Source organism: Acipenser ruthenus, chromosome 42 (assembly GCF_902713425.1).
Source record: "Acipenser ruthenus chromosome 42, fAciRut3.2 maternal haplotype, whole genome shotgun sequence".
Lineage (NCBI taxonomy): Eukaryota > Metazoa > Chordata > Actinopteri > Acipenseriformes > Acipenseridae > Acipenser > Acipenser ruthenus.
Window position 1 is genome coordinate 5,689,542 of NC_081230.1, and position 71,414 is coordinate 5,760,955.

Sequence of the window (71,414 nt, forward strand, 5' to 3'; positions counted from 1 at the left end):
TTCAAAACAGAAAATAGGAGGCACTTTTTTACACAGAGAATTGTGAGGGTCTGGAACCAACTCCCCAATAATGTTGTTGAAGCTGACACCCTGGGATCCTTCAAGAAGCTGCTCGATGAGATTCTGGGATCAATAAGCTACTAACAACCAAACGAGCAAGATGGGCCGAATGGCCTCCTCTTACTTCAATTTAAGCACAGCAATAGTATAAAGCATTGTGAAAGCATTGCAGAGCACAGAGAGCTATGGTAAAGCATATTTAAACATGGTAAACTACGGTAAATGCATAGTATAACCATGGGAAGAGCACGAAGAAAAATGCAAAATGACCAGGAATGTTACTGTGGTAAACTCTTCAAACTGACATTAATAAAGAGGTTTCATTTGACTCGCTTGAGCGCGTATTAACGGAGTTAGCCGTCAGGGGGCGATGTTGTCAGTACAATCTCAGGGTCAGGGTCAGGGTCAGGTTAATAATGAAGTTGAGTCTGAACTCCACGGCTGTTACATATTTACCACTATTACTCATACTTCTGAAATTCAAACTAGGAAATATTTTACTAAGAATATGTTAATTTAGCAGCATTCCTACACGGTTAGAAACACAGTCGGGGTCATTACGGATGTATTACACTTATTTTTAAGGAATGTGCGTTTGTACAGAAAATATTATTATTATTATTATTATTATTATTATTATTATTATTATTATTATTATTATTATTATTTGGATAGCAGTGACAACATACTCCACCGTCCACCTTTTAAAACAAGTTAAAACGAGGTCATTAAGACACGGCCATGCCATGCTTTCAACGTGTTTGAAAATGACGTGTTTTACGCTTCATGATGCTTTGGCAACGCTTCGTGTTATTTTACTTTTAAATGGGGAGCCATACAGCTGTGAATACCCGGTGTACTACACGGAGTAAGCGCTGTGTATGAGCAGGTCCTGGTAAGGGGTGGTGTTCAGGGGAGACACGCCGTGGGTCTTGTGTCTGGAGAGATGTCAGTGATGACTCTCTCAGGGGTGCACTTCATTTATAGACCTATTTTTAGACCTGTTCCCGTGACTCGACGACGACCTTTCGCTTGGATACTGCAGGCTCTCGCACGGCTCGCTTTCAATTCCCTTTTTTCGTACCAAGTCGTTTAAGTTATCATACAAACCTGTTCAGGTAGCTGCCAGCGTGACGACTTTGCATTTGGATATGTTGTTTTAAGCAGGCTACGCAATACATTAGGGCTACTCAATAACTATGTTTGGATAATAAAGGGATTATTTTGATATCCATGTAATTCGCGTTTTGTGTTTAATCCTCTTGTTTCCTCCCTTTCTCTAAACTTAGGGCGAATATTTTTTTATTTTTTATTTTTTTCTGTAAACTTCTCTGCTTGCTTCTGTTTTCTGTTCCTAACCCTCCTGTTCGGTATTTCAGTCTGTTATGTTTCAGATTATATTGACCTGGTGTAGTGTTAGAAAGCGGTTCATCGTCAGAATTTGGTACACGTACCAAAGCGTGGCCCGTGTGACGTCAGAAAGCGGTACATTGTCACATTGAAAGTGGTACACTGTCAGATTTTGGTACAGATGCAATCAATTGCGATCTGATGGGTGTCTTCCCATTGCCACAGAGGGGCAGTTACCATTCATTATACATTGTGTTTGTTTTGCAAACATAAACTGGAAACAGACAATCGATTTCTCTAAAATGAAAAAAAAGAAATGTGAAGTCCACCGAAAAGTATTGAAAAGAAAAACTCGACTGCCGCGGTAGCCCTAGCTAAGGATACAAATACAGCGGAAACGGTGCTGCCCCAAAGCCACGAAAATGCATATCATGATACAACAGTAAAAACTCAATGCAGAAACTCAATTCACTATAATGCACGCTGATTAGTTATAGGTGTGATGCGGTCGTTTCAATGCATCTGTGGTAACCAGTGACAATCTCAAGTAACCCCGAACGCGCCTCCCGGGCACCTAACTCAGTTTACCTACAGGTGATTTATGTTTTTTTAATTTTTTTTTTAATAACTGTAATACATACCACGCTATAATTGTCCCTAAAATACCTCGCACTCTGATTCGCCTCTGTGTCATAACAGAGCCACCGCCTCCCTTCCTGTCCTCGTCTCAGATTGGTTGCTCCCCCCGCCAGTCATTTCTAACCCCGCCCGCATCCCCACAGCTGCTGTGAGGGAAACGCGTGTCTGAAGTGACAGAGCTGAACTGTCATACAAGCCGCACTCTAGTGGCACCAGTTATTGCCTTTCCTTCCTTTGCTGGCCACTACACGTTGGGTGCTGAATTAAAGTTATTTGGATATGCACTTTTTAAAATCCCTGCGAGTTACAAACTCCAGTGTTTTGGATTTGGTCTTCAAAGACGCTGTCAAACGGACCGAACCGGCGTGTCACTTACTGAGCCTCAGAAAAGCACCCAGGATATTGTACACGAGTTCGGCGTCGCTGCACCAGTATTACAACGAGCTCAGCCTGAAGGACAGGGAACATGCACACCAACAGCTGTGAGTATATTAATGTTGTCACCGCTATCCGTTCAATATCACACTGTATGTTAACCGGTGTGTTTTGTTTTAATATAAATACGGTAGTCTTGTTACGTTTTTTTTTCAGTTGTAATTGGGTCAATTTTTGCTTTTTTTTGTGAATGAGAGATAAAAAAAACCTAACCAAGTTTAAAAACGTTGGCTACATTCAGGACTCGTGTTGTGTTGTTTGCTACGCAGGAGTCAAATAAATATTTGCACGTGTGGTGACGTAGTGGATAGTCTGGTCCATTACATTTAAAGCGATATACAGTATTTTTAGAGGAGTTTCAGCACATAAATAGTGTTTGCCACTTGATACTTGCACAAAGAAATGTTGACATTGCTACAACTTTCTTGAAGTAATTAGAGGATGGTAAACAGAGACATAAAAGTCTCCTAATGGACTCATCTTTAAAACAAAATACCTGAAAAGTCTCCTAATGGACTCATCTTTAAAACAAAATATCTTGCCAATGTGACCAGGTGTTAAAAAGACAACTAGAATGCTAGATTGCCAAAAGTGTGGAATATTTTGTTTTGAATCGCTCTTCCTGCAGTGATTTAGAGGACAGATCTCAAACCCCAGAGCACTAGAGCAGACATTTTGAAAAGAGCTTTGAAACAGACTTTAAAGTTATGAGTGTAAAAAGTTGACAAGATGTTAGCAATGAAAAGAAAAATGACAGTTTTTAAAAACTTTAAACATTTGTAGCAACACGTGGGGACGTGTAAAGTTATAGATCTTTTGAAACCCCGCTACTTACTCTCAAAGACCAGGTATGTAACGTTTGAACACTGTGTGCCGATCTGGGCCTCACTGTAAAATACATTATTACACTTGAGAAGGTACAGAGAAGGGCAGCTAGCACTGAACCAATAAATTTAACAACCGGTCAGCTGTCTGTTATTGCTCAATAACAGAACATCAAAGCATGGCTGAGAGATAACTCCTGTTTCAAAACCGCTGCTTGCTGATGATACACTGAAGCCCTGCCCTCAGAGTTTCAGGGGACTGCAATGTAAATAAACAGATCAGTGGAAGTGGTTGTAATATATAGCGAGTATAGCATTGCTGTGGCGTCTTCCTCTGTAATAGTGGAAGTCCCTCGTTCAAATAATGCCATCTACTAAAGACACGACAAGAGTCTTCTAGTTGGGTCCCCACATCATTAAGATGGTAAGAGAGGAAGACTAATTAGTCTTCTACACCTGTGCAAGCTTCCCTGTATTAAAAAAAAACAACAGACGCGTTGCATCTTGTTAGTTTAACTCAAGCAGCCTGTCACAGCGCAGTGGTCAGCAGAGAGACTCACAGGTTTCAAGGATGTGATGAAAAACAGAAACAACACAACTGGAAAAGCAGTGCCATGAATAATCCAAAGTGCTGCTCCACCCAGCCCCCTTGCAGCTGGGTAAGGGGGCTGGACGTGGAGAGATAGAGAGGAGCAGCACGGTAGTGAAACAGTAACCAGCCTGGCTGGAGTATACCTGTTATTTGGTAACTTATTGGAGAAATGAAACAAGAAGATCTATTGATCATGAGCTGGAAGAAAAAAAAAACAGTAAAGAAATAAACCTGGTACCTCATCAAAATAAAACAATGGAGAGAAACGCTGTTCTGTACAGTGCAAAGGGTCTCTTCATTTTCTTCTAATGACTAATAATAATAATACAATAAATGCTGTGCACCCGACTGTACGTAATAAGGCTGTAATTCTATCAAGGGTTTCTGGTGACATAAATCACAAGAGCGCTCGCTTGGTGACATTTATCAGTGTGACCAGAAACCTGAGACAGTTACAGCTGTGTATGTGCAGGTTTGGTGAATGTTATTTGTTATAATACATGGTGACATTACAGACAGAACTTGTAGAACTAGTCGTGTTTATTTTTAACAGTTGAAGAAGAAGTGTTGAGAATAACATTGGAAAGCGGAATTTAAAAAGTAAAACAAGTTACAAGTCAGCAGTGTGGAGCGGGGGTCCCCACCCCCCCTGTACGAGTCAGCAGTGTGGAGCGGGGGTCCCCAGCACCCCCTGTACGAGTCAGCAGTGTGGAGCGTGAGTCCCCAGCACCCCCCCTGTACGAGTCAGCAGTGTGGAGCGGTGGTCCCCACCCCCCCTGTACGAGTCAGCAGTGTGGAGCGGGGGTCCCCAGCACCCCCTGTACGAGTCAGCAGTGTGGAGCGGGGGTCCCCAGCACCCCCTGTACGAGTCAGCAGTGTGGAGCGGGGGTCCCCACCCCCCCTGTACGAGTCAGCAGTGTGGAGCGGGAGTCCCCACCCCCCCTGTACGAGTCAGCAGTGTGGAGCGTGAGTCCCCACCCCCCCTGTACGAGTCAGCAGTGTGGAGCGGGAGTCCCCACCCCCCCTGTACGAGTCAGCAGTGTGGAGCGGGAGTCCCCACCCCCCCTGTACGAGTCAGCAGTGTGGAGCGGGAGTCCCCACCCCCCCTGTACGAGTCAGCAGTGTGGAGCGGGAGTCCCCAGCCCCCCCGTACGAGTCAGCAGTGTGGAGCGTGAGTCCCCACCCCCCCTGTACGAGTCAGCAGTGTGGAGCGGGAGTCCCCAGCACCCCCTGTACGAGTCAGCAGTGTGGAGCGGGGGTCCCCAGCACCCCCTGCACGAGTCAGCAGTGTGGAGCGGGGGTCCCCACCCCCCCTGTACGAGTCAGCAGTGTGGAGCGTGAGTCCCCAGCCCCCCCTGTACGAGTCAGCAGTGTGGAGCGTGAGTCCCCACCCCCCCTGTACGAGTCAGCAGTGTGGAGCGGGGGTCCCCAGCCCCCCCGTACGAGTCAGCAGTGTGGAGCGGGAGTCCCCACCCCCCCTGTACGAGTCAGCAGTGTGGAGCGTGAGTCCCCACCCCCCCTGTACGAGTCAGCAGTGTGGAGCGGGGGTCCCCAGCCCCCCCGTACGAGTCAGCAGTGTGGAGCGGGAGTCCCCACCCCCCCTGTACGAGTCAGCAGTGTGGAGCGGGGGTCCCCAGCCCCCCCGTACGAGTCAGCAGTATGGAGCGGGAGTCCCCAGCACCCCCTGTACGAGTCAGCAGTGTGGAGCGGGGGTCCCCAGCACCCCCTGTACGAGTCAGCAGTGTGGAGCGGGGGTCCCCAGCACCCCCTGTACGAGTCAGCAGTGTGAAGCGGGGGTCCTCAGCCCCCCCTGTACGAGTCAGCAGTGTGGAGCGGGGGTCTAATTAAGCAAATAATCAGTTCAATGAAGGGTCTGGTTCAGTAATTGGGAGCTCAGTTGGAATGAAAACCAGAAGACACAGGGGGTCCCCAGGACCGGGGCTATACCCCAGGACAGGGGCTGGGGACCCCTGATGTGGGGTATAAATCAAAGGAGGCTATGATGAGGTTGTATAATGCCCAGGTGAGAACACAGTTTGGTCTCCACACTGCATTATGAAGATTAGTGGAGGAAACTGAATCTATTTATCCTAGAAAACAGAGAGATTAGGAGATTCTTAAACAGTGGCAAAGGGCAGGCGGGACAGAGCTGAGGATTGGGTGGAGAGACAGGGCAGAGGGCAGGAGGGACACAGCTGGGGATTGGGTGCAGAGACAGGGCAGAGGGCAGGAGTGACACAGCTGGGGATTGGGTGGAGAGACAGGGCAGAGGGCAGGAGGGACACAGCTGGGGATTGGGTGGAGAGACAGGGCAGAGGGCAGGAGGGACACAGCTGGGGATTGGGTGGAGAGACAGGGCAGAGGGCAGGAGGGACACGGCTGGGGATTGGGTGGAGAGACAGGGCAGAGGCAGGAGGGACACAGCTGGGGATTGGGTGGAGAGACAGGGCAGAGGGCAGGTGGGACACAGCTGGGGATTGGGTGGAGAGACAGGGCAGAGGGCAGGAGGGACACGGCTGGGGATTGGGTGCAGAGACAGGGCAGAGGGCAGGAGTGACACGGCTGGGGATTGGGTGTAGGGACAGGGCAGAGGGCAGGAGGGACACGGCTGGGGATTGGGTGCAGAGACAGGGCAGAGGGCAGGAGGGACACGGCTGGGGATTGAGTGGAGAGACAGGGCAGAGGGCAGGAGGGACACGGCTGGGGATTGGGTGGAGAGACAGGGCAGAGGGCAGGAGGGACACGGCTGGGGATTGGGTGGAGAGACAGGGCAGAGGGCAGGTGGGACACGGCTGGGGATTGGGTGGAGAGACAGGGCAGAGGGCAGGAGGGACACGGCTGGGGATTGGGTGCAGAGACAGGGCAGAGGGCAGGAGTGACATGGCTGGGGATTGGGTGTAGAGACAGGGCAGAGGGCAGGAGGGACATGGTTGGGGATTGGGTGCAGAGACAGGGCAGAGGGCAGGAGGGACACGGCTGGGGATTGAGTGGAGAGACAGGGCAGAGGGCAGGAGGGACACAGCTGGGGATTGGGTGGAGAGACAGGGCAGAGGGCAGGAGGGACACAGCTGGGGATTGGGTGGAGAGACAGGACAGAGGGCAGGTGGGACACAGCTGGGGATTGGGTGGAGAGACAGGGCAGAGGGCAGGAGGGACACGGCTGGGGATTGGGTGGAGAGACAGGGCAGATGGCAGGAGACACATAAAGAAAGCCATGCTTTCAGTTAGTGCTGCACTCGCTTGGTCATCTGGAGGGTGAAATTGGTGCTTCTCCTATTGGCTGACATGCTCTGAGCCATGCCATTACCCAGAAGATACTGCTGAGGTAACTCCGGAAGTACAAGTACGACATATTTCCTGTGAAAAAGGCAGAAAAAAACTTGGTTTAACCTAAAGGAGTAACAGATCACATTTTAAGGTGAAAATACATTTTTGCTGTAAGCCTGTTACAATACCGCACATGAGAAGTGGAGAATAGGTCAGATTTATGGAATTATTTTGTACTTAAGATAAAAGCTCTCTTACTAAACACACACACACACACACACATAAATAACATATAATATACATACAGTGCAAAACTACAATATAATATCCATATGGTTCAGTAATAAGGTTTTATCTCAATGTTAATGTTCACGAGTTCCTAATAATGATTACTCCTTTGTTTCTGTTTAAACCATACCTTCAATCTCTAAGAGAAAGCTGTGTTGTTGGTGCTGTATCATTGGGATCTTTCCAGATCTGTGGTACTGGGATCAGTTGGCTGGTCGTATGGGGCGTTGGTAACTCCTGTTGTCTCCTTGTCCCTCCCTCTCTCAGGCGTGCCTCTAAGAAGAGCCTGTTTCCAGAGCTGGAGGATCTGCTGTTCTACACCATCACAGATGGGCAGGAACAGATCTCTCTCCCAAAGTTCATCACCGTGAGTCTCAGCCTAATAATGCACAAGGGAAATTACCAACTACACTCTGAACAATTAGATTGCAAATAATGATGCAAGGGTCCCCGAGGGTCTCCCCTGGTAAAGGCACGGCCACGTGGTGTGCAGGATGAGTCACACAGTCAGGGGAGCGCAGGGGTCCCCAAGGGTCTCCCCTGGTAAAGGCACGGCCGCGTGGTGTGCAGGATGAGTCACACAGTCAGGGGAGCGCAGGGGTCCCCGATGGTCTCCCCTGGTAAAGGCAAGGCCGCGTGGTGTGCAGGGTGAGTCACACAGTCAGGGGAGCGCAGGTTCCTGGCTGTGTGTTTTGATCTGTGCTAGGGATTCCACAGGGAGCATTTGCTCTGGCGATCATGTGGGTAAGGGAGTTAAAACCGACAGGGACTGTTTCTCCTCGCCATAGCTTCAACCAGACTAATCTCAGGGCTTAAAGGACTGAGCTGCAAAGATGGGCTGAATCTGTTTAGCCTGGAACAAATGAGAACCAGAGGGGATGTGATTGAAGTCTTTAAATTCTTCAAAGGAGGTGACATAGTTAACCTGAACCAGAAACAAGGACTAGAGGACACAGTGGGAACGAAGTGGAGACAGACTTAGGAGACACTTCTTCACAGAGAGTGAGGGTGTGGAAGGGGCTACCTAGCCATGTTGTTGAATCACTTAGATCCTTTAAGACTCAACTTGACAAAGTTCTGAGATCAATCAGCTACTAGGAACCGGATGAGCTGTGATGGGCCAAAGCACCTCCTCTCATTCATACATTTTCTTATGTTCTGAAATGTCATTTTCCATTGAGTGCGTCATGGTGTTTGCAGTCACTGGGAGTGGTACTGGATTGTGTTTCAGCTCCAGTATTGACTTATTGACATGTTGCTCTAAATCTACCTGCCTATCCTGTCTGGAGATCCTAATGGCTTGAACAGCCGCCCTCGCTCCATTCCCATTACCTGACAATGTGACACTGTGATAGTTGATGCAGAGTGGGTGTGGCGAGCAGTGCTGAAAATGAACACTGGAGCTGAAACAAACACAACACAGTCAGGGGAATGTAACACAGAGCTGCTTGGGTCTTTAATAACACCACTGATTTACTAGAGGGATCAGCTGAGCATTTAAAAATTAAAATCCTTTGTCATCAAACTGTCATCTCCTATTATAATCTAATTCTATAAGAGATTTTTTTAAATGCAAAACTAAGATTTAAAGTTGCTGCCATTTCCTGGTAGCCAATCGCTTCCTTTGCTGTAAGGCAGATTCACTCCTGTGGTCTAACTTCAGTCAGGCCGGGTTACCTACAGAACAGGAAGTCGGCGCAGCAGAAGTAGGAATTGTTTGAGCACTTCTTTAAGAGTTTAAATTCTCACAGAGTTCACAGTTCCTTTGTTTTCTAGTTAATATGTCTGCATGTATACATTTCTGCAGTTCTGTGTATTTTTGTGCAGGCAGTGAAAGGGACAGGCTTGTTGACCTCTGACCCTCGTCTGAGAGACTGCATGGACCTCATCCGCCAATCAGTGCAGGACTCGGTAGGCGGAGTCATGATGGACCGATACCTCTTCAGGAAGTGAGTAACTGTTGCTATGGAAACAAATATCTCAAGTATACACCAGATAAGAGGGGGTTACAATGCAAGACTGTCTACACACAATGGTCTTCAGTGGTACTAAGGGGCAGCTAATATTGTAATATTGAGTGTAAGGCAGCTAATATTGCAATTGTGTCTGTTTATTATACATATGTGTTCGTAGTCACTATTTTTTACTGTTTTAGTACCAAGTTACCTGCATATTGTACCATATTGTACTATTGGGTTTCTGAGCTAGCCTGAGCAATGAGACCTGTATAAAAATGACCACTAGGGGTGTGCATCTCTAATTTCTTCCCCCCCTGCAGTAACTGTAAGTCTAATTGACCGCAGTTCTGATATTAAGAATAAACAGGATGTACAAAGTTAATACATTCTCTCACCCAAGTATCATTCATACTATTTGGTTTCCAATTCATTTAGTTTTTTCATCGCATACCTGAAAGTTTGAGCAGTACCTACTGAAGGGCATTACAACATTCTTCTCGTTAGTTCTTCTCAAGGGCTTCATTAAAACAAAGCATGGTATCTTGGACTACTTTGAGGTCAAAGGAAGCTCTCAGTTTCCATGCCTTATTCTCGGGTTATCTGTATGCACTTCCTGGGTCCTTTCACCTCCGCAGTGTCTTCTGGGTCCTGTGACTGGCTGAAAGCGTGTCAGTCCCCAGAGACCATGTTGTAAAATGAAAACTGCTCATTTGAGACGTGCAGAGTGTAGCTGGTGTGCTTTGTTTTGGATGTAGACACAGTGAAGCACATGGCATGGCAAAACAAGAGCTTGTGTTTGTGATAACAACATGCCTTTCCGCAGGCACGAGAGAGAGAGGTGAGGGTGGAGGAGAATGCAGCTGCCTGCGAAGGTCACCAGAAAGCACTGGGACACTTTAAAGCACATCATTAACTCCTTCAGCACTGCCCACTTTATTAGCTCACCTAATATGAGGTTGGGACACTGTCTGCTCTGATCTCAGCCCTGAAAGGGTGTAGACTCACAGGGTGCGGGAAGGGGTCTCGAGGGTCAGTCATTAACATTGCAAAGCGAGGTAGGCTTGTGATGACGGACGTTCAAGTTCATCCCAAACATGCTCAATTGGACATCCAGGCATTGAGGCCAACATGCCCCTGTGACAAAGCAGTTGCAGTGTACAGGTGCAGGAGTGATTAGGAGACAGTAATCCACTCAGAACAGGCTTTACTTATAATCCTGGTCTGGTGACCAAATAATAAATCCAGGCAGTACACAACAATGTGTAATGCACTGGTATAAATATACAGGTTGCAGTCCCAAATAATAAACACAGTTCCACACACAATACACCAACACGGTCAGCAGGCCAGGGTGAGTGCTGTAGTGCTCGTGGTGCAAAATCGTGACGACAGCTCCGGAACGTGCCATCTACTAATAACAATAACAATTAGAGACAAGCAAACAAAACACTCGCGATACTGTTTCACACACGTGTCTTTCCGGGTCTTTCGTTAACCATAAACGAAAGAACAGATCACGTCGCTCCATCCCCTATTTGTACCGTCACTCATGACCCCTTGGTAAACGCGTGCAACCGCTCCTCCAGTCCGCGGCTGCCACATCGTTTCCCTGAATTGTCATCCAGTCCAGGGGACTCTGTTCCCTTTACTTAGCGCCCTCACAGGTCTGTTTCTGTCACAGCCCCACACCAGGGCGATGCCAAATCTTGAATTTCTGAAGTGAGAAAGTTTAACTATGACCAGTAGGGTTGTGCAACTTTAATTCCTACCCCCTTCCTACCTAATTCCTACTATTCCTACTAATTCCTACCTAATTCCTACAACTCTGAGTTAGTGATTGGCTAATCTCTATACAAAAACACAGGGGGACAGAAATTCCTGATGCGTACCCCAGCTTCTGCCCAATCTGTAACTGATTTGAAAGAGGTTTGTGTTCACTAACGCAAGGGCCACAGTTGCAGGGGTGGTAGAAATTACAGTTGCACACCCCCTAGAGGTCATGTCTAGTGGGAGTGGGTTACAGGGAGGGGTGCGGGTGTGGAGTGGGTTACAGAGTGGTGCGAGTGTGGAGTGGGTTACAGGGAGGGGTGCGGGTGTGGAGTGGGTTACAGAGTGGTGCGAGTGTGGAGTGGGTTACAGGGAGGGGTGCGGGTGTGGAGTGGGTTACAGAGTGGTGCGGGTGTGGAGTGGGTTACGGAGGGGTGCGGGTGTGGAGCGGGTTACAGGGAGGGATGTGGAGTGGGTTACAGGGAGTGGTGCGGGTGTGGAGTGGGTTACGGAGGGGTGCGGGTGTGGAGCGGGTTACAGGGAGGGATGTGGAGTGGGTTACAGGGAGTGGTGCGGGTGTGGAGTGGGTTACAGGGCGTGGTGCGGGTGTGGAGTGGGTTCAGGGAGTGGTGCGGGTGTGGAGTGGGTTACAGGGAGTGGTGCGGGTGTGGAGTGGGTTACAGGGAGTGGTGTGGGTGTGGAGTGGGTTACGGAGTGGTGCGGGTGTGGAGTGGGTTACAGGGAGGGATGTGGAGTGGGTTACAGGGAGTGGTGCGGGTGTGGAGTGGGTTACAGGGCGTGGTGCGGGTGTGGAGTGGGTTCAGGGAGTGGTGCGGGTGTGGAGTGGGTTACAGGGAGTGGTGCTGGTGTGGAGTGGGTTACAGGGCGTGGTGCGGGTGTGGAGTGGGTTACAGGGCGTGGTGCGGGTGTGGAGTGGGTTACAGGGCGTGGTGCGGGTGTGGAGTGGGTTCAGGGAGTGGTGCGGGTGTGGAGTGGGTTACAGGGAATGGTGTGGTGTGGAGTGGGTTACAGGGAGTGGTCTGGGTGTGGAGGGGTTACTGAGCCAGGTTGTTGATGCAGAATCGCTGAGATCCTTTAAGACTTGACAAGGTTCTGGATCAGTCAGCTATTAGGAGCCGACTGGCCTGGTTCTCATCTGCTGTTGTGTTCTTGAGATCACTGCTGTGGTTCAGAGTTGCTGTGTGTCTCTGTGTTGCAGGTGTGTGGGCAGTAACATCGTTCTCCTGACTCAAGCTTTCCGGAAAAAGTTTGTCATTCCCGATTTCCAGACTTTCAGCAACCACATCAACCAGCTGTACGACAGCGCCAGGAAACAGAACGCTGGGAAGGTAACGCTGACAAAATACTGCGTTCTACTAAAGAGCACATGCAAATCACATTGCTAGAGTTCTGGTTTTCACTGTACCTTAACCTTTTAGGATGTTTTCCATCATTCTAACTGGTTCTTATTTAGGGGCGTATGATACATTAATGTCATGATACAGTACGTACACAGATCGAGATACGAAACGCGATGCATGGGATGATCCTGGTGGGCTACTTGTATGATGCAGATCAAATTTAATGAAGGACCATTTTGTTAAAAGACGAAAATGAAATGACAGGGATAGTATGTATTCGTACCAACTATAAAACACACTTCATTCAAGAACCATTTGGTGATCTGCAATGAGCCCTGTTGTGTTTTTGGTCTTGTATCACGATAGAAACGATACACAGTGAATAAGTGAACCCCTGTTCTCTGAAATACTGTGTTTTGAGACGTGTTAGGCTGGATCAGCCAAACTGCCTCTCTATTAGCAAGCACCAGCGCCATCTAGTGCACAGCAGTGTATTACCAGCAGAACAGTGTCAGTGCACGAGATGGCTCTGGCTTATAAAGACACGGATCCAGCCTGCTGTACACATGTCTATGGCAGCAACTAGAACTGAAGAGAGAGCAGCTCCTGAACTCCAGTGAAAGCACTTTCTTTAGAGAAGAAAATGCATCCATCGTTCCTTACAGAGGTTTCAATGCCGTTTCAAGTATTCTTGTTCAAGAGGTGTCCCGCTCACATGTTTTGGATGCTGTTGAAGCCCTATTGACAGTGCTGTGGCATCTCTGTTTCTCTACAATGATAACCCTGGCTGATCGCTGTGTTCGCAGGTTGCTGACTACATTCCTCAGCTGGCTAAGTTCAGCCCTGACCTGTGGGGTGTTTCTCTGTGCACTGTGGACGGGCAAAGGTAGGACTCAGGACTGCATATCCCTGCCAGCACTGACACAGCGTGGACAGCTGTGTGTCCATACGATAGGACGTCACACACTTTACACACATAGGAGACAGCAGGTACAAGAGTGAGGAAACTTGCCAGCAATTTAAACTCCAGCACAGTTTACAGATCAGAATCCGGGGCTGTATTGAGTGTGTCTCACTTACATGTTTATATCTAGAGAGAAGCGCAGGTCCTATAGTGATGAAACTCACTCAGGACGGTATTAAGAGCATCACAGTCTGGGGCTCTCCGGACGCACCCTGCTTGTCTGCCTCTCTGTCCACATGACAAAGTTCTTACCCAGTTATGATGGCACCTGAACATTTTTAACACAAGTTATTAAGAAGATCACAATCTGCAGGTACAGGAGGTGTTTGTGCGTCTCTCCAAGTTTGTACATATATCTATAGAAGCTCTTATTCAATAGTGATGCAGTCTTGTCTGCATATTTATCACTGGCTATTGATAGTACCCGAATGAGATATGAAAGAGTCTGTAAACCCTGTACGTTATGGTTATTGAGAGCTCTAATTGAGAATCCACAGCAATGGCATTGGTACTGAATGTCACTGACATGCTATAAACTTTAAGTACGGCTATTTTGACACCTCTAGCTGCAAGTCAGTGTCTCTCCAGTAAAGGCAGTGCGCTTTCGATCACATGGCAGTGTATTCAAGTTCAGCTTGTCAGACCGGGTTCAGATCCAGCCAGGGGAGGGACTGAAACAATGCAAGAATGTTGGCTTACCCATGACCCTTGAAAAGGCCAGTCTCAGAATGTGGGGATACATGGAGGCACCCGGTTTGTCTCTCCCTCCAAGTGTTTACATGAATCTAGAGAGCCGCTGACTGCGTTGTGATGAAACCTGGTCACTGCGTTGTGATGAAACCCGTTATTTTAAAGAATAACCAACAAGGTCTATAGCTGCTGTGCAAGAGACATTAAGGGATGGCTTATAATGCGTGTGTTTTCAGACACTCTGTGGGCGACACAAGACTCCCCTTCTGCCTGCAGTCCTGCGTGAAGCCACTAGAGTACGCTATTGCAATCCATGAGTCTGGGACAGAGCGTGTGCACCGCTACGTGGGGAAGGAGCCCAGCGGACTGAAATTCAACAAGCTGTTCCTGAACGACGAGGGTGAGCGTCCTCTCAAACACATTCTCTATATGTGCTGTCAGGCCTGACGTTTGAAGGGGTACCTGCTTCAGTGTAGTTTACTGCTTCCAAAAGCCATTCACTGAGTCTTCAACTAAGAACAAAGATGAACGAGGGGACATGACTGAAGAGTTACCTCCTAGACTAGGACCAGAGGACACAGATAGGAGATATACTTAGGACAAGAGGGAAGGAGACACTTCACACAGAGTGGGAGGGGATGGAATGGGTTACCTAGTCATGTTGTTGAAGTAGACACTTTCACACAGAGTGGGGAGGGGATGGAATGGGTTACCTGGTCATGTTGTTGAAGTAGACACTTCTTCACACAGAGTGGGGAGGGGATGGAATGGCTTACCTAGTCATGTTGTTGAAGGAGACACTTTCACACAGAGTGGGGAGGGGATGGAATGGGTTACCTGGTCATGTTGTTGAAGGAGACACTTCTTCACAGAGAGTGGTGAGGGGATGGAATGGGTTACCTGGTCATGTTGTTGAAGTAGACACTTCTTCACACAGAGTGGGGAGGGGATGGAATGGCTTACCTAGTCATGTTGTTGAAGGAGACACTTTCACACAGAGTGGGGAGGGGATGGAATGGGTTACCTGGTCATGTTGTTGAAGGAGACACTTCTTCACAGAGAGTGGTGAGGGGATGGAATGGGTTACCTAGTCATGTTGTTGAAGGAGACACTTTCACACAGAGTGGGGAGGGGATGGAATGGCTTACCTGGTCATGTTGTTGAAGGAGACACTTCTTCACACAGAGTGGGGAGGGGATGGAATGGGTTACCTAGTCATGTTGATGATGCTGAATCTCTAGGATCCTTTAAGAACCGACTTGACAAAGTTCTGAGATCAGTCAGCTGCTGGGAACCGGACGAGTGCTGATGGGCTGAACGGCCTCCTCTCGCTCGTGCATTTTCTTCTGTTTCTTATCTAATGGCTGGCTGTTGGTTGTGTCTCTGCAGATCGGCCTCATAATCCCATGGTGAATGCAGGGGCCATTGTCATCAGCTCCCTCATAAAGGTAAGACTGGACTGGAGACTCATACACTCTCTGAGTCACTTTCCTATACTGGATTTCATGTCTCAGATGAGTTACTGTCTTCAAACTGCATTCTCATAGGTTTGTTTTATGGTCCCCTTACTTTTTCAAGGTGTTTCTTAATGCATTTACTTAAACACTATGATATTTCAATATATGTTTGTTAGAACCTTTATTACAGGGGGGCTCCCGAGTGGCGCATCCAGTAAAAGCACTCGCTAGAGTGCAGGATGCGCTCTATAGTCTGGACGTCGCGAGTTCGAGTCCAGGCTATTCCACAGCCGACTGTGGACGGGAGCTCCCAGGGGGCAGTGCACAATTGGCCGAGCGTCGCCCGGGGGGAGGGAAGGCTTGGTCGGCCAGGGTGTCCTCTGCTCACCGCGCACCAGTGACCCCTGTAGTCTGGCCGGGCGCCTGCGGGCTTGCCTGTAAGCTGCCCAGAGCTGCATTGTCCTCCGACGCTGTAGCTCTGAGGCGGCTGCACGGTGAGTCTGCAGAGTGTAAAGAAGCGGGCGGCTGACGGCACACGCTTCGGAGGACAGCGTGTGTTCATCTTCGCCCCTCCCGAGTCAGCGCAGGGGTGGTAGCGGTGAGCTGAGCCTAAAAATAATTGGGCCTTTCAAATTGGGGAGAAAATAATAAAAAAAAAACTAATTGGCAACGACTAAATTATTTAAAAAAAATAAAATAAAATATAAAAATTCAGAAGCTGCTCTTCAGTTCTAGTTGCTAGTCATAGACATGAGTAACAGGCTAGATCATCGGTGCTCAAGCTGGCCAGTCGTTTTCACTCTATGGCTCTTACTTTGGCTGATCTGGCCTGTGTTACACATCTACAAAACAGCTGGCAGCTACAATTTAAGAGTAACTTATAAACACAGACCAAAGTACATTAGAAAATGTTGTTGAAACTGACACAAACTGGCACTTTCAAATGAACTGGCTAATCATTTGAGAATTAAAAGTCAGGGTTGTTCCCCAGTCTGGAGCTCAGGTTAGTGGAAAGCCAGCGTTCTACTAAAGAAACTTCAGTTGAGTGACGCTGTGGTTCAGTAGTGTCAGTCTGTATGGGAGCTCCAGTGCGGTTATGTGATTAAACCCGGATGGATGTCCGTTAGCAGTTCAGCTTGTCGCTCTTTATTTGTTCATTGAGCATTTTGGTCCCTCTCTCTCTCTCTCGGTCTCTGTCTCTCTCTCTCTCCCCCCCCCTCTCTCTCTCTCTCTCTCGGTCTCGGTCTCTCTCTCTCTCGGTCTCGGTCTCTGTCTCTGTCTCTCTCTCTCTTGGTCTCGGTCTCTCTCATTCTCTGTCTCTCTCTCTCTCTCTCTCTCTCGGTCTCGGTCTCTGTCTCTGTCTCTCTCTCTTGGTCTCGGTCTCTCTCGGTCTCTGTCTCTCTCTCTCTCTCTCTCTCTCTCTCCCGGTCTCTGTCTCTCTCTCTCTCGGTCTCTGTCTCTCTCTCTCTCTCTCTGTCTCTCGGTCTCGGTCTCTCTCTCTCGGTCTCTGTCTCTCTCTCTCGGTCTCTGTCTCTCTCTCTCTCCCCCCTCTCTCTCTCTCTCTCGGTCTCGGTCTCTCTCTCTCTCTCTGTCTCTGTCTCTCTCTCTCTCTCTCTGTCTCTCGGTCTCGGTCTCTCTCTCTCTGTCTCTCGGTCTCTGTCTCTCTCTCTCGGTCTCTGTCTCTCTCTCTCTCCCCCCCTCTCTCTCTCTCTCTCTGTCTCTCGGTCTCGGTCTCTCTCTCTCTCTCTGTCTCTTGGTCTCGGTCTCTCTCTCTCTCTCTGTCTCGGTCTCTCTCTCTCTCTCTCTGTCTCTGTCTCTCTCTCTCTCTCTCTCTCTCTCTCTCTCTCCCGGTCTCTGTCTCTCTCTCTCTCTCGGTCTCTGTCTCTCTCTCTCTCTCTCTGTCTCTCGGTCTCGGTCTCTCTCTCTCTCTCTCTCGGTCTCTGTCTCTCTCTCTCGGTCTCTGTCTCTCTCTCTCTCCCCCCCTCTCTCTCTCTCTCTCTGTCTCTCGGTCTCTGTCTCTCTCTCTCTCTCTCTGTCTCTCGGTCTCGGTCTCTCTCTCTCTCTCTTGGTCTCTGTCTCTCTCTCTCGGTCTCTGTCTCTCTCTCTCTCCCCCCCTCTCTCTCTCTCTCTCTGTCTCTCGGTCTCGGTCTCTCTCTCTCTCTCTCTCGGTCTCTGTCTCTCTCTCTCTCGGTCTCTGTCTCTCTCTCGGTCTCTGTCTCTCTCTCTCGGTCTCTGTCTCTCTCTCTCGGTCTCTGTCTCTCTCTCTCTCCCCCCCTCTCTCTCTCTCTCTCTGTCTCTCGGTCTCGGTCTCTCTCTCTCTCTCTATCTCGGTCTCTCTCTCTCGATTTGCTGCTCACATGCTGCCATGTCACAATGCAGGTTGTGAAGGGGGGCGTCGACCTCCCCTTTAGCCAATGGGAATCGAGAGAGAGAGCAGTGGTGTTTTGGAGGCCTGACAGGAATTCAGGAAGAATTTAACAGCTGATTGGAAAATAAACAACCACAGCCCGCCCCCCCCCCCCTTTTCTACATCACAGGAGTTATAAAGCAACTCCAGTCGTCATTCAGCTGATAATGTTAGGCAATGCGAGATGAGTCTGTGAAGTCTATATTTATTTATTTGTCACCTTTTCATTAAATAATTTAGACTTGGATAGTACAGCTTTGTGTAAAAAATCTGCTTTAAAACTACAGGCAGGCTATTGAATTTTACAGTCGACTCAACAACAGTGTCAGAGCAATGACGTTAGAGCAGTGTTACACTGACGGGTACATTAGAAGCCTCGTTCTAGCTGTTTATGTAGATCAGCCTGGAATGAAAGCTGCACACTGTAACGACGGGTAGGGATGTGCAGAAAGGTTACGTATAAGGAAGTTGCTGTACAGTATTGTAATGCTGTGACACGTAAGCAGCACAGTATAACATACAGAACAGCATCTTCACAGCTTTCTCATGTTTTAATGACTGCACTGTGTTGACCAGCAGAGATGAACGGCTTGATTTATTACGCAACACCGCCACCTCCTGGTTGTTTTTAGGGATTGACACAGCAGTTTCCTTGCAGATCCCTGCATTGCTCTGCAGATTGCTCAGTTGTACTGCAGCCTCTCAATGGTTTTTACTGACAACTTAACTTTATTTTTTATTTTTTTCTTGCAGCCAGGAGCCAACAAAGCTGAGAAATTTGATTATGTGAGTAGCCTTGTCTGTTTTAATATGTTTTACCACAATGGAAAAATACTGAATGGAAGCAGGAGGCTGTGTGGTCCAGTGGTTAAAGAAAAGGGCTTGTAACCAGGAGGTCCCCGGTTCAAATCCCAGCTCACTCACTGTGTGACCCTGAGCAAGTCACTTCACCTCCTTGTGCTCCGTCTTTCTAGTGAGATGTTGTTGTAAGAGACTCTACAGCTGATGCATAGTTCACACACCCTAGTTGTCTGTAAGTCGCCTTGGATAAAGGCATCTGCTAAATAGACAAATAATAATAAACTAATGTACTTGGAATTGATTTGAAGGGTGGGTGCTGTTTGAGATGAACTGCTCACACAAACACCCGTATCAAGAGTCCTCTAGAACAGCTACTAATCTCACAGAGTTGACTTTAAAAATCTATATATAACTAAGTGAAGGTGCTCTGTGTGACTGTACTGTTTCTCACACTGTGTAGTATTTTAAAGCTACTTGGAATTAATTAATTTATTTATTAATGTTCTAAAAATGTAATTCTGTTAATGGACTAGATGACGTGGCTGGGAAACCCATTACATACATGACCCAGAAGACACTGCTGGGGTGAAAGGACCCAGGAAGTGCAAACAGATAACCCGAGAATAAGGCATGGAAACTGTGAGCTTCCTTTAACTTAAAGTAGTCCCAGATACCATGTTTAAAATGGAAATACATGTTTGCTGTACCATGTGTTTCTTTCAAAACTGCACAGTTCAGTATTGGCTTGGGTTGAAATTCATTCATAATGTTTTTCACTGAGAGTGACTTTCCACCTTTCAGGTAATGGAGTTTCTCAACAAGATGGCCGGTAAGGAATACATCGGATTCAGCAACGCCACGTGAGTCTATCAGCCTTCAAAATCCCTGTCCTTCCAGTTCACGTTCGGGCTGTGCAAAGAGGCTGAACTTCACTGGGGACTCTGAGGGGGCGTCACATTGGCTCTGACACTCCCGGGGTGGAGGATGGGAAACCGGCAGGGATTGCTTCTCCTCATCATGCAGCAGCGAACCCTACTGGTTAGACACGGAGCACATTCAGAGTGAATAAAAAGCAGGCAGATCTCTGTTCTCCTGGATCGGTAGCCCCGCCCACCTCTGCTCTGGATTGCTCAGCGTAAAAGCGATTCTGGCTTCAGGCTTGTGAGATCGGAGGACGCTCACACGCCCTCAGAACGTCTGTGCTGTGTGGGGATCCGCTGCGGTGAGGAGAAAAAACATAACTGGACATTCCAAATTGGGAGGAAAAATAAATAAAATAATAATTGGTCACTCTAAATTTTAAAATAAATCCAGATCCTTCTGTAAATATAGAGGCTGTGGGGTCCCAGAGAGTCTCCCCTGGTAAAGGCACGGCCGCGTGGTGTGCAGGGTGAGTCACACAGTCAGGGGAGCGCAGGGGTCCCAGAGAGTCTCCCCTGGTAAAGGCACGGCCGCGTGGTGTGCAGGGTGAGTCACACAGTCAGGGGAGCGCAGGGGTCCCAGAGAGTCTCCCCTGGTAAAGGCACGGCCGCGTGGTGTGCAGGGTGAGTCACACAGTCAGGGGAGCGCAGGGGTCCCAGAGAGTCTCCCCTGGTAAAGGCACTGCTGTGTGGTGTGCAGGGTGAGTCACACAGTCAGGGGAGCGCAGGGGTCCCAGAGAGTCTCCCCTGGTAAAGGCACGGCCGCGTGGTGTGCAGGGTGAGTCACACAGTCAGGGGAGCGCAGGGGTCCCAGAGAGTCTCCCCTGGTAAAGGCACTGCTGTGTGGTGTGCAGGGTGAGTCACACAGTCAGGGGAGCGCAGGGGTCCCAGAGAGTCTCCCCTGGTAAAGGCACGGCCGCGTGGTGTGCAGGGTGAGTCACACAGTCAGGGGAGCGCAGGGGTCCCAGAGAGTCTCCCCTGGTAAAGGCACGGCCGCGTGGTGTGCAGGGTGAGTCACACAGTCAGGGGAGCGCAGGGGTCCCAGAGAGTCTCCCCTGGTAAAGGCACGGCCGCGTGGTGTGCAGGGTGAGTCACACAGTCAGGGGAGCGCAGGGGTCCCAGAGAGTCTCCCCTGGTAAAGGCACGGCCGCGTGGTGTGCAGGGTGAGTCACACAGTCAGGGGAGCGCAGGGGTCCCAGAGAGTCTCCCCTGGTAAAGGCACGGCCGCGTGGTGTGCAGGGTGAGTCACACAGTCAGGGGAGCGCAGGGGTCCCAGAGAGTCTCCCCTGGTAAAGGCACGGCCGCGTGGTGTGCAGGGTGAGTCACACAGTCAGGGGAGCGCAGGGGTCCCAGAGAGTCTCCCCTGGTAAAGGCACGGCCGCGTGGTGTGCAGGGTGAGTCACACAGTCAGGGGAGCGCAGGGGTCCCAGAGAGTCTCCCCTGGTAAAGGCACGGCCGCGTGGTGTGCAGGGTGAGTCACACAGTCAGGGGAGCGCAGGTGTCCCCGAGGGTCTCCCCTGGTAAAGGCACGGCCGCGTGGTGTGCAGGGTGAGTCACACAGTCAGGGGAGCGCAGGGGTCCCAGAGAGTCTCCCCTGGTAAAGGCACGGCCGCGTGGTGTGCAGGGTGAGTCACACAGTCAGGGGAGCGCAGGGGTCCCCGAGGGTCTCCCCTGGTAAAGGCACGGCCGCGTGGTGTGCAGGGTGAGTCACACAGTCAGGGGAGCGCAGGGGTCCCAGAGAGTCTCCCCTGGTAAAGGCACGGCCGCGTGGTGTGCAGGGTGAGTCACACAGTCAGGGGAGCGCAGGGGTCCCCGAGGGTCTCCCCTGGTAAAGGCACGGCCGCGTGGTGTGCAGGGTGAGTCACACAGTCAGGGGAGCGCAGGGGTCCCAGAGAGTCTCCCCTGGTAAAGGCACGGCCGCGTGGTGTGCAGGGTGAGTCACACAGTCAGGGGAGCGCAGGGGTCCCAGAGAGTCTCCCCTGGTAAAGGCACGGCCGCGTGGTGTGCAGGGTGAGTCACACAGTCAGGGGAGCGCAGGGGTCCCCGAGGGTCTCCCCTGGTAAAGGCACGGCCACGTGGTGTGCAGGGTGAGTCACACAGTCAGGGGAGCGCAGGGGTCCCCGAGGGTCTCCCCTGGTAAAGGCACGGCCGCGTGGTGTGCAGGGTGAGTCACACAGTCAGGGGAGCGCAGGGGTCCCAGAGAGTCTCCCCTGGTAAAGGCACGGCCGCGTGGTGTGCAGGGTGAGTCACACAGTCAGGGGAGCGCAGGGGTCCCAGAGAGTCTCCCCTGGTAAAGGCACGGCCGCGTGGTGTGCAGGGTGAGTCACACAGTCAGGGGAGCGCAGGTGTCCCCGAGTGTCTCCCCTGGTAAAGGCACGGCCGCGTGGTGTGCAGGGTGAGTCACACAGTCAGGGGAGCGCAGGGGTCCCAGAGAGTCTCCCCTGGTAAAGGCACGGCCGCGTGGTGTGCAGGGTGAGTCACACAGTCAGGGGAGCGCAGGGGTCCCAGAGAGTCTCCCCTGGTAAAGGCACAGCCGCGTGGTGTGCAGGGTGAGTCACACAGTCAGGGGAGCGCAGGGGTCCCCGAGGGTCTCCCCTGGTAAAGGCACGGCCGCGTGGTGTGCAGGGTGAGTCACACAGTCAGGGGAGCGCAGGGGTCCCAGAGAGTCTCCCCTGGTAAAGGCACGGCCGCGTGGTGTGCAGGGTGAGTCACACAGTCAGGGGAGCGCAGGGGTCCCAGAGAGTCTCCCCTGGTAAAGGCACGGCCGCGTGGTGTGCAGGGTGAGTCACACAGTCAGGGGAGCGCAGGTGTCCCCGAGGGTCTCCCCTGGTAAAGGCACGGCCGCGTGGTGTGCAGGGTGAGTCACACAGTCAGGGGAGCGCAGGGGTCCCAGAGAGTCTCCCCTGGTAAAGGCACGGCCGCGTGGTGTGCAGGGTGAGTCACACAGTCAGGGGAGCGCAGGGGTCCCCGAGGGTCTCCCCTGGTAAAGGCACGGCCGCGTGGTGTGCAGGGTGAGTCACACAGTCAGGGGAGCGCAGGGGTCCCCGAGGGTCTCCCCTGGTAAAGGCACGGCCGCGTGGTGTGCAGGGTGAGTCACACAGTCAGGGGAGCGCAGGGGTCCCCGAGGGTCTCCCTTGGTAAAGGACAATTTATTTAAACCCCAGTCAAATAATTATTCATTGATTTTACTTCTAGATTTGAAGATGTCATTACTATAGTCTACTGTCCTTTAACAAAGCAAATCTGAATTGCAGGTTTCAGTCGGAGAAAGAGACGGGAGACAGGAATTTTGCCATCGGATACTACTTGAAAGAGAAGAAGGTAAAGCTGCAGTCTTACCTGAGTAAGAGCAGGTCCACTGCACTGGACTTCAGAGACAGAGAACGTCCTGCAGCGTTGCAACCCTGCTGGGAATAAGAGTGGGACGCAGTACTCAGACTGTGCTTCTCAATTATTACACGCGTTTTAAGAAAAATAAAGATGTTAAAATTGAATCGGGGAGCTAAACATGGGGGACTAGTTTTGGTATTTCTAACATGAAAGCAGGTATTTGACTCTTTTTAACAATGTGCTGAAAATACTAGTGGTGACTATTATAACTAGAGGTTTTTGAGGAGTTCAAAATACACTGTAGTAAATGAGTCCTGTGTTAGAGTAACACAGTTCAGTCCTGTGTTAGAGTATTTCAGTGTTAGTCAAATACTCTAAAAGGTGAGGGATTTATTATTTTGTCAGCCCCTGAGAAATACAGGTTGCAAAGGAGCAAGCCTGGTTAAACATGGTCTCTTTTCCTTTCTCAGTGTTTTCCCAGTGGGGCTGACATGATTGCTGCACTGGACTTTTACTTCCAGGTAAACTGACCACCGGGTTCTAATCTGTGCTGCGAGACGGTAATGTGAAAGCACAGTCATTGCGTCTGTGCTGTGAGACAGTAATGTGAAAGCAGAGTGATTGTGTCTGTGCTGCAAGACGGTAATGTGAAAGCAGAGTGATCCCGTCTGTGCTGTGAGACGGTAATGTGAAAGCACAGTGATCGTGTTTGTGCTGTGAGATGGTAATGTGAAAGCAGAGTGATCCCGTCTGTGCTGTGAGATGGTAATGTGAAAGCACAGTGATTGCGTCTGTGCTGCGAGACGGTAATGTGAAAGCAGAGTGATCCCGTCTGTGCTGTGAGACGGTAATGTGAAAGCACAGTGATTGTGTCTGTGCTGCAAGACGGTAATGTGAAAGCAGAGTGATTGCATCTGTGCTGTGAGATGGTAATGTGAAAGCACAGTGATCGTGTTTGTGCTGTGAGATGGTAATGTGAAAGCAGAGTGATCCCGTCTGTGCTGTGAGATGGTAATGTGAAAGCACAGTGATTGTGTCTGTGCTGCAAGACGGTAATGTGAAAGCAGAGTGATTGCATCTGTGCTGTGAGATGGTAATGTGAAAGCACAGTGATCGTGTTTGTGCTGTGAGATGGTAATGTGAAAGCAGAGTGATTGTGTCTGTGCTGCGAGACGGTAATGTGAAAGCAGAGTGATTGCATCTGTGCTGTGAGACAGTAATGTGAAAGCAGAGTGATTGTGTCTGTGCTGTGAGATGGTAATGTGAAAGCAGAGTGATCCCGTCTGTGCTGTGAGACGGTAATGTGAAAGCAGAGTGATCCCGTCTGTGCTGCAGGATGGTAATGTGAAAGCAGAGTGATCGTGTCTGTGCTGCGAGACGGTAATGTGAAAGCACAGTGATTGCATCTGTGCTGCAGGATGGTAATGTGAAAGCAGAGTGATCGTGTCTGTGCTGTGAGACGGTAATGTGAAAGCAGAGTGATCGTGTCTGTGCTGTGAGACGGTAATGTGAAAGCAGAGTGATCCCGTCTGTGCTGGGAGACGGTAATGTGAAAGCAGAGTGATCCCGTCTGTGCTGCAGGATGGTAATGTGAAAGCAGAGTGATCGTGTCTGTGCTGCGAGACGGTAATGTGAAAGCACAGTGATTGCATCTGTGCTGCAGGATGGTAATGTGAAAGCAGAGTGATTGCATCTGTGCTGCAGGATGGTAATGTGAAAGCAGAGTGATCGTGTCTGTGCTGTGAGACGGTAATGTGAAAGCAGAGTGATCCCGTCTGTGCTGGGAGACGGTAATGTGAAAGCAGAGTGATTGCGTCTGTGCTGTGAGACGGTAATGTGAAAGCAGAGTGATTGTGTCTGTGCTGGGAGACAGTAATGTGAAAGCAGAGTGATCGTGTCTGTGCTGCAGGATGGTAATGTGAAAGCAGAGTGATTGCATCTGTGCTGGGAGACGGTAATGTGAAAGCAGAGTGATCCCGTCTGTGCTGCAGGATGGTAATGTGAAAGCACAGTGATCGTGTCTGTGCTGTGAGATGGTAATGTGAAAGCACAGTGATTGCATCTGTGCTGTGAGACGGTAATGTGAAAGCAGAGTGATTGTGTCTGTGCTGTGAGATGGTAATGTGAAAGCAGAGTGATTGCATCTGTGCTGCAAGACGGTAATGTGAAAGCAGAGTGATTGTGTCTGTGCTGCAGGATGGTAATGTGAAAGCACAGTGATTGCGTCTGTGCTACAGGATGGTAATGTGAAAGCAGAGTGATCCCGTCTGTGCTGGGAGACGGTAATGTGAAAGCAGAGTGATTGCATCTGTGCTGTGAGATGGTAATGTGAAAGCAGAGTGATCCCGTCTGTGCTGTGAGACGGTAATGTGAAAGCAGAGTGATTGCATCTGTGCTGCGAGACGGTAATGTGAAAGCAGAGTGATTGTGTCTGTGCTGCAGGATGGTAATGTGAAAGCAGAGTGATTGCATCTGTGCTGGGAGACAGTAATGTGAAAGCAGAGTGATTGTGTCTGTGCTGGGAGACGGTAATGTGAAAGCAGAGTGATCCCGTCTGTGCTGCAGGATGGTAATGTGAAAGCAGAGTGATCGTGTCTGTGCTGCGAGACGGTAATGTGAAAGCAGAGTGATTGTGTCTGTGCTGCGAGACGGTAATGTGAAAGCACAGTGATCGTGTCTGTGCTGCAGGATGGTAATGTGAAAGCAGAGTGATTGCGTCTGTGCTGTGAGACGGTAATGTGAAAGCAGAGTGATTGTGTCTGTGCTGCGAGACGGTAATGTGAAAGCAGAGTGATTGCATCTGTGCTGCGAGACGGTAATGTGAAAGCAGAGTGATCGTGTCTGTGCTGTGAGACGGTAATGTGAAAGCAGAGTGATCCCGTCTCTGCTGTGAGACGGTAATGTGAAAGCAGAGTGATCGTGTCTGTGCTGTGAGACAGTAATGTGAAAGCAGAGTGATCCCGTCTGTGCTGTGAGATGGTAATGTGAAAGCAGAGTGATTGCATCTGTGCTGTGAGATGGTAATGTGAAAGCACAGTGATTGTGTCTGTGCTGCGAGACGGTAATGTGAAAGCACAGTGATTGTGTCTGTGCTGTGAGATGGTAATGTGAAAGCAGAGTGATCGTGTCTGTGCTGCGAGACGGTAATGTGAAAGCACAGTGATTGTGTCTGTGCTGTGAGACGGTAATGTGAAAGCAGAGTGATCGTGTCTGTGCTGCAGGATGGTAATGTGAAAGCAGAGTGATTGCGTCTGTGCTGTGAGACGGTAATGTGAAAGCAGAGTGATTGTGTCTGTGCTGCGAGATGGTAATGTGAAAGCACAGTGATTGCATCTGTGCTGCAGGACGGTAATGTGAAAGCACAGTGATTGCGTGACTCTTCCCTGTTGGGCTCTTCCATTCGTTCTCAAATGTGCAGCTTTGAAAGAAACACATGTTGCAGTGTATTTGTATTTTAAAACATGATACCTGGTACTGCACGTGGGTAAAGAAATCTCTGTTTGCAAGCCATGCTTTCAGTTAGTGTTGCACTTGCTTAGTCACCCGGAGGGTGTCTTCACCTTTTTTTTTTTTTTTTTTTTTTTTTTAAATTTAGTAGTCGCCAATTATTTGTATCTTTTTCTCCCAATTTGGCATATCCAGTTATTTTTAGGCTCAGCTCACCGCTACCACCCCTACGCTGACTCAGGAGGGCGAAGACGAACACACGCTGTCCTCCGAAGCGTGTGCCGTCAGCCGACCACTTTTTTTCACACTGCGGACTCACCGTGCAGCCACCTCAGAGCTACAGCGTCGGAGGACAACGCAGCTCTGGCAGCTTACAGGCAAGCCCACAGGCGCCCAGCCAGACTACAGGGGTCGCTGGTGCGAGGTGAGCATAGGACACGCTGGCTGACCTAAGCACCCCCCACCCCCCGGGCGACGCTCGGCCAATTGTGCGCTGCCCCCTGGACACTCCCGTCCATGGTTGGCAATGGAGTATCTTGCACTCGAACCGGCGACGTCCAGGCAATAGGGCGCATCCTGCACTCCACGCGGAGCGCCTTTACTGGATGCGCCACTCGGGAGCCCGTCCCCACCTCTTCAACAGGTTCTTTCCTGTCATTAACCAACCAGGTGCTTCCCCTGCTGACTGGTATGCTTACAGCCAGGAACATGACCCAGAAGACACTGCTGAGGCGAAATGACCCAGGAAGTGCAAGATGACTTGAAAAAAAGGCATGGAAAGTGAGAACTTTCTTTAACCTAAAGTGTCATATATAATGCTTTAAACAGAAAATACAAGTTTGCCTAACATGCATTTCTTTAAGAACTGCACAGACTAATGTAGCTAAACAAGTAAGGTTTATGGACCGAATGGGTATTTGCCTACTAAAAATTAGAGGATACAAAAGGACTGTGCTCACAGATCTCAGTGCCATTTTTCCTTTCAAGACTGATGGGTCCCCGAATGGCTCACCTGGTAAAAGCACTGCCGAGCGGCATGCAGGTGAGTCATACAACCAGAGATCGCAGGTTCCATTCCTGGTTGTGCGAGGCAGCCGGTCTTCACTGGGGACTCCGGGGGGCGCCGCGTGGCTTTGGAGCTCCCAGGGTTGAGGAGGTGGGATCCGGCTTAGACTGTTTCTCCTCACCGCTCTGCAGCGACCCCTACAGGCCAGGCACTGAGTGAGCTTGGGGGCGGAGATTTACTGGGCTGGTCTTTGTCCTCCAGAGGCTGGTAGCCCGCGGACATCCGCTCCCGAGTTCCTGGGTGTAAAAAGACGCCGATCGCCCCAAGGGATCGGAGGACGGAGGACTGTGTGGAGAATCGCCACCGTGAAGGAGGAAAGTAATAATAATTGGGCATTCCAGATTGGGAGAAAATTAAAAATAATTGGAGATTCTCTATATATTTACACAATTTATATGTGATATTTAAACTGCTCTCTGTAGTCATTTTCTGTTACACGTTGTGTGTGCACGTTCGGTTGCTAGTTCTGTCCCGCTGCAGCCTTGTACCCCGCGTGAAGCCAGCGCTCGAGTCGCTCCTCCCCAGGGACCGGATGACTTTGTGCTCTCCCCCCCAGGCTGCATAGCTCCGGCCGGATTTTCTTTCTCGTTTTTGCCTTATTCCTCTGTACGAGACGTTTTATATTATTTATATAATTGTTTAATTACTGTTGTTTGTTGAAGTCTTTTTGTTTGTTTTTACAGATACTACGCGCTGGCCTGTCTGCAATGTGGTGCTCAGCACACATGCAGCAAGAGCAGCTGCTGGTCTCAGCAGCACTGCGCAGGACCGAGATACTCGTTTCGGTGGTGGTGGTTGCTTGTTTTTTAGCATCACCATTGAGTGTTGACTGTTGGTCCATTCTAACAAGCAGGCTTGCCTCAGTCTTGTGTTGGTGCTGACTGAGTGGTTTTGCCAGTGGCTTTTACCGAACCTGGACTGAGGTTACCCCGTACCATACCGGTACCGACCCTGTGCTAAAGTCACCAAACCGGTACTGACCCAGTTCTGAATGGTGTCAAAGCCACCTAACCGGTACTGACCCAGTTCTGAATGGTGTCATAGCCACCTAACCGGTACTGACCAGCCATGTGCCGATGAGGTTCCGAACAAGTACTGAACCGGTTCTGAACGAGTACCGATCCGGTGTTACATACACCAACCCGACCCGGTCCCGCGCAGGTCTTGACCTACCTGGTCGATATATATAAGCAGACTGAAGCAACAGCTGTACAACCCTATATTGTCCAATGCAGTGCTTGCTCCTTGCATCATACCCGGGTTCTATCCCCGTGAGACATGCAAGGACAGTCTGCCTGTGGCCAGAGCATGCCAAGGAGGCACTGGTTAATTGCAGCTTCTGCAAATTTTGTGCCCCTTTCTCCAAGCGCATGCTTGAGAAGAGATTATCCCGCAGCTCTGAGGAGTGTTCTGCGTCCCTTACTCCTGCTCAGTGCTCTTCCCCATCACCCTCTCTTATAGAGGTGACTGCGTCCTCACACCATGGCTCTGTGCCAAGGGAGAGCAGGCGACACGCTCGGGAAAGCAGAGGAAGAAGAGTCGCCATTCCAGGCGATCGGCAGACTCGGAGGAGGTGGAGAAAATCTGGGCAGCTGCTTCCCATCAAATAACAGTCCTCGTGCAGCTGCTGCAGGAGTGCTCGGCACAACAGCTGCACGAGCTGCGCCTGGTGAACAAAAACCTGCTCCGGTTGTCCAAACTCAGCGGACAGGCTGTAGGCAGAAAAGCTGGCCGCAGGCATTTTGGCTTTCCCAGGCACATGTGCCTGACGGGGACAAGGCACCACTGTTAAACACCTCGATCACTTCAGGGCATGCGTTCGGTAACATGCGACCACCTCCAGTACATAAACCAGCGGCAGACTGGCGTCCTAGGCCCCAGCAGCCTCAAAGACCAGCACAGCCGGTTAAAGAGCTATCACCTCCGCAAAGTGGGTGAGTGAGTTGCAGACATTCTCTAGTGAAAGCACAAAGGACAAAGGTCACGCTCCGTACCAAGCCAGGCTTTTTTGCCGAAGACGATCTCGGCGTTTCCAGTCTGTGGAATTGGAGGCTTTCCATCCACCCCCTTTGCAGTCTGACAAAGAGTGACAGTTCCATGCGTTCTGCCCAGTTCGTACCCTGGCATACTCTGTTGACAGGACGAGGCAGAACATGTCTGCTATGGGGCGAAGTCCATTATCTAAGCAGCGGCTGTCCAAGTGGATCGCAGACATGGTCAGGACTGCCTATGAACTGGCCAACTTGCCCCCTCCAGAAAAGCTCACTGCCCATTCCAGGGTGCATCTGTCAAAGATCCTCAAAACCCTGGTTTTGGAACTAGAGCGTTAAGGGCAGCTTCTCAGTCGACAACACAGGCATAGAGGTGAAACTCCTCAGTCTTGCCCTTGTGGTGGCTTGGGCATACAGACCCATTCGGTAATGGTTACATTTTGTACTTGAAAGGGAACGTTAGGTTATTATTATAACCCTGGATCCCTGAAATAGAAATGTAACCATTAACCTTCAAGGTCGCTGTGTCCATGATTGCAGCAGGCTTGAAGGAGAAATGACGTTGATCTGTGAGCGCAGTCCTTTTGTACCCTCGGAGGCAGTCATGACTGCCTCACAGGCTCGCTGAGCAGCTTTGGTATACAGTTTTCAGGATTCGGTAATGGTTGCATTTCTATTTCAGGGAACCAGGGCTATGGTAATAACCTCACGTTTTTGTTTCTCGCTCTCTTAGCTGTGCTCCATCGAGGTGACGTGTGAGTCGGGCAGTGTGATGGCCGCCACGCTGGCGAACGGAGGGATCTGTCCAATCACAGGAGAGCGGGTCCTTAGCGCCGAGGCGGTGCGCAACACCCTGAGTCTCATGCACTCCTGTGGGATGTATGACTACTCGGGACAATTCGCCTTCCACGTGAGTCTGTCTGTCTGTCTGTCCTCTCCCTGCTCTGACCTGTCTGTCTGCCTGTCCTCTCCCTGCTCTGACCTGTCTGTCCTATCCCTGCTCTGACTGTCTGTCTGTCTGTCTGTCTGTCTGTCCTCTTCCTGCTCTGACCTTTCTGTCTGTATGTCCTCTCCCTGCTCTGACCTGTCTGTCTGTCTGTCTCTGTGTCTGCAGGTGGGTCTCCCTGCCAAGTCTGGTGTCTCGGGGGCGGTGCTCCTGGTGGTACCCAATGTGATGGGGGTGATGTGCTGGTCGCCCCTTGTGGACAGAGTGGGGAACAGCGTGCGGGGAATTCACTTCTGTCAGGTACCACAATCTACAATCTGTTCCCTTAAAGAAATGATTGCTGTTTTCTCCAGTGTCCCTTCTAAAAGTTTCCCACAGTACAAGCATAGCAAAGTACAGTGGAATAAAGCTGTGTGAAAGCACCGTTAAGCAAAGGATAGCATTGTAAACCCATAGAGGTGTGGTACAGCTCATTAAAAACATGGCAAGATATAGTAAATGCATTGTATAACCATGGAGAGACCTGTGAGATTACCCTGCAAGTTACTGTGGTCAACTTTTAGAAGGGATTCTCATGACAATTCCAGTAATTATTGTAAAATACAAAACAAAATTAACAGGCAGTAGGGGGCTCCTGAGTAGCGAATCCAGTAAAGGCACTCTGCCCGGAGTGCAGGATGCGCCCTATAGCCTGGAGATCACAGATTCAAATCCAGGCTATGCCTCTGCTGACCGTGGCCGGGAGTTCCCAGGGGGCGGCCACAATTGGCCAGGCGCTGCCCAGGCGGGGAGGGTTTGGGTTGGCTGGGGAGTCCTCGGCTCACCGCACACCAGCGACCCCTGTGGCTGGCCGGGCACCTGCAGGCCTGCCTGTGTGCAATTCAGAACTGCATGGTCCTCCGACGCTGAAAAAAGCGGACGGCTGACGGCACACGTTTCAGAGGACGCGAGCGCTCGTCTTCATCTCTCCAGAGTTAATGTGGGGGTTGCAGCGGTGAGCCGGTGAATAATTGGGTGAAAAATAATTGCAGATTCCAAATTTATAAAAAAAAAAAAAATATGAAAAAAATGTCATATTTCAATGGCCAGCTTGCAGCAGTGTGACATCACCAAGCTTTGAATTCAGAGCTCCCCACAGCAAAAAAGACATTACTTAACTAAATCTATCATCATAAGTAAATGCTTCAATTGGACATTGAAAACACGTCAGTCATAGGAAAAGCAGTGATTGCTACTCACGCCAATGTGTATCTTCTGGGAGTTCTCTTAAAGAAAAAATCAAGGCAAGTACAGCGTTGAAAGTACAAGATAGTTCTGCCAGTTTTATTGTTTAATGCTATGAAAACAATACCATAAAAAATACACTTTTAACAGAGTGTGTGCCCTTTTCATATAGGAAAGTGATGGAGTTACTGTACTGTAAGAGAACTACAATCTCATGCTGTGTCTCTCTGCTCTACTGTAAGAGAACTCCAGTCTCACGCTGTGTCTCTCTGCTCTGTACTGTAAGAGAACTCCAATCTCACGCTGTGTCTCTCTGCTCTGTACTGTAAGAGAACTCCAATCTCACGCTGTGTCTCTCTTCTCTGTACTGTAAGAGAACTCCAATCTCACGCTGTGTCTCTCTGCTCTGTACTGTAAGAGAACTCCAATCTCACGCTGTGTCTCTCTGCTCTGTACTGTAAGAGAACTCCAATCTCACGCTGTGTCTCTCTGCTCTACTGTAAGAGAACTCCAATCTCACGCTGTGTCTCTCTGCTCTGTACTGTAAGAGAACTCCAATCTCACGCTGTGTCTCTCTGCTCTGTACTGTAAGAGAACTCCAATCTCACGCTGTGTCTCTCTGCTCTACTGTAAGAGAACTCCAATCTCACACTGTGTCTCTCTGCTCTACTGTAAGAGAACTCCAATCTCACACTGTGTCTCTCTGCTCTACTGTAAGAGAACTCCAATCTCACGCTGTGTCTCTCTGCTCTACTGTAAGAGAACTCCAGTCTCACGCTGTGTCTCTCTTCTCTGTACTGTAAGAGAACTCCAATCTCACGCTGTGTCTCTCTGCTCTACTGTAAGAGAACTCCAATCTCACGCTGTGTCTCTCTGCTCTGTACTGTAAGAGAACTCCAATCTCACGCTGTGTCTCTCTGCTCTGTACTGTAAGAGAACTCCAATCTCACGCTGTGTCTCTCTGCTCTACTGTAAGAGAACTCCAATCTCACGCTGTGTCTCTCTGCTCTGTACTGTAAGAGAACTCCAATCTCACGCTGTGTCTCTCTGCTCTACTGTAAGAGAACTCCAATCTCACACTGTGTCTCTCTGCTCTACTGTAAGAGAACTCCAATCTCACACTGTGTCTCTCTGCTCTACTGTAAGAGAACTCCAATCTCACGCTGTGTCTCTCTGCTCTGTACTGTAAGAGAACTCCAATCTCACGCTGTGTCTCTCTTCTCTGTACTGTAAGAGAACTCCAATCTCACGCTGTGTCTCTCTGCTCTGTACTGTAAGAGAACTCCAATCTCACGCTGTGTCTCTCTGCTCTACTGTAAGAGAACTCCAATCTCACGCTGTGTCTCTCTGCTCTGTACTGTAAGAGAACTCCAATCTCACGCTGTGTCTCTCTTCTCTGTACTGTAAGAGAACTCCAGTCTCACGCTGTGTCTCTCTTCTCTGTACTGTAAGAGAACTCCAATCTCACGCTGTGTCTCTCTTCTCTGTACTGTAAGAGAACTCCAATCTCACGCTGTGTCTCTCTGCTCTACTGTAAGAGAACTCCAATCTCACGCTGTGTCTCTCTGCTCTGTACTGTAAGAGAACTCCAATCTCACGCTGTGTCTCTCTGCTCTGTACTGTAAGAGAACTCCAATCTCACGCTGTGTCTCTCTGCTCTGTACTGTAAGAGAACTCCAATCTCATGCTGCGTCTCTCTTCTCTGTACTGTAAGAGAACTCCAATCTCACGCTGTGTCTCTCTGCTCTGTACTGTAAGAGAACTCCAATCTCACGCTGTGTCTCTCTGCTCTGTACTGTAAGAGAACTCCAATCTCACGCTGTGTCTCTCTGCTCTGTACTGTAAGAAAACTCCAATCTCATGCTGCGTCTCTCTTCTCTGTACTGTAAGAGAACTCCAATCTCACGCTGTGTCTCTCTGCTCTGTACTGTAAGAGAACTCCAGTCTCACGCTGTGTCTCTCTGCTCTACTGTAAGAGAACTCCAATCTCACGCTGTGTCTCTCTGCTCTACTGTAAGAGAACTCCAATCTCATGCTGCGTCTCTCTTCTCTGTACTGTAAGAGAACTCCAATCTCACGCTGTGTCTCTCTGCTCTACTGTAAGAGAACTCCAATCTCACGCTGTGTCTCTCTGCTCTGTACTGTAAGAGAACTCCAATCTCACGCTGTGTCTCTCTGCTCTACTGTAAGAGAACTCCAATCTCATGCTGCGTCTCTCTGCTCTACTGTAAGAGAACTCCAATCTCACCTTGTGTCTTGCCTTCCCCAGGAGCTGGTCTCTCTGTTTAATTTCCACAACTATGACAACCTGCATCACTTCACCAAGAAACTGGACCCGCGTCGGCAGCCAGGCGATGCCAGGGTCAGTCCTCACAAACTCACTGCCTTTTATACTGTGTTACAGAACAACACTTTGAAAAAACATAGCCTTGTATTTTGCATGATTTGTATGTTTTATGGTCATTAATAACTGCTTTCATTCTGTAAGATTTATCTTTTATTTTTCTTGTTTCAAACTTTTTGAACTGCAAACCTGTATACAGGTTAAGATAACGCCACTATTGGTCCCAGAGTGGCTCTCCTGGTAAAGGAAATGCCTTGAGGTGTGCACAGGTGTTGGTCGCACCCAGCACAGGTATTGACTCTGTCTCTCTCCCGTCTCTCGTAGAATAAGTCTGTTGTGAATTTGCTGTTTGCTGCTTACAGCGGGGATGTGTCTGCTTTGAGAAGGTGGGTGAAGGTGAATACAAATAGCCAAACCAAATCAACACAGCGATACGGATAACACAGGACACAAAGGTACAGTAACGTGTCTCCAGCAAACACAGCGATACAGACAACACAGGACACAAAGGTACAGTAACGTGACTCCAGCAAACACAGCGATACAGACAACACAGGACACAAAGGTACAGTAACGTGACTCCAGCAAACACAGCGATACAGACAACACAGGACACAAAGGTACAGTAACGTGACTCCAGCAAACACAGCGACACAGACAACACAGGACACAAAGGTACAGTAACGTGTCTCCAGCAAACACAGCGATACAGACAACACAGGACACAAAGGTACAGTAACGTGACTCCAGCAAACACAGCGATACAGACAACACAGGACACAAAGGTACAGTAACGTGACTCCAGCAAACACAGCGATACAGACAACACAGGACACAAAGGTACAGTAACGTGACTCCAGCAAACACAGCGATACAGACAACACAGGACACAAAGGTACAGTAACGTGACTCCAGCAAACACAGCGACACAGACAACACAGGACACAAAGGTACAGTAACGTGACTCCAGCAAACACAGCGATACAGACAACACAGGACACAAAGGTACAGTAACGTGACTCCAGCAAACACAGCGATACAGACAACACAGGACACAAAGGTACAGTAACGTGACTCCAGCAAACACAGCGATACAGACAACACAGGACACAAAGGTACAGTAACGTGACTCCAGCAAACACAGCGACACAGACAACACAGGACACAAAGGTACAGTAACGTGACTCCAGGAAACAAAGCGACGCAGACAACACAGGACACAAAGGTACAGTAACGTGACTCCAGCAAACACAGCGACACAGACAACACAGGACACAAAGGTACAGTAACGTGACTCCAGCAAACACAGCGACACAGACAACACAGGACACAAAGGTACAGTAACATGACTCCAGCAAACACAGCGATACAGACAACACAGGACACAAAGGTACAGTAACGTGACTCCAGCAAACACAGCGATACAGACAACACAGGACACAAAGGTACAGTAACGTGACTCCAGCAAACACAGCGACACAGACAACACAGGACACAAAGGTACAGTAACGTGACTCCAGCAAACACAGCGACACAGACAACACAGGACACAAAGGTACAGTAACATGACTCCAGCAAACACAGCGATACAGACAACACAGGACACAAAGGTACAGTAACGTGACTCCAGCAAACACAGCGATACAGACAACACAGGACACAAAGGTACAGTAACGTGACTCCAGCAAACACAGCGATACAGACAACACAGGACACAAAGGTACAGTAACGTGACTCCAGCAAACACAGCGACACAGACAACACAGGACACAAAGGTACAGTAACGTGACTCCAGCAAACACAGCGACACAGACAACACAGGACACAAAGGTACAGTAACGTGACTCCAGCAAACACAGCGATACAGACAACACAGGACACAAAGGTACAGTAACGTGACTCCAGCAAACACAGCGATACAGACAACACAGGACACAAAGGTACAGTAACGTGACTCCAGCAAACACAGCGATACAGACAACACAGGACACAAAGGTACAGTAACGTGACTCCAGCAAACACAGCGATACAGACAACACAGGACACAAAGGTACAGTAACGTGACTCCAGCAAACACAGCGATGCAGACAACACAGGACACAAAGGTACAGTAATGTGACTCCAGCAAACACAGCGACACAGACAACACAGGACACAAAGGTACAGTAACGTGACTCCAGCAAACACAGCGACGCAGACAACACAGGACACAAAGGTACAGTAACGTGTCTCCAGCAAACACAGCGATGCAGACAACACAGGACACAAAGGTACAGTAACGTGTCTCCAGCAAACACAGCGACACAGACAACACAGGACACAAAGGTACAGTAACGTGACTCCAGCAAACACAGCGATGCAGACAACACAGGACACAAAGGTACAGTAATGTGACTCCAGCAAACACAGCGATGCAGACAACACAAGACACAAAGGTACAGTAACGTGACTCCAGCAAACACAGCGATACAGACAACACAGGACACAAAGATACAGTAACGTGACTCCAGCAAACACAGCGACGCAGACAACACAGGACACAAAGGTACAGTAACGTGACTCCAGCAAACACAGCGATACAGACAACACAGGACACAAAGGTACAGTAACGTGACTCCAGCAAACACAGCGATACAGACAACACAGGACACAAAGGTACAGTAACGTGACTCCAGCAAACACAGTGGGGGGTCTGGAACACTTTAAAAGGATCAGAACGTCAAATATAATTCCATAAATGTGCACTTCGCTGTACAGGTCCAGTTTTGAAAGTAAACCTTTTTATTTTAAAACATGATCATCAGGTTGAAGAAGTTTGCAGGCCTTGCTTTCAGTTAGTCCTGCGCTTCCTTGGTCACCTGGACAGTGGAATTGGCCCCGCCCCTTCAGGGCCTTCTTTCCTGTCAGTAACCAATCCGCTGCTTTCCCTATAAACGTGTTTTGCAGGCAGTAAGAGGCTTTTACCCCTGGGGTGAAATGACAGAGGAAGTGAAGCAGTAACAGACTTCCTGTATGCAAACTGAGAACGTTCTTTACTGTCATGTGTTTAAAATGAAAATACCTGCTCGCTGTCACAAAGCTTTCAAAACAGGGAAGATTTATGAAATTATTACGCATTCAAGTTTGCTTTTCTCCTTATTCCTTGCTTGGACACGATCACTACTCGTTGAATGAAATGTAAGTACATTCCCATTCGTTACGAATGCACTAAACCCTTTCAGGCCTGAAACGTTCTGCGCACACGATCACAGGAACCATAAGCATGTCAGATGATATGAATTTATTACTTTGAATTGAATTTCAGCAACACGATTTAAAAGGACTGTATCATATTATAGCTATGCAGAAAGCCTGTTTTAAGCTTTTAGCGTGCAGCTACAAATCGAAGGGTCCAGTGGTGGCTCGTCGGAGGAGGCACTGCCTTATTAATTCATATGTAACATAACAATAAATAGAAAGCTTTAACGCAGAGGCAGCTGTCCGATAAAATTCTCCACTCGGTCACCGCAGTACATTCAGAGGAGGAGGCAGACCTGCTCTTGTCCCCTCTAGTTATGATTAGCACATCCTATTAGCCAATCACATTCTTCCATTTGTTTAGCTGGCTTGCATGGAACACTGAGTAAAGTTGTCTAAAAAAAAAAAAACAGCTAAGGTAGGCATGCCTCCCCTCCCTTTTGCCTGTTTTAGCCAATCACAAGGCATGTGCCCTCCCTCATTGATGACCTCGTATGCTGATACTGACGAGTGAAGGGAATGAAGCGTGGTTTAGAAGGACGTAGAGAATGCCTAGAGATTGATTCATTTACATTGTAATCTTTTTTTTTTTAAATTTTAATTAAGAGTTCTCTTTGTTTCTTCGAATTGTACCTTGCTCCAGAATTAAAGTTTGGCTTTTTAAGAAATAGATACGTTTCATATGTACAGACTGCTATGTCATTATTTTGTTGGTCATTTATTAGGTAGATAGGATGTGTTTGATTTTTGTCTGTCTTTCTCCTGACAACAGTTTTGTTTAGAAAATATTTTATGCAAAGTATTGAAATCTAAATGCTATATTAATGTTGTATGCAGTGCATTTTGAAACATGTGCTGGCATTGTGTAAGAGTTAATGGGCTTCTGTTTTCCTTTCTCTGTTGGCTAGTGGAGGAAATGCGTTTAACAGCCAAATTGGGGTAAAACTTGTAAAAAAATCAGTCATGCCAATAAAGGACTTGAAATTGAATAGTGTTGTCAATACAAAGTACAACCTCCTCTCTCCCTCCCCTCTCTCCTCCCTCCCCTCTCTGTCTTCCTCCCCTCTCTCCCTGTCTCTCTCTATCTCCCTCCCCTCTCTGTCTTCCTCCCCTCTCTCCTTGTTTCCCTCCCTGTCTGCCTTCCTCTATCCCTTTCTCTCTCCTTCCCCTCTCTCTGTCTCCCTTCCTCTCTCCCTCCCCTTTCTCCCTGTCTCCCTTCCTCTCTCCCTCCCCTGACTGTCCCTCTCTCCCTCAGGTTTGCCCTTTCAGCGATGGACATGGAGCAGAAAGACTATGATTCCCGCACTGCCCTGCATGTGGCGTCTTCAGAGGGTGAGGCACAGAATCTCAGTCCGTCCAGCTGCAGTATGCTGCAGTCACAGGGTTATAATGAATTGGCATCTCAGCCCATTACATTGAATAGAATTAGGCAAGGGCTGGACGCGAACCTCAAACCATACTGTTCAAAGAGGACTGTGTTACCATGAAGTGAAGAGCAAGCTCTGTCTCTGATTGTAAACTGAATCACCATCCAACCTATGAGAGTGGCATGTAACATTTCACTCTCATTGTGTCACGTCATTCTCATATTGTGGCGTGTCACATGTCACTCTCATATTGTCTCCCCCCAGGTCATGTGGAGGTCGTGCGGTTCTTGGTGGAGGAATGCAAGGTCAACCCATTCATGAAAGACAGGTACGAAGGCCCTTGAAGTTGAGCTCTCTTGAGTCCAGTTGGTGCATTGTGGTTCAGAGTCCCCTCTCTCTCCCCCTCTCTCGCTCCACATGCATGACTCTGTGCCCCCTCTCTCTCCCCCTCCCTCGCTCTGCATGCATGACTCTGTGCCCCCTCTCTCTCCCCCTCCCTCGCTCTGCATGCATGACTCTGTGCCCCCTCTCTCTCCCCCTCCCTCGCTCTGCGTGCATGACTCTGTGCCCCCTCTCTCTCCCCCTCCCTCGCTCTGCGTGCATGACTCTGTGCCCCCTCTCTCTCCCCCTCCCTCGCTCTGCATGCATGACTCTGTGCCCCCTCTCTCTCCCCCTCCCTCACTCTGCATGCATGACTCTGTGCCCCCTCTCTCTCCCCCTCTCTCGCTCTGCATGCATGACTCAGTGCCCCCTCTCTCTCCCCCTCTCTCGCTCTGCATGCATGACTCTGTGCCCCCTCTCTCTCCCCCTCCCTCGCTCTGCATGCATGACTCTGTGCCCCCTCTCTCTCCCCCTCCCTCGCTCTGCATGCATGACTCTGTGCCCCCTCTCTCTCCCCCTCTCTCGCTCTGCATGCATGACTCAGTGCCCCCTCTCTCCCCCTCCCTCACTCTGCATGCATGACTCTGTGCCCCCTCTCTCTCCCCCTCTCTCGCTCTGCATGCATGACTCTGTGCCCCCTCTCTCTCCCCCTCCCTCGCTCTGCATGCATGACTCTGTGCCCCCTCTCTCTCCCCCTCCCTCGCTCTGCATGCATGACTCTGTGCCCCCTCTCTCTCCCCCTCCCTCGCTCTGCATGCATGACTCTGTGCCCCCTCTCTCTCCCCCTCTCTCTCCCCCTCTCTCGCTCTGCATGCATGACTCAGTGCCCCCTCTCTCTCCCCCTCTCTCGCTCTGCATGCACGACTCAGTGCCCCCTCTCTCTCCCCCTCTCTCTCAGGTGGGATAACAGCCCTCTGGATGATGCTGTGCAGTTTGGTCACCAGGAGGTTGTAAAGATCCTGCAGGACTATCAGACCAGCTTCGTTCTGGTGGAACCCGGTTCTGAGCTGGAGGACCTCAGCAAGCTTGAGACCCTGGAGAGCATGGTGTGAGCTGGCTGGGGCCCGGCAGAGCCCTGACTCGAGAGCCCGGTGTCACTGTCTCAGGACACTGCCGTAACCAGCAGGATTGTCAAGTACTCCCCTAGACACGAAACCAGGTGTTGGTCTAGAACCGTGTGTTTATTATTCCTGGGTTGTCCTTCGTCTAGAGCTCTTGTGTGAAAGTTCTAGCCTGTTATCTTAAGATAAGTTGTTTCTCACACTAGTAGGAGACTTTTTGGTATGTGGATAATTTTGAATTGTACCACGACCTGAGAAGTGATATCTTTCACATGCTGCACAATGAAAGTGTTCCAGAACACCCTTTAGTGTTTACAACAGACACACGCCTCACCAGCTCTGTCTCCTGAGCTGAACATATCGCTGAAATATCTTTTTCAACATCATGTCCATTTATGCATTTAGGGAAATGTGATATAGATGCTCCAGTCTTTCTTAACAGTGGTCATGTTAGCTCCATGAGAATCTCATATTCTTCCACTGTGATACTCTGCACTGCGGAAATCCACTGGGCTCAGAAACGCACACAGAGTACATGTACTGATTTGGACCAATCAGAACACATCAAATAGTAAGAGTTCTAAATAAATAGAAATGAAGCACGCATTTTCTACGTAGGGGCTGGTCATTCTACAGTGTGCCTCGTCATGCCGACATATTCACAGCTTGCAAGAGTAGCCAATCACCTGCAGAATAACATCCAGGAGGCAGTGTGGTCCAGAAGCTCTCCGTTTCAAATCCCACCTCTGCCACTGACTGACTCACTGTGTGTGGCCCTGAGCAAGTCACTTCACCTCCTTGCGCTCCATCCTGCGGATGAGATGTTAAATCAATGTCCTATTGTAAGTGACTCTGCATATAATGTGCAGTTCACTTCCTACCTCTGTAAAGTGCTTTGTGATGGTGGTCCACTATGAAAGGCGCTATATAAAGATCTTAATAATAATAATAATAATAATAATATCATCTGTCAGACATGAAAGTCAACAATAAGGATAGATTTGCTGAGTGCTGCTGATTTTCGGGTTACCAGGCGTCTCAGGGAGACTTTTACATGACATTTTCCCGGTTTTGCTCTTGTCGTTTTTTTCGAGTCCCGTAGAAACCTATAGCAGTGTGATCAGCAAGTGAACAGTGAGGAATGTCTTGGGTTGTGTTAACGCCATTCGAAAATAAGAGAAACAAGCTCCTGGATGATGTGTTTCACAATCTGTTTCGCTTCCTGGACCAGCTCTGTGTCTTTATGTTTTACTGTTTTATCTCTGCTCTGCCGTGCCGCCAGCAGGGGTGGCTTTTTCAGTTAGTCATGTTGAAATGGTACGAACAGCAGAGCCACGTTTTCTAACATGTTTTGTTCAGATGACAATAAAAAGAGAACAATGAATTATTACGATCTGCAGTAATCACGCCCGGTGTTTCACTTTTAAATACGATTCAGTTATAGACAGTTATTTTAACTGCTTCGTGAGTGACTGAATTGAAGAAAAAAAAAATATCCAGATTTTTCAATCTGGAAGTCTGGTAACCCTCTGTAGACTTCCACATACTATTTAAATTAATTGGTTCTTATTTCATCTTCAGTGATCTGATTGGCCAAATTAGAATTACAACACATACTAAATTCTAATTAGTACATGTACTAAATAATGCGTTTTTGAGCCGAATGGCCTTCCATAGAGATGTACCTGCTGACCGTCTCCCCATGCCAGCCAGCGTGAAGGAACAGAACACCTGGCCACATTTTGTCTGGATACAAACGCCAGACATTTTCATGGTGTCTGCTGATTCACAACCAAGATCTGATAAATCCATTTGTTTGGTTTCATTCTTCTGTAGATTTATGACCCAGGGTATACGATTAAAATGGTTAATATGTAGAAAAAGATATTTCAGAAACACATACTGTGTAGCACAGACAGCAGTTGTAATGTAAACACTGTAACACATTAATATTCTGTGCTTGGCCTCTATTTAAAGTGCTTTAAACACAGAGTTCAAATAATTGCAGTGAATCTTACTGACATCATTGGATCCCTATGTATGAGGTGCCAATTTATTTGAAGCAGTTAGTGGAGAAAATGTATCGATCTCTCCTTAATATTTTGAGTGATGCTGATGCATAGTTAGGTAAGATATTCAGGAAATATTTTCTTAGCTCCATATATTTAAGTGCACAGAGGTAACAAAGCATTGTCAGTAAATGTAATATGTATTACCATCAATGCGTAGATCTTACATTTTGCTATGTGAGACACATTATGTTATACGGTTATTTGATTTTGAATGGTAAGCAGAGGCAGGACTCCTCTGGGGAAGCTGCCTCTCAGAGGATCTCTCCTCCAATCAGAGGATTTCTCTTCCAATGAGAGGATCTTTCCTCCAGTGAGAGGATCTCTCCTCCAATGAGAGGATCTCTCCTCCAATGAGAGGATCCCTCCTCCAATCAGAGGATCTCTTCTCCAGTGAAAGGATCTCTCCAATCAGAATGGCATTCTGTCATCTTCTGATAGATTCTATACTGGAATTCTCATGAGCTTAATTCCTCAGACTGACTGTGTGTAATATATAGCTTTGATAGTGTGTATGGGAAGAAACTGTGTCCCATGTATTTATTTTTCTAAATGTCGTATACCAAAGATGTGTGTGTTGTTCCATTTGAGATACTCTGATTGTTCAGCTTCAGACTAATCATAACAGCTGTACACTCCCCTCAATTGGGACAAATTATATATATATATATATATATATATATATATATATATATAGATATATATATAGATATATATATAGATATATATATAGATATATATAGATATATAATTTGTATGCATTTTTCCTGAAACACTATTTAAATTCAAGAAAATTCTGCAACAGTGAAATAAATTTCAGCAATATACAAATGAATTACTAGTGTGAGAAACCATTAAAACTAGACAAATTCATCCAATCATTTACAACTAATTATAACCAATTCAGTGGCTACCTGTAATTAAGTTGAGGGTGTATTTTCTTTGTCACTCTTCCTATGACAGACTAGTACACTCTCAGCTTGATAAGAGTTAGCCACTGAACACTTCTAAACACATATTTAAGTGTGTATAAGACTGCCCTGCAAGGACCTGGTGTGGGCGTGTTCTCCTGCTATACCCCTGGAGATGCCTTCCAACACCTTGTGGAGTCTGTGCCAAATCAGGGCAAGCAGTGGTACAGGGCCTCTAATGAAGAGGCCAGCCATTGTGTGTTTGAAGAAGGGGTGATTATCTACTCAGCGGAGGGGAATGTACGTTCTAAAGCACTATTTCACAAACTGTTTTTCTGAGCTTTAACTGTTGTTTTAACTTCTGTTGCACAAAAACTAATTGCAAGTGATGTGTGTGTTTATATGAAAGTATATTATATAAGGATTTTATGTAAATAAAGGTGAACAGCTTGATTTATGTTTTTGGTCTTGTGTTAATTCTGAATATTATTCTGGGTGGGTTTTGGTTTTGATAAACGCTAAATGGTTTCAAGGTTTCTTGTTTGTGTTGCTGTGCCCTTCCTGTGTCCTGCTGTTTGCAATCCTAGTGGCTCTGAGTGCCAGTACTCCCGCGCTGTGGTTTGAAATGTGTGTGAAGATGCTTTCACCAGACTGCAGGAGCTGCTCTTCCACTCCATGGATACATGTAATACACAGAGGGCTTCAACTTTTCCATTTTTATTTTCCAAAGCTCTCCCTCCCTTTACATCTTAATTAGTTGTCGTTAAGCTGTCTCTGCTTCCTAATAAACAGAAAACTACTAATTAAAGACTGGCTTTAAGAGAAGTCTCCTTTCCTCTGTCCGCCTCTGTCCACTTCATTTAAAACTGTGTCCTCTGGTCCTGGTGCCTGCGTTTCAGGTTAACTCTGTCAACTCCTTTTAAGACTTCACTCATGTCTCCCATTCTTTGTTCTAAGCTAAATAGATTTGTTCACAGCCGATTCCTCTGGGATTAGTCTGGCTGCTCTTCGTTAGGCACTTAGAAGGACTTTTTAATCGAAGTGCTGCATCGCCATGTATTCTGTACCATATATAATCTGCACAGCCCTGTTTCAGCTTAGTTTAATGTTATTAAGTGCATGCTATGGGACTGACGTGACAGCAGTTTGAAATCAGATTTGTTCATTTCCAGCAGCAGATCAGATCAGTTTCATCTGGGTCTCTGTCAGCCCCGGTCAGGACTGTGGGCTGGCAGATCTCGATCTCTCCTCACGGAGGGTGGAAGTTACCTAATTATTATTTATTATTTTATTATTATTATTTATTTCTTAGCAGACGCCCTTATCCAGGGCGACTTACAATTGTTACAACATATCACATTATACATTATTTCACATTATTTTTACATACAATTACCCATTTATACAGTTGGGTTTTTACTGGAGCAATCTAGGTAAAGTACCTTGCTCAAGGGTACAACAGCAGTGGGGATTGAACCCACAACCCTCCGGTCAATAGTCCAGAGCCCTAACCACTACTCCACACTGCTGCACCTAATGGGTGTCCATTGTGAAAGATGCAACAAAGTTTTTAATCTAACAGAACATGAAGGCTGTGAACATGTTGTGCTTTGTTAGCGAGGGTTCATTTCTAGTTCTTTGAGAAGTGCACAAAATACTGTAATGCAACCTTCTATAGTAACGGATTTCACCTCTGCTGCTTTCTTCAGTGAAACATCATTAAACCATTGAGAGCGCTGCCTCATGCAACAACATCCTCTTCCTGTGTGTGTTTGTGATTCCAGTACGGCAGAGAAACTACAAACAAACTCAATATTATCAGAAAAGCAAAGTCTTCCCCCCGCTTGTACAACACACTGGTTTAATAATGAAGAAACAAGCTCAAAACAAGGTACTGTCTTACAGTGTTTTGTACAAAGAGCCCTGCTTTTAATGTTTACAGTCAAACCTGTTTAATATCACTCCCAGTAATGTCACCCTCCACTTCTCATCAGCACGTTGAACAGCATGGGTAATTGTAGCAAACTAAATAATTCCATTAAGTTCAGCTGTTTTGCATTTCCATCAGCTGCACAGAAATAAAATGTGCACTTCTGAAAGAAACACATGTTAAAGCACAAGTATTTCCATTTTCAACATGATATCTGGTGCTAGTTTCGCTTCAAGGAAGCTCTCACTTTCTAGGCCTTATTCTCAGGTTACCTGTTTGCACTTCCTGGGTCATTTCACCTCAGCAGTGTCTTCTGGGTCCTGTGACTGACTGACAGCATGTCAGTCACCAGGGGAAACAGCTGATTGGTTATTGATAGGAAAGAAGCCAGTGAAGAGGTGGGGAAATGTTCACCCTCCAAGTGACTAAGGAAGTGCAACACTAACTGAAAGCATGGCTTGCAATCAGGTATTTATAGTGCAATACCAGATATGTTTTAAAATAAAATAAAACTTGCTATAACATGTCTTTCTTTCAAATCTGGACCTTGAGACTATATAAGGAATGGATCCATATAAAGGATGGAATTATTCTGTTAGCTACAATCACTTGAATGCACATTGTGCCAGGTGACTGGTGACCTCCTGATAAAGCTGCATCTTTCTGCAGAGTCCCGTTGAAGTGACAGTACAATGGTACAGCTGTATTTGACTCTGCATACCTAAGGAGACAGCACAGGGGTCATGTCACCTATAATGGCAGAAGCAGGTATGTTAAAGAATCACAATTTTTCTGGCACCTCTAGCCCTGAATGAGTGACCAGCTCCCCGTCCCAAAGAGCAAACGCAGGGCAGGCAGGACTCTTGAATTCGGCCGCTATGGAGTGGACAATAGCCGGCTTGTCTAGATCTACAAGCCCCAGCTTCTGGCCCTCATAGTCCAGCAACAAGCCCACCCTCTCCGGCTTGCCCACCCAGGAAATGGGCACCACCTCATTGCCAGTCATGGAATACCAGTCTCCATGCATGAAGCCAAACACCCAGGAACAGCTACTGCTTCCAATGCAGTCTTCCCGCGGCATTCCACAATCCGCCACTCCGATACGAAACTCTTGGGATTTGCGGACCGTCACTTCCCAGTAATGCCGGCCCCCCGTGACGGCGCTGTCCCCCAGAACCACAGCCCAGTCTCGGAAGCGCTCCGGGTTCTGTGGGACCTTGGTTGGGTCCACGCCGATCACTCGATAAATGACGCCCGTTTCTTTCTTGAAGAGATCGAGGCTGCTGTGAGCCGTCTTCTCATCCAGTTTAAACTGGATTCCTGCAGGAGGAGAGAAACACGGATGTTTAAGAACCATCCATACCCATTTAACACTCGGGTGCTGGATTCAGAAGTCCTACAAGAAACGTCTCACTGCGTAGGCATTTTCCTGGATGAAAGAGGCACACGTTAGGTTAAATGTTTATCTGATTTTTTATTTAAAACTGGCTGATGTATCCTGCTCTCTTTTCCATGCTGTTAAAGGAACGCATCCAACACACAGGAGTTGCTTCTGGGAGTTTGAGTCCTTGTAGGAAACACATTTCTGAATGGATCGCTGGTTTGTTTTTTAACTCTTCTTCAGCGTACTATTTAAATATATATTTCTCCAGAATAGAAAAAAAAGTTTTAAAAACCTGAACCATTCTAAAAGCATTTAAAAGGGTCTGTGATTTTGGATCAAGTTTCCTTTAGGTTTTGCTGGCAATACACTGCTGTGCACTAGAGGGCGCTGGCGCTTCGCATATGGCTCTGGTCTGCAACACCTGTAACGCCTTGGATAATAATAATAATAATATTTTATTTCTTAGCAGACGCCCTTATCCAGGGCGACTTACAATTGTTACAATATATCACATTATTTTTTACATACAATTCCCCATTTATACAGTTCTAGGTAAAATACCTTGCTCAAGGGTACAGCAGCAGTGTCCCCCACCTGGGATTGAACCCACGACCCTCCAGTCAAGAGTCCAGAGCTCTAACCACTACTCCACACTGCTGCCCTTATTCAAAGCAATTTTTTCACATTGATTGTTAGCAGTTGAGAAAAACGTATATTTCAAAAATTTAGCCAGCTGAGCAGAGTTTTTCCGATTTCAATTGGTGAATTGGAGCTTAGAGAGACAGCTAATAAGAGAACCAGGAATTTGATTTGGAGCAATACTCACATTGACCATTACATTTCTTGATTTCTCATAACTCTCCTGTAACTATCAATACACCAATTTAAATAGCTACTGAACTACCCGACAATAAAGAAAAAGGTTCCATCTGCAGTCTGCAAAACAATACGCAACACAAAAGTTAAGCATCACATCTTTGTAGAGTAGCTGTTTATAATTCACCAACCTTCAATATTTCCCTAAGAGTATAATAGTTTTCACAGCCCTCATATTCTACATAGACATTTCCTTTCTGCAGCCTCTCCCATCTTTTGTGTTGGACATTCATGAAGTAACTTCCACCATCGGTGCGGGTTAGACAGTAAGGTTGCCACCACTGAGGTATTATTCAGAAGCCTTGAGTTTTCAAAACACGCTTCACGATTTATTATGTGTGATAGATATATAGCAGGGACTTTGTATTGAGGCTGTTGCACATGGGATCTGATGTGTCATTATTGTGTTATTATTATTATTTATTTATTAGCCGACGCTCTTATCCAGGGCGACTTACAATTGTTACAATATATCACATTATTTTTACATACAATTACCCATTTATACAGTTCTAGGTAAAGTACCTTGCTCAAGGGTACAGCAGCAATGTCCCCCACCTGGGATTGAACCCACGACCCTCCGGTCAAGAGTCCAGAGCCCTAACCGCTACTCCACACTGCTGCCCGGATAAAGGTCAGTCGTATGCCAAGACAAATACAATAAAGCATGGCAATACAGTTTACTGATATTTTTTAATATTATCTCGACCCCGTAGCAACTCTGAAGCCGTTAAAATAACAGTATATAATATCAGAACCATAACGAACACATTACACATTCGGCATGTGTGTCATGAATGACCAGTTTGTTAAAAACGAGTTCAGTTCGTTTTTCTTATTATTGTGTGCACTGAATATCATACTTTTCACTGCTCGACCCACCCATAGAGATTAACAGAACTGAGACAGACTTGTGAGACTGGAACTGACTTTCCTTTTGGTTCTCTTTTTAACTTCTCTTGGTAGAAGATGCCGCAGTTGCACTTGACTAATGCAGTAGTTGCATTACAATCGTTAGATTTTTTTATTTTTGGCAAATTCTGATGCATTCTTTTTAATTGCTATACCCCCGCTATTAAAAGGTTATTGAATAATGTGTTTTAAAATGTATACTAATTACACTATTGTGTTAACCAGATAAACAAAAGAAACGTTATCGTATGCTGTGCCTTTAATTCCATATTTTTAAAGAAACTTGTGTACTAAATCAAATCGATGTATAACTATCTTGTGTTGTGTGGTCCTGGGATCAAAAAGAGCCTACAAGAGGGATCCGAACAAGTGTTAACAAGTACTAGATTCCCAATTACCAGCGTGTACCAAAATCATGGGACCTGGTGCCCGTACCTTTCACCAGGTGACGTAGTTCGGCTACCTATTGCAATTATTGTATTACTTGTATTGTAACACTTGAAATGTATTTGCTTGTGATTGTAAGTCGCCCTGGATAAGGGCGTCTGCTAAGAAATAAATAATAATAATAATAATTAGAATAAATATACTTGCCCCCTATTTACCTGTCTATCGTGACATAAGTATTGCAGATAACAGATCCTCTTTCTACTCAAAAGATACATGTCAATTAGAAACACTAGCTCAGTTATTCCCATTTAAACATGTGATACACACATATTGCGCATTATTAAATACATGCAATGCAGAAGGTGTGTGTTTTATTTTGAATAGCGCCAACACAACCGAACACATGGCTCTGCTGTTACCATGCGAAGCACACTGTTACTGCTCCGTAGTTTAAAATAAATGTAATACAGCAGCAAAACCGGGACGCTTTACACTGTGTCTGTTTCTGACTGCAACAAAAAAGGCTGAAAACTGACACACTCCCAATCCCTGGTAACCATGAACACGGCTTAACATTGTATTTATTGAACCTGACCTTCCTGTAGCACGGTTAGATACGCCCACTACCCCCACCCCCACGCGTCCTCACGCCCGTGTTTAAACAGCAGCGGATACCCACGGTTCCCCGGTGTCTGTGTCACATACAGCCGCGCTGCGGGAGCCCCGATCCCGCAGGCTCGTCTCCAAACCGCGGCGCTCACCGCTCGCAGCGCCGGGACCCCGCCGAACACGACGCTCCTGGACGCAGCCATCGCGATCACTCCTCATGTGACTCAGACCGGCCGGACGAGGCCGGACAGGATGCAGCCATCATCAATGTTCACGTGATAGGGTTTCTGCCTCTCGCGAACGATAGTAAAGGGCTTTTCAGCGTTGCCATGCAACGGTTCATCCAATTTGGACAAACAGACCCAACTGTCTAAAGGGGTTGCAGTTTAAATAATTGTATGTAGTTTTTATTTGTGCAGTTTTGAAAGAAATACATGGTATTGCAAACTTGTATTTTGGGCTCCATGCTATGTTACACAAATGGCTTCCTTCCTGAGCCCAGGGCCGAGATGTGCTTTAATGCAGTAGAGATCCCAGCGCTTGAGAGAAGAGACTCTGTCTTTGCACACCTGCCTCTACCTGTGGATATTGAAATGTGTTCCAGTGTAGCGCTAATCATGTCCCTGCTGTCCTCACGCAGTCATGAGGAAGAGGACTCCATGCAGGGTGAAAGTCCACAACAAACTCAATATTTTGGCACTTTTTTTTAAGGCATATTTAGTTCTTAAACGTGTTTTACAAAGTGGGGACGTCCCCACAACGTCATTTTTTCAGGAGTTACTATCTTTGTGGGGACATTTTCTCAAATTTTCTCCGCACATTGATAGTAATACCTGCCCACACACCCAGACAGGCAGAGACACACACACAGATACTCAGACAGACAGAGACGCATACACAGATACACACACACACAAACACACTGACTGACAGACAGACACACACAAAGACAGGCAGACATACACGCACACAGAGACACACACACACACACACACAGACACACAAACACAGACACACACAGGCAGACACATACATATGCCATTAATACATCACTAGAGCCACACTGCTTCCCTCCCTCCCAGTCCCTCAGCTCTAACCACTAGAGTCACACTGCGTCCCTCTCTCCCCGTCGCTCAGCACTAACCATTAAGCCACACTGCTTCCCTCCCTCCCAGTCCCTCAGCTCTAACCACTAGAGCCACACTGCTTCCCTCCCTCCCAGTCCCTCCTCAGCTCTAAGCACTAGAGCCACACTGCTTCCCTCCCTCCCAGTCCCTCAGCTCTAACCACTAGAGCCACACTGCTTCCCTCCCTCCCAGTCCCTCAGCTCTAACCACTAGAGCCACACTGCTTCCCTCCCTCCCAGTCCCTCAGCTCTAACCACTAGAGTCACACTGCTTCCCTCCCTCCCAGTCCCTCAGCTCTAACCACTAGAGCCACACTGCCTCCCTCCCTCCCAGTCTCTCAGCTCTAACCACTAGAGTCACACTGCTTCCCTCCCTCCCAGTCCCTCAGCTCTAACCACTAGAGCCACACTGCCTCCCTCCCTCCCAGTCTCTCAGCTCTAACCACTAAAGCCACACTGCTTCCCTCCCTCCCAGTCCCTCAGCTCTAACCACTAGAGCCACACTGCTTCCCTCCCTCCCAGTCCCTCCTCAGCTCTAAGCACTAGAGCCACACTGCTTCCCTCCCTCCCAGTCCCTCAGCTCTAACCACTAGAGCCACACTGCTTCCCTCCCTCCCAGTCCCTCAGCTCTAACCACTAGAGCCACACTGCTTCCCTCCCTCCCAGTCCCTCAGCTCTAACCACTAGAGTCACACTGCTTCCCTCCCTCCCAGTCCCTCAGCTCTAACCACTAGAGCCACACTGCCTCCCTCCCTCCCAGTCTCTCAGCTCTAACCACTAGAGCCACACTGCTTCCCTCCCTCCCAGTCCCTCAGCTCTAACCACTAGAGCCACACTGCTTCCCTCCCTCCCAGTCCCTCAGCTCTAACCACTAAAGCCACACTGCTTCCCTCCCTCCCAGTCCCTCAGCTCTAACCACTAGAGCCACACTGCTTCCCTCCCTCCCAGTCCCTCCTCAGCTCTAAGCACTAGAGCCACACTGCTTCCCTCCCTCCCAGTCCCTCAGCTCTAACCACTAGAGCCACACTGCTTCCCTCCCTCCCAGTCCCTCAGCTCTAACCACTAGAGCCACACTGCTTCCCTCCCTCCCAGTCCCTCAGCTCTAACCACTAGAGTCACACTGCTTCCCTCCCTCCCAGTCCCTCAGCTCTAACCACTAGAGCCACACTGCTTCCCTCCCTCCCAGTCTCTCAGCTCTAACCACTAGAGCCACACTGCTTCCCTCCCTCCCAGTCCCTCAGCTCTAACCACTAGAGCCACACTGCCTCCCTCCCTCCCAGTCTCTCAGCTCTAACCACTAGAGCCACACTGCTTCCCTCCCTCCCAGTCCCTCAGCTCTAACCACTCGAGCCACACTGCTTCCCTCCCTCCCAGTCCCTCAGCTCTAACCACTAAAGCCACACTGCTTCCCTCCCTCCCAGTCCCTCAGCTCTAACCACTAGAGCCACACTGCTTCCCTCCCTCCCAGTCCCTCAGCTCTAGGTCACACAATCTTTTTCAGTGATGTGGATTTTGGCCCTCTCTCTTAAAACCGTTGGCCTTTCGTCAGTAACGTCAGCTGTGGTTCTCCTGTACAAAGCCCTTCCCAGCTTTGTTTAATGTTTTATTCTGTTGAGAACTGCAGTTAACTTTTTGACTCAGTGGTTGGTCTGACGTCTTGTTTGGAGGGGATTGTGATTCAGAATTGAGACGTGACTCAGTCACAGAGCTATCACAGTGCTGTGCTTTGAACAAGCTTGGAGACTTCAGATACAGGCATGTGTTACTTTTTCAAATTGACAGGTGTTTGCCTTTCAAACAATAGGAGTCAATTAAAAATAGGAGTCATTTAAATGTTCTCTAAACTGACTAAAATAATGTATTGTTTAATAGCCACAGACACACACACAGCCACAGACACACACAGTCACTAGCACACACAGTCACTGACACACACAGCCACAGACACACACAGTCACTGACACACACAGTCACTGGCACACACAGCCACAGACACACACATAGCCATGGACACACAGACACACACACAGCCATGGACACACACAGTCACGGACACACATGCAGTCACTGACACACACAGTCACTAGCACACACAGTCACTGACACACACAGTCACTAACACACAGCCACTGACACACACAGCCACTGACACACACAGTCACTAACACACACAGCCACAGACACGACACACACAGCCACTGACACACACAGTCACTAACACACACAGCCACTGACACACACAGCCACTAACACACACAGTCACTAACACACACAGCCACTGACACACACAGCCACTGACACACACAGTCACTGGCACACACAGTCACTGACACACACAGCCACTAGCACACACAGTCACTGGCACACACAGCCACAGACACACACAGCCACTAGCACACACAGTCACTGACACACACAGCCACAGCCACACACACAGTCACTAGCACACACAGTCACTGACACACACAGCCACAGACACACACACAGTCACTGGCACACACAGTCACTAGCACACACAGCCACAGACACACACACAGTCACTGACACGCACAGTCACTGACACGCACAGTCACTGGCACACACAGCCACAGACACACACAGTCACTAACACACAGCCACTGACACACACAGTCACTAGCACACACAGTCACTGACAGACACAGCCACAGACATACACACAGCCACAGACACACACAGTCACTGGCACACACAGCCACAGACACACACATAGCCATGGACACACAGACACACACACAGCCATGGACACACACAGTCACGGACACACATACAGTCACTGACACACACAGTCACTAGCACACACAGTCACTGACACACACAGTCACTAACACACACAGCCACTGACACACACAGCCACTGACACACACAGTCACTAACACACACAGCCACAGACACGACACACACAGCCACTGACACACACAGTCACTAACACACACAGCCACTGACGCACACAGCCACTAACACACACAGTCACTAACACACACAGCCACTGACACACACAGCCACTGACACACACAGTCACTGGCACACACAGTCACTGACGCACACAGCCACTAGCACACACAGTGTCATTAATCTTACCTATTGTGTGCTACCATTCACTATAAACATCTCAAATGTGCAGTTTTCAAAAAAAATATGATGCAGAAAACATGTACCTTTAAATAATACGTCTGATAAAGTTTTCAATGTGCTTCCTTTGTATTCCAATAAATCTGTTCCACTTCCTCGGGGGTTTCACTTGAAAATACAGCCCTCTTTCAAACTGCCCATCTGAGAGCTCTGTAGTGAAGTGTATGGAATGGTTGTGTTTGTTACAATTAAAGTTAAAGCCTTTTCTCTATGTCTTGTACAAACATATTCTCAGTTACCCACAATGGCTCATGCGTGGCAGGGCTCTGTTTGTAATGCTAGAGAGAGGATATGGAGGATGGGGTGAGGAGAGCGACGGAAAAGGGGGTGGTGATAGGGAGATTGGGAGAGAGCGAGAGAGAGAAGGAGGGGTGAGGGGATGGAGGGGAGATTGGAGAGGGTTGGGAAGAGGGGGGTGGGAATCGGGAGAGGGGAAATTGGGAGACCCAACTGGTCAGCTGCCCTGTGAGCTCAAAGCAGACACCTGCAGGGCTGGCCTTTGTCCTCCAGGGGGCGGTAAGGGAACATCACTGGACATTCTAATTTGGAGGGTAAAACAGAGGTACACTTCTAAACGTGTAGTGTATCTTGGTTAAAGCTGAGCCACTGTGTGTTATTCCAGGTTCACGGTATTATACAAACAGGAGAAGGTGTGCGTGCGAATCATGGAGAGCTCAGAGAAAGAAAGAAGACGAGCAACAACTTAATGGAGATCACCATTTCCAAGGAGTGCTCGGAACAGGGACAACCAATAAGAAATGACTGTGACCTAGGGTTCCAGTCCGGGGCTTCCAAACAGGCGTGGCTTTATCAAACTCTTGCCACACCTCCAGGTTGCTGGACTCTGAATTCTCATTAAAGAAATCTCTGTTTGCAAGCTGTGCTTTCAGCTGGTGTTACACTTCTTGAAATTGTCCCCGCCCCTTCCTGTCATTAACTAACCAGCTGCTGCCAGTATTGACTGACTAACCTTTCACATGTTGTGTGTACGATACCATTGTTGTCTCTGTTTAAAGTATGCCCAACATTCTTGAACCATTGCAGTAAAACGTCACTGTATCTGCTTCTGAGAGTGCAGTGAGGTAGTTTGTAATATAATCACTAGGGGGAGTGCAGCTGTTAGTTGCCATGGTTAGGGAAATCACAGCAATATGGCAGCTGTGGAGTATCTGGGACTCACCTCCATCTGTCTGTTGGCGTGTTGTCAAGAACTAGTGTTCACTGCAGACAAAACTAGACAAACAACTTCCATTTCCTATCTATAACTATAGTTTGTGTGTCAAAAAGTATAGTTTTAGGAAAAATAACTCATTATTAATTGTTTTTGTAAGTGGTTGTGTTAAGAAAGGTTATGAGGCCGGATGTATAATGCAGATTTTTGTAAAAAAATAAATAAATAAATAAATAAAAGTCTTTAATGAACTCCCAGAGGTAAAGCAGCTGTTCATTGTACTAAAACCAAACAGCGCTACAGATTTCAATCCTCTTCAGCACTCATTTTGTTTTCATTTTGTAACATTAACATGGTTTTCTCTCCTTAAAAAAATCAGGAGTTCATACAGAAGAGGATACCCTGTGAAAATATGAACCGCGGTTCTAAATAGGTACAGTTTGAACGCATTGTTGATACAAATGGGTTTCTTTACAGATAGTGTCAAACACAGACTCACTTTACCTGCAAGAAAAAACAAACACAGACTCACTTTACCTGCAAGAAAAAACAAACGCGGCCTCCACGGGGTTTAAATGAGACGTGCCAAACAACAACATTCAAGCTTTCTTGTTATTATATAAATATAATCGTACACAGCTGACAAAGAGGAAGCACAGAATGCGCAATCGACACTGAACTCATTCGGCAACATGCGCTTCGTGTTTCGGGTTAAATATTTGGACAAAGGGTCATTTTCAAGTGAAATGTTTGCACAAAAGTTCACGAAGTGACCCATTTTTTTTTTGTACTTTTTGCCACAAAACAATTTGCATAGCTTTTGCAAAGGCTTTTTTTCACCGGAATGACGTATCTAGAAAAACACGCTGAGTAAATCTGTGGACACGATCACTCGCTTGCTTTTTAAGCAAGGCTTTTAGAAGTGCGTACTTGTGCGCTGGGAGGTTGCCTGGCTGCAGTAAGGTGTGTGCAGGTAGAGAAGTCGGCGGTGACTCGCTCTGACAGACTGACTGCGTAATTGAATTAGGCAAAACTGCGCTCTGCAGCTTCTGGGGTGGGCGAGACTCGATTTTCAAACACAGAAACAACTTATCACAGACTTCCAGACTACCTGCGCCGTGACCGAAAGCGTTTTCAGTTGTTGGTTTTGTTTTTAATCATGCACGCCGAGGTCTTGGAAAGGCAGGCGACCCCGAGAAGGCGAGTTTTCTCCAGGTGTATGAGCGAGGACGGCGTTTTAGACTACATGATCAAGGAGGTGAGTTTGAATTTTACATTGCAAAAACAACAGACCAGTGGGTGCTAGCTAATTTCCGGAATTGTCTTCCGAACTACTATGAAGTTTTGGTCTTAAAAATTAATGCGTCGCAGAACAATAGCTCCGTGTGTATGATACTGCTAAATGTAGACAGTGTGGCCCGGCGGTCCCTATGTATTTATAAACGCGTTTCTGGAATTTTGAATATTCCGAAACATGCTTTTAATACTGTTTACAAACTCAACGGGGTATTTGTTCACGGTTTGTAACGTACTGGACTGTTTCCTCTCACACATTTTACAGTTCAGAAAACAATGACTTCAAGTACGGTGTGTTATTAATCTTGAAGTATGAGACCGAACTACATGTAGGGGTTGGGAACATGTCGTGTAACCGGCTCATACGGATTGTGACGGCCACACCCTGCCACTGTTTTTTGCCTGTCGATTTGACAGATTTTGATTGGTCTGTCAGGGGACGGCTGGTTGGCATGTACATATGCAAACACATCGCTACGGCGTCACTAACGAGCTTTGCTGCAGTTTTCGGTCCCTGTTTAGGAATTTAGGTCACAGTTGGAAGGTGTTTCTGTATGCAGGGCTACGTAAATTAGTGACATTTCTCAAGAAACTGCCTTACATTTCAAAATGACAAACTACAGCTGTATGCGGTGCTGTTCCTGTGACCGCCCTCCCCCTGTAAGCAGATCCATTCAGGTGTGGAGAATGGACATTAAAGCACTGTGCTGTTCCAGTCACTGCCCTCCCCTCCCTCTGCACGCCGGTTCATGCAGGTCTCAGTGTGGAGAATGGGCAGTAAAGCACTGTGCTGTTCCAGTGACTGCCCTCCCCTCCCTCTGCACGCCGGTTCATTCAGGTCTCAGTGTGGAGAATGGGCAGTAAAGCACTGTGCTGTTCCAGTCTCTGCCCTCCCCTCCCTCTGCACGCCGGTTCATTCAGGTCTCAGTGTGGAGAATGGGCAGTAAAGCACTGTGCTGTTCCAGTGACTGCCCTCCCCTCCCTCTGCACGCCGGTTCATTCAGGTCTCAGTGTGAAGAATGGGCAGTAAAGCACTGTGCTGTTCCAGTGACTGCCCTCCCCTCCCTCTGCACGCCGGTTCATGCAGGTCTCAGTGTGGAGAATGGGCAGTAAAGCACTGTGCTGTTCCAGTGACTGCCCTCCCCTCCCTCTGCACGCCGGTTCATGCAGGTCTCAGTGTGGAGAATGGGCAGGCTGAGTGAGCACACAGGTGCTGTAGGTCAAGCTCACTGCATGGTCTCACTGCAGTCGCACCATGTGAGCACAGGTACCAGGATGCAGCAGTTTATCTATATTTGTATTGAAGTGACTCAGACACTCTGGTTTAATCTTTAGTCTTGGTTAGGGTGCTTTCACCACAGATCAGGAGCTGCTCTTCAGTTTCAGTTTCTTTCTTGAATAAACTTTAAAAACAAACCGAGGGGCCGGATGAAAGGGACCCAACTGGTAGTCATGGAACAGGGAAGTGAGGAGAGATTAGTGCTGCAATCAGGATGACTCAGAATTATTGCAAATACCACATCCACAATTTGACTTTGTACTTGTTCCCATAGGGGCAGGGATGGGAATAAGACTCCTATTGCACAGCAGTTTCACCCATTCCAGCCACAGGTAACAAGCTCAGATGTGTCTTACTAAACCCACAGTAAAACCAGGAATGGATCAAACTCCTATGCAATGGGAGTCTTATTCCCATGCCTGCATAGGGGGTATATTCACAGTAATGAACTTCTCTATTGCCACATTCTTAATCCTATGGAGGCTCACTTGTGTAATTTTGCTCATCTGAAGGCTTCCTCGTTGCATCTGTTTTTGAATGTCAGCGCTGTCTTCAAACAACTCCTCTTTTAATATTGATCGCACCTCATCATGCTGACGACTCAAAGGGTGAATTGCAACAAACTAAAATCTGCAGATGATTATTATTATTATTTATTTCTTAGCAGACGCCCTTATCCAGGGCGACTTACAATTGTTACAAAATATCACATTATTTTTACGTACAATTACCCATTTATACAGTTGGGTTTTTACTGGAGCAATCTAGGTAAAGTACCTTACTCAAGGGTACAGCAGCAGCGTCCCCCACCAGGGATTGAACCCACAACTCTCCGGTCAAGAGTCGAGAGCCCTAACCACTACTCCACACTGCTGCCCTGCGGTTAGTTCTTCAGGACTAGACTAAACTAGTACACTAGTTAGCACCAATTGCAATGAACCAAGAACCTCCAGATAGTCCCCAGGTGCCGATTAAAAATGTTCCCAATTGAAACGAACTCCAGATGATGACTGCTGCCCCTTAGATGTACCTCATAGATGGTACTAAATTAAACCATCAAACTCTGTAGACTAAGTAGAAGAGTTTTTAGTAGTCACTCTAAGGTTGCTAAATTGAAATCATGGCGGTGGATATTGTCTGTAGCCGACATGTTAATTGTTCCCGTAATTCGATTGGTGCAAAGACGAAGGCGAGTACGTTTATGTTTTGTATGCTCAGAGTACAGGCTGGCTGAATGATATCCAGATATTCTCGCTGTTTACAAGATCCATTTGCTACATAAAATGAACAGGAGTTTAAAAGGAGATATCGTTTCTCCAAGGCGGCAGTCAGAAGAGTTGCTGGAACCCTGGCTGCACACCAGAGGAAGAGGAGGCCTCTTATTGACCCCATACTTCAGGTTTTAATAGCTCTGCGATTTTCTGCCAAGGCATGCTTCTTGCATGTTTGGGGGGGTGGCGGGGTTGGGGGGGGGGTATGATTAACATCCACGAAAGCACAGCTTGTCATGCCCAATTAAGAGGAGCAACGAGATATTTGCACTGCGTTTTATTCTACAGCTGAAATACCTGGAGTTATTGGAGCCATAGACACACACAGCTGTATTCGTTTTCACAGGCAATATAAGGATCCGAACTTCATCAACAGGCATAGCTACACGTCAGTCAATTGCCAGATGGTGTGTCACCATCATCTCTGTATATGCAACGAGGTAGCACGATGGGCCAGCAGGACGCGCGATGGGCCAGCAGGGCGCACAATGCATGGATTTTTGAGAATAGCTGATTTAAAACTACAATTCCAAGAAGGCTTTTATCACGATGTCCTCTTGGCTGACAAAGGCTATCCTTCAAGGAGGGATCTTCCCACACCGGTGCCAAATCCCACATCGCCTGTGAGCTGAAATACAGTAGGAGTCATAAGAAGGCAAGAGCAGGTATTGAGAAAATGTTTGGAATATTAAAACAGCATTTTGCTTGTCTCTTGTTTGGTTTGCGTACCACGCCCAGCAGAGCAGGCCAAATAATCATTGCATGTGTGGTTAGTGTACTTCATAATGAGTCAATCAACTGGGATGACCCCACCATGCCTTACCCAGGGAGATACCAACCAAACCCTGAGAGTTGACACGGTTATGATTGGACCTCGACCAGAAGAAAGGGAAGGACAGGCATTTCCAAGGAGTTTAACATCACCACTTTTCATAGTGGCATGCAAGTACAGTGTTTATATATTGTAAATTAAACGTAATCACCAACTGTAATAATTCAAAGAAACTGTCTCATGCAATAACTCAAAACAAGTTTAATGTATCAAATCCTTTGCAACCCCCTTCAGACATCCCCGCGATCCCCAGTTTGAGAAACACTGTATTAGGCTGATCTGAAACAAAAACACCAAGTTATCAAAAGAGCTGAGCCATTTAAAGTGGAGATATCAAAAACACAAGCTATGTTTCAAGAAACAATTGGGGCAGCCTTGCCCAGCACAAAGCAAACAGGCACAACTGTAAAAGCGGTGGGGGCCAAGGTTGCCCCAGTTGTTTCTTGAAACTTGGCTTGTGTTTTCAGGCACAATAAAAGTGGATCGAACTTGCATCAAAGTGTTTGAAGATGACGCTCAGAGTGACAAATGGATGTTTAAAATGAGCAAAGTTGTTGTGGGCCTGTAGGATTCAATACACAGGGGAGAGAAATGAGAATGTGGAAATAGACAAGTTCATTTCTACAGATGTACCCAACGGTAGTTGCTTTAAAGATGAAAAAGGTTCCATTGTAAAGAATTATGTTTTTGTTCGTCACTTATAGGCAAAATTCTCATGTCCTTTAACTGGGTCCTTTTCTGTTGGAACTGCCCTTGGGGAAATGATTCAGTAGTATTAGCAGTAGACACTCCCCTCTGTAGCAATGTTCACTGGTGCTGTACAAACTTCAACAGCTCTCCCATTGTTTATTGTATCCAGCAGCTACAATACATTCAGCTGCAGTGTTCCACAGCTCAGTTTTACACTCTTCTCTAAACCCTTGGGATATCTCCTCTACGTTCTCCGTTACCCACAGATCTCTGTGAACAGTCAAGTTTGATTCCACAGGTAGTTCTAGCCTTTAGACTGCAACTTAGTTATAGGCAAGGGTTTGTTTAGTAGAGCTCTGAAACAAGTCCTCTACACCCATCTAGCAAAAAAAACTTCAAACTCCTTTGATTTTGCTATGAGCCCTCTATAGATACTTTGGATTGTATTTGGCAGTAATCAAATAAACTATCAATTTTTTAACCTTCAGGTATTGCATGCATTGGGTTTATTTTAACCCTTCAGGTATTGCATGCATTGGGTTTATTTGAACCCTTCAGGTATTGCATGCATTGGATTTATTTTAACCCTTCAGGTATTGCATGCATTGTTTTTGATAAGTCTGTGTTAAGGTGCTTTGACTGTGATTTCATGAGTTGCTCTCCAGTAGCATTGGTCACAGTGCTGTTTGTTAGTAAGAGGCAGCACCATCTAGTGCACAGCAATGTCTGGCCTGCAAAACAAATGGGAATCTGTATGCAAAGTGGCCTGTCACTCGATGGCGCTGATCTAGCCCAGGTTACACATATCTATGGCAGGCAGTTAGAACTGAAGAGCAGCTCCTGAACTCAGACTCTTTAACCTGAAAATTAGGTAAGCACAGTATTCTTTTATGTATGTGATCTTTTTCTGCTGATCTCTGTTCTAGTCACACCCTCTGAATGTTGTGTGTCAATGCCAGAGGCAGTACAGTCAGCACAACAGGAACAGCAACTAGTCTCTGGTTTGAATGACAAGTTGTAGAAATCAAGCAACTGGTAGGCCTGTGTCTGGGCTCGCTTTTGTGTTCCAGCTTTATTAACTGTGATACTGGAAATGAACTGGTCAGGCTACACAGTTTGCTGGACTCGATTTTTTAAGTGATTTATTGTAAAACATTTCTACTTATACAATTGCCATTAAAAAAAAGCTAGTTATTTCACGTTTCTGCCATTTCAGATCGGTATTTTTATTAAATAAGACAATGAAACTCTACGGGTTTAATTAATGCACTAGAACTGCATTTCTGCAATTTTTTTCATGCTTTGCTTGCAATTGAGCTGCATTTTAAGATCTCTCCACGATTTAGATAGGGCCCTCATTAATTTCAGTATTATATCATGAGTTGTGTTTCGGTGGGAGCACTAAAAACAGCACGACGATGCTTCCGCCTCTGTTGTGCTTAGCCATTGTGTGTAGCCAGGTAATATGTTGTGAACAGAATCACTTCTGATTGTTCATTCTGCCCTTTAATCAGAAAGGCAGGCTTTAGTACCACATTGTCCCCCATACCCTGGAGAGTCTGCCCTAGCCTGTGGTCTCTCAGGTGTAGTTTGATGTTATTTACTTTTTCAAAGAGCTTCCCATTCTTCTTCACCTACACTAAAAGTAATGGGACAGGTGAATACCCTTAGAAAAGTTTACCACGTGGTCATTATGCCCTTTTCCCATGCCTGTCCTGTACCACACCCTAGTTTTTCATGTTTTTGCCTCTTTGGGCTTTACAATGCTTTACCAGTCACTGTGCTTTATCACACTGTGATTTTACCATAGGAAACGTTTGTAAGGGTAATTGCAGATCAAATGGGGCTGCGGATTATAGCACATCTTACATGCATGCAAAACATTTTACTAAAATTCCTTTTTTATCTTCAGAGTAAAACAGTTTCTAAGATTCAGCCCCTTTTGGCACAGTGGTTCCTCCCTCACCTGTGATCTTGTGCCAGGTCTTGAAACCGGCATGGAATTCCTCAAGATAGCAGCGCATGTTGAAAAACTGCCACTGATGAAAGCACTGGCTGGAAATGTTAGTCTACTTGACTTAGTTTCTAGATAAGCGCACTGGCTGGAAATGCTTGTCTACCTCACTTAGTTTCATACAAGTTTAATATAATATGATTTTTGAATGTATAACTTGGAACAATTTTCATATGCTTAAAATTAATTTTTGAAAACATAACAGGTTTTAGCTTTTCTATGAAAAATCAACAATAAAAATGTGGTATCATTTAAAAAAGTTTGAAATTTTCCGAGCAGTTTTATGTGAGATTGCGTTGCAGATTAAGGAAAGATAATTTTTTAAGTGTACCTCGTTGCAGCAATACCATAATGCAGCACCAGCCCTGCTGCACCCAGGCCTGGGGTTCAGAACTCCCTTCAGTGAAGTTATTGTTATTGAAATGATCTGGAGCCTGGAGTTTGAGCAGGGTTAGAAACTCACTCTCCCTGCTGCTGCTGCACCCAGTCCTGGGGTTCAGAACTCCCTCCAGTGAAGTCTATTGTTATAGAAATGATCTGGAGCCAGGAGTTTAAACTTACACTAGCTCTGGTGCACCACAGCTATCCCTATAGCAGTTCAGAAGAACTGAAGGTCAGATCATCCTTCGTTCCCCAAGCCAGTCGCCTCTTCACACCCAGGAGCTTCACACCACAAGTGAGCTACCGGCCTCTGAAGGACAAAGGCCAGCCAAAAAACCACCTCTCCCCTGACTGTAGGACTCACCCTGCACACCATACAGCCGTGTCTTTACCAGGGGAGATAACCAGAGACCCCTGTGTCCCCCTGTAGGACTCACCCTGCACACCATACAGCCATGTCTTTACCAGGGGAGATAACCAGAGACCCCTGTGTCCCCCTGTAGGACTCACCCTGCACACCATACAGCCGTGTCTTTACCCAGAGAGACCATTAGGGACCATGTTCGGCTAAATTTAAATTTAATCTTCAGAATCGCTTCCAAAATGTGACGAAAAGGATTATGAAACATCTAGGCAGCAGTGACACTGATAACCCTTAGCTTTAAACGGAAATGAATCGGAAATGACCACAAATACTTTCAGTACAATCAATTCTAAACAAACTATGGATAATATCAAGATAATAAATGACACCCCTAGTCTTTATTTGCATCCCTGCTGTCAGTGATCTAAAACCAGTCCCTTGTAATGTCTTTAAAAATGTCCTTACCTTCTTGTGTACATTGTATCTGAGGTTCTGTGTGGGTGTGGGTGTGGGTGTGGGTGTGTTCACCCTCGGTGTGTTTCCACAGTCACTGCTCTGGAATGTAAAGACTACGCCCTCCACAAATCCTCTGCACGTAGTTTACTGTGACAGGATGTGGAGAGGTCTTTACATCAAAGTGTGGCGTTACAAAATTAGCAACATCAGTAACGATCGCATGAAAACGTTGACTCCTTTAATCATTTTAAATGTAAATGTATGAATCCTAAAGACTGACGTTGAAGGCACTAGCCTGTATGTGTCAGCCTGGTGGCTCCAGCTGTACTGAAGCAAGGCTCAAACTGATTGCATCATATAGAGGAAAATAATAGGTCTGAAAATAATAGATGTACAATAAAGGGTTTGGCACGGAATGGTTAATAAGTAACTTCAGAATATATCGATCATTTTAATATGCGTGCTGTTATTCTCAGTGTTTCTTATTCACTTACATAAGTGTTTTTCCTTTGTTAATGTGACGATGAATTCCTGTTTTTCAATTCCAGTTACTTTAAGTCAATTCCCAATTCCCATTCCATTTTAATCAAGTCCAGCACATCATTGAGCAAAATTGCAATTAGCTGCATTCTGTTCAAATGAGCTTCTCACAGTGGCAACAAATTACTTCAATTGACGTCACTGTTAGTCAGTCAATTAAATCAGCTTCAAGTGAAAGCAGATGAACACTCACAACAACTGTGTTTCTAAAATAAAACAATCCAAATCCGATTCCTTCGATGGACTTGAAAGAGAGGACCTGACCCGCCCCTGGATCTGTAATGTAGGCTTGATCAGCCAAAGTGTCTTTATATGAGCACGGGCCGGCCCCAGCTAGTGCAGCAGCGACTGACAGCAAAACTAAACTTCATCCAAAGAGGCAGACCACTAGACAGCACTGACACGTCCTTCATTTAAAGCATCTTACACACTAAATTAAAATATACAGTCTTTTTGTGTTTTAAATGTATAGTAATTGTTTGGAATGATTTTGTAGTTTTGAGTCTGGTCTACTCAGTCTCTCTTTGTGTTAGCTCTGCACTATTGAGATGTACCTGTGCTGGCCCTGTGGGCACAAAGTGAATAAACTAAAGTAACAGCTGCCAAGACAGCCAGGCACAGCCATGTGTGCTGTGTACACATTAGACCTCTTAAACACAGATCAGTCTTGTTTTATGTGGTCCTGAGTGACAGCAGGCAAGGCAAGGCATTATTTAGAGAGTCCAACAACAGCCCTTTAAAAACCACAGCACAGATCAGCTGGAATGTGTGTGTTGACAGGACTGTGTGAGGGTGCAGGAGCTCGCTGGTGTGCTGAGCAACACGGTCGAATTGGGAAGTTACTAGGTGAAGCATGTGTTGCTGTTAGGGCATTGCTATGTGTCATTGTTGTTGCTTGGTTCATAAGAAAATTCAAATCACCCTGTTCCTAGTAGCTGATTGATCTCAAAGCATTGTCAAGCTGTGTCTTGAAGGATCCAAATGATTCTGCCTCAACAGCATGACTAGGTAACCCATTCCATCCCCTCACCACTCTCTGTGAAGAAGTGTCTCCTTCAACAACATGACTAGGTAACCCATTCCATCCCCTCACCACTCTCTGTGAAGAAGTGTCTCCTTCAACAACATGACCAGGTAACCCATTCCATCCCCTCACCACTCTCTGTGAAGAGGTGTCTCCTTCAACAACATGACTAGGTAACCCATTCTGTACTCTCACCACTCTCTGTGAAGAAGTGTCTCCTTCCCTCTGTCCTTAAGCTGTTTCCACTTAATTTCCAGCTGTGTCCTGTGGTCCCGGTGCTGTAATAGTGAGGGTTAACTTTTGTCAACTCCTTTGAAGATTTTCAAGACTTTAAGTTCCCTCTAATTGTTCTTTGTTCTAAAATTCCCATCCAGAGTTACAGAGCTCTTGTTTTATTGAGCTTTCCGTATCATCAGCATAAATGGAGGGAACACCTCCCCAGGATTTGGTTCACTTGAGCTGAAATAACCATTTCATTTTTCTTTGGTGTAAACATATTAATGTTTTAAATCGAAGAGTCATATCTGTAGGAGTCGATCTCTCCTAGTTACAAACACTTATTGTGCAGGTTTAAGGAAATAACTAACAATGTAAATGAAATATGATTAAATGCATTTCTATTAGCGCTGGAACGAACATCATTCATCTTTCAAAAGTTACAAAATATTCAAGTATTCTTTAATTTTTAAATAAACTGAAAAACAAAAGTTCAAACAATCTCAGCAGTAAAGTAAGCCTGGTCCTCCAGCTCATTCCTTATGAACGAATACGAACATTAAGTTATGAAGACACTGGCAACCGTCCCAGAATCACTCTGTAAACAAGAGAGCACCTGAATCCTGCCCTGAACTGCACAGCCCACCTGCCTCTCGGGGCTGCCAGTGCCTCTGGACTGCATTGTGGTGTGGGGGTGTGCTGATATCCAGCGAGGGGGGATGCTGATATCCAGCGTGAGGGGGTGTGCTGATATCCAGCGAGGGGGGGTGCTGATATCCAGTGTGGGGGTGTGCTGATGTCCAGCGAGGGGGTGTGCTGATATCCAGCGAGGGAGTGTGCTGATATCCAGTGAGGGAGTGTGCTGATATCCAGTGTGGGGGTGTGCTGATATCCAGCGTGGGGGTGTGGGGGTGTGCTGATATCCAGCGAGGGAGTGTGCTGATATCCAGCGAGGGAGTGTGCTGATATCCAGTGTGGGGGTGTGGGGGTGTGCTGATATCCAGCGAGGGAGTGTGCTGATATCCAGTGTGGGGGTGTGCTGATATCCAGCGAGGGAGTGTGCTGATATCCAGTGTGGGGGTGTGCTGATATCCAGCGTGGGGGTGTGCTGATATCCAGCGTGGGAGTGTGCTGATATCCAGCGAGGGAGTGTGCTGATATCCAGCGTGGGAGTGTGCTGATATCCAGCGTGGGGGTGTGCTGATATCCAGCGAGGGGGGGGGGGGGGGGGGGTGCTGATATCCAGCGTGGGGGTGTGCTGATATCCAGCGTGGGGGTGTGCTGATATCCAGCGAGGGAGTGTGCTGATATCCAGCGAGGGGGGTGGGGTGCTGATATCCAGCGAGGGAGTGTGCTGATATCCAGTGTGGGAGTGTGCTGATATCCAGCGTGGGGGGGGGGGGGGATGCTGATATCCAGCGAGGGGGTTGTGCTGATATCCAGCGTGGGGGGGTGCTGATATCCAGCGTGGGGGGGGGGGGGGTGCTGATATCCAGCGTGGGGGTGTGCTGATATCCAGCGAGGGGGTGTGCTGATATCCAGCGAGGGGGGGGGGATGCTGATATCCAGCGAGGGGGTGTGCTGATATCCAGCGAGGGGGGGGGGGATGCTGATATCCAGTGTGGGGGTGTGCTGATATCCAGCAAGGGGTGGGTGTGCTGATATCCAGCGAGGGGGTGTGCTGATATCCAGCGAGGGGGGGGGGGGGGATGCTGATATCCAGTGTGGGGTGGGTGTGCTGATATCCAGCGTGGGGGTGTGCTGATATCCAGCGAGGGGGGGGATGCTGATATCCAGCGTGGGGGTGTGCTGATATCCAGCGAGGGGGGGGATGCTGATATCCAGCGTGGGGGTGTGCTGATATCCAGCGAGGGGGGGGATGCTGATATCCAGCGAGGGGGTGTGCTGATATCCAGCGAGGGGTGGGTGTGCTGATATCCAGCGAGGGGGTGATGCTGATATCCAGTGTGGGGGTGTGCTGATATCCAGCGAGGGGGGGATGCTGATATCCAGTGTGGGGGTGTGCTGATATCCAGCGAGGGGTGGGTGTGCTGATATCCAGCGAGGGGGGGATGCTGATATCCAGTGTGGGGGTGTGGGGGTGTGCTGATATCCAGCGAGGGGGGGGATGCTGATATCCAGTGTGGGGGTGTGCTGATATCCAGCGAGGGGTGGGTGTGCTGATATCCAGCGAGGGGGTGTGCTGATATCCAGCGAGGGGGGGGATGCTGATATCCAGTGTGGGGGTGTGTTGATATCCAGCGAGGGGGGGGATGCTGATATCCAGCGAGGGGGGGGATGCTGATATCCAGCGTGGGGGTGTGCTGATATCCAGTGAGGGGCTGTGCTGATATCCAGTGAGGGGGATGCTGACACTGCCATTTTACTTGTGATCTGACCTGCTTTCGAACCCAGAATAAACCCAGACCTGTTAGACACCAGGTTACTGAAAACTGAATGCGTGTGATAAACACCTCAGAGTGGTGAATTGGTGTGTCAGATACCTTCTGGAATAGCTTGTGGGTAGAGAGCTGACTGTGTGTGTCTGGTCTGTGTTTCAGGGTGAAGGGCCACTGTCTGCAAAGCGAGGGGCCCGAACACAAGCCAGACGGGCGCACCTGAAGAGCCTGGAGAATGAGAAGCAGCAGGTGAGAGAGAGGCAGGGCTGTGAGGCTGCGTTACTGAGCTCTCCTGCAAAGTGGGTGCAATTTACCTAGAAAATACATTTATCATAACCCATGTTTGAGAATTCAACCACAGATCATCCTGTGCTGAGAACACAATTCAAAAGTAAAAACAAAAAACCTTTATATGTTTAATAGTACAGCTCTGGCCAAAAGTTTAGCAGCACCGAGGATTTAGGATTGAGGCATAGTTATATAAAAAAAAAATATATGAACATAATTTAGATCTTTTATTTGACATCATGTAATCAAAGAAACTACAAAATTATATTGCAAAAGTCTACATGAAGCCATAATAACAGTACAGTAGAAATGTCACATTTTTCAGTTTGTCAGTTTTTCATTCAGTAAATGGAAAACTACAAAGTGGTATGTAATTCAATATGTTAACGTAACATTATTCAGCACCTTTCATTCGACTTTATGAAGCCAAATGTGTTCTCTCTATAGAGTGATGCAAACCTTCTGTCCATAGCTGAACCCAGACTGCAGCAGATCACTCTTACAGGCCAGCAGAGACAGCCCTGTGTACACTCTGCTTATCAGCTGCAATTTGCACATAGGGGAAAATAAAGGCAATGCTTCCTTTTGCATTTCTATAACATCTACATATTTTATTTGACAATGATGTTCCAGACTTTGCACTGGAGAAAAACTTGTATCTATTCCCTCGTTTTGAAGAATACTGAATTCATCAAAACTGAAGCTAATTGAAGTTTTTGGAAACGTGGGCTCTGGTAGAAGAATATAATTACAGTTTGGTATCTGCTGTTTGTTTAAAGCTTCTGGAAGGCTTGCTTCATCATTAATTATAGTCTCTGAACTTAATGGAAAAACTGAAGTAGGTGTTTATACACAGCAGGTGTGGAAGTTGATCAGGAACATTTTTCCTCAAACAGGCAACACTAGCAGCACCATAACTCCCAGGGTGTGTGTCTGCATGTGTGTGCGTGTGCGTGTGTGCGTGCGTGTGCGTGCATGCATGTGTGTGCGCGTGTGCGTGTGTGTGCATTTTAATACATGTAAGGACCATAGTTTGTTTAAACATAAAGAGAATTCAGAAACTTAAAAGTAATAAGATCTGATATTCCAGTGAAAAATTTAACTGATCTGGTTGGACGCTTTCTTTTGAAGGGTGATCAGACAGTAAGTGAACCACATGAGACGTGGTGCGTTGATCTGGCAAACTTACTTTCTTATCACCCTGAATATTAAAACCAAGAAAGAGTTTTAAGGATCATTATTTAATCTGTAGTTTGTCATGCAATTTTTATATTTTTTTTCTAAAATTAAAAATAAAACCCTACAATTTTTTATTTTATTTTATTAGTTAAAAAAAAAAAAAAATCATAGACTGCATAAATTGGCATAAATTTATCTTACTTGGCTGTTAGCAGGCATGCTCACTATTGTATAATATATATAATGTTATACTCTGTGATTCGAATTTGTATGCTATATATATATATATATATATATATATATATATATATATATATATATAAATTCTAAATACTGAAATGTATTATTTTTCTCAATAACAGTTGGCAAAATTCAGTGCTTACCCGGCATATTAACACCCCACCTCTGCTCACTAATGATTGGACAGCTGTCAGGTCTTTCACTTTCCCATTGGCTACTCGCTCGCCTTCAATTTTCATGCAGAATACCGTGAACGGCCTCTGCTTGCTTATGATTGGACAGCTGCGTAAAACTTGGCAGATATTTGACTCTCCTATTCGTTAAACTTACTGTCAGTACCTTCAACTGTAACTGACACAGTTTATGTCCCACCCAGCTAATTTATGATTGGGCTACTGCAGAGAAAATGCAGATATTCAATTGGTTGATCGTATCGCAGATGCCCTTCAGGAAAAATACAAATATGTCGAGAACGTAAAAGCACAGCATAAGCGAGCAGTGCTGTCAGACTGCTGTGATGCTTTTGTTGGAAAAACGTGTTTAAAGCTTTATTTATTTTCCCACGCTACGACCCCCCCCAGAAATGTGTTCACGATCCATAGTTTAAGAACAGCTACCGCGGGCACGATGGCCTGGCTTCTCGGGCACCACTTTGAGGACCACTGGTGTAGTGAGATTAACAGAAGACTAAGATGACGAATGCATGTTCAAGTTCATCCCAAGCGTGCTCATTTGGATTGAGGTCCAGGGATTATGGCGGTCGTGGAAGATGTCTCTGAAGTCTCTGTCATGCTCCTCAAACCAATCAGTTCTGGCACGGTGGATGATTATTATCTTGAAAGTAGCCATCGGGGGTTCAGCATTGTTGGGTGGATCCACAATAATGCTTCAGTAAACTACAATATGAATTTGGCCTTCCAGCATAATCAAGGGACCCAGGGTATACCAGGAGAACACTCCCTACACCAGGGTATACCAGGAGAACACGCCCCCCACCGGGGTGATAGAGGCCAGGCAATGAATACAGCACCTCTCATTCAGAGAGTCCTGTCAATCAGGTGTGCTGTACCTCCTGTCTACAGCAGACTGAGCCTTGCAGTGTGTTTGTGTCGTCACTGTGCTCCTGCTTACTTTATACTAGAAGTAAATGCGTTGTGTGTTACTGTTCTAAGAGATGACATCTCATACAGCTTGGGGAAAGCTGGGCGGTTCTGTCTGCTCCAAATGTGCAAAATGAGTCTTACAATCGCCCAACATGTAACTTATTATAAATCACAAAAATGAACTACCTTTTTAAAGATCTTTTTTTTTAGCTTTTGGACTATACTGTGTTTTCTATGCATGGAATCACATCTGTATACAGGATACGTGTACTGGAATTTTGAGTTTATAAGGAGTTACAAGAAATTGCATTTAGTTATGTTTCTGCGTATTTTCCCAATAATCATTTATTTATTTCCCTCCACCACCCTTTTAGACTGAAGAGGAGGAGCTGGTGTTGAAATCTCTAGAGATGGTAAGGATTTGTATTGCAATAGCACTAGATTTAAAATATCACAAAACCTTTAAACTGTGCAATAACTTTCAGCTCTTCTTGTGGGGTGGTTTCTGAGAACACACACGGTGGGTGCGTGTCGTGATGCAAATCACGTCCCCTCCTTCCCTTCTTTTTTTTTTCTAGGCTGAAGAGTCTTTTAACCTGTCCTCATGGCTCATGTCATTAAGTCCTGGGATCAGCCTGGTTGCTCTTCTCTGTACCTCGAGTGCAATGATGTCTTTATTACAATGCGGTGACCAGAGCTGCATTCTAGGTGGGGTCTAACTGGACTTCCACACCTTCGCAATATAACAGAACATTTGTTTTGAATTGCCTCACCACATTGGCGAGATGCTTTCAATGACTCCACTATAACCCTGAGATCCTTTTCAAAGTCTTCATTCCCTATTTCCATCCTATTCATTTTATACTTATAACCTAGATTTGCACGCCCAATATGCAAGACTTTACATTCTTAACATTCAAATGAATACACATGTGTGCTGAGTTACAGAGAAGGACCAATACTTGTCCAGTACTACCCTCTCTCTTGTCTAGTACTATCCTGTCCTCTCTAGTCCAGTACTACCCCTGTCCTCTGTTCTCCGTTTCTACCCTATGCTCTCTTGTCTATCCTCCAGTCTGATGAGAGTGAGCTGCAGGAGCAGTATGAGGAAGCCCTGCAGTCTGTGAAGCAGCTGGAGGT

The 71,414-nt window shown here is 47.2% G+C and overlaps 3 protein-coding genes across 3 annotated transcripts in view; 2 read left to right on the top strand and 1 right to left on the bottom strand.

The window, feature by feature from the left end:
* The first annotated feature begins 2,248 nt into the window (after window positions 1-2,248).
* Window positions 2,249-43,941, top strand: LOC117967042 (glutaminase kidney isoform, mitochondrial-like). Its single transcript, XM_059011500.1, has 18 exons — window positions 2,249-2,531; window positions 7,723-7,822; window positions 9,283-9,404; window positions 12,400-12,529; window positions 13,348-13,427; window positions 14,432-14,595; window positions 15,585-15,643; window positions 18,813-18,845; window positions 19,662-19,720; window positions 23,035-23,101; window positions 23,581-23,631; window positions 30,348-30,524; window positions 30,729-30,860; window positions 34,054-34,146; window positions 34,453-34,514; window positions 38,621-38,697; window positions 38,997-39,060; window positions 40,012-43,941. Exons 1-18 carry the CDS (start codon window positions 2,329-2,331, stop codon window positions 40,163-40,165), a joined length of 1,827 nt encoding a protein of 608 aa, XP_058867483.1. The 5' UTR covers window positions 2,249-2,328; the 3' UTR covers window positions 40,166-43,941.
* Window positions 43,942-44,998: 1,057 nt separating this feature from the next.
* Window positions 44,999-49,518, bottom strand: LOC117966922 (SPRY domain-containing protein 4-like). The gene is made up of 2 exons (XM_034913838.2): window positions 49,326-49,518; window positions 44,999-46,404 (listed from the first exon to the last, which is right to left on the bottom strand). Exons 1-2 carry the CDS (start codon window positions 49,456-49,458, stop codon window positions 45,866-45,868), a joined length of 672 nt encoding a protein of 223 aa, XP_034769729.2. The 5' UTR covers window positions 49,459-49,518; the 3' UTR covers window positions 44,999-45,865.
* A 6,002-nt stretch (window positions 49,519-55,520) lies between these two features.
* The window catches only part of LOC117967107 (trichohyalin-like), a 19,697-nt gene continuing 3,803 nt past the window's right edge, over window positions 55,521-71,414 (top strand). Inside the window, exons 1-4 of the mRNA XM_059011490.1 lie at window positions 55,521-55,960; window positions 67,627-67,713; window positions 70,649-70,687; window positions 71,350-71,414. The exon at window positions 71,350-71,414 is cut by the window's right edge and continues 106 nt beyond it. Coding sequence (XP_058867473.1) covers window positions 55,862-55,960; window positions 67,627-67,713; window positions 70,649-70,687; window positions 71,350-71,414 — 290 coding nt within the window. The 5' untranslated portion in view covers window positions 55,521-55,861. The remainder of the gene's footprint in view (window positions 55,961-67,626; window positions 67,714-70,648; window positions 70,688-71,349) is intronic.

Coding starts and splice junctions, on each gene's coding strand:
- LOC117967042 (XM_059011500.1), top strand. CDS start 2,329: ATGCACTTTTTAAAATCCCTGCGAGTTACAAACTCCAGTGTTTTGGAT. Junction 7,823..9,282: donor CTCTCCCAAAGTTCATCACC/GTGAGTCTCAGC, acceptor ATTTTTGTGCAG/GCAGTGAAAGGGACAGGCTT. Junction 38,698..38,996: donor GCATGTGGCGTCTTCAGAGG/GTGAGGCACAGA, acceptor GTCTCCCCCCAG/GTCATGTGGAGGTCGTGCGG.
- LOC117966922 (XM_034913838.2), bottom strand. CDS start 49,458: ATGGCTGCGTCCAGGAGCGTCGTGTTCGGCGGGGTCCCGGCGCTGCGA. Junction 46,405..49,325: donor GACACAGACACCGGGGAACC/GTGGGTATCCGC, acceptor CTCCTCCTGCAG/GAATCCAGTTTAAACTGGAT.